The sequence below is a fragment of the Botryllus schlosseri genome, chromosome 13, assembly GCF_051294905.1.
Source record: "Botryllus schlosseri isolate E-star chromosome 13, Bs_hap1, whole genome shotgun sequence".
NCBI lineage: Eukaryota > Metazoa > Chordata > Ascidiacea > Stolidobranchia > Styelidae > Botryllus > Botryllus schlosseri.
Window position 1 is genome coordinate 19,882,302 of NC_137248.1, and position 72,089 is coordinate 19,954,390.

At 40.1% G+C, this 72,089-nt stretch overlaps 2 protein-coding genes and 1 long non-coding RNA gene across 3 annotated transcripts; 2 read left to right on the forward strand and 1 right to left on the reverse strand.

Moving 5' to 3' along the window:
* The first annotated feature begins 12,026 nt into the window (after positions 1–12,026).
* On the forward strand, positions 12,027–53,909 carry LOC145454539 (FERM, ARHGEF and pleckstrin domain-containing protein 1-like). Its single transcript, XM_080332518.1, has 22 exons — positions 12,027–12,213; positions 13,395–13,539; positions 14,722–14,898; positions 15,491–15,614; positions 15,675–15,822; positions 15,884–15,982; positions 16,080–16,255; positions 18,084–18,252; positions 18,324–18,417; positions 20,112–20,252; positions 27,413–27,484; positions 31,058–31,173; positions 32,093–32,182; positions 32,245–32,463; positions 34,322–34,508; positions 37,661–37,848; positions 39,750–39,908; positions 41,299–41,482; positions 45,326–45,498; positions 47,351–47,458; positions 49,569–49,720; positions 51,316–53,909. Exons 1-22 carry the CDS (start codon positions 12,148–12,150, stop codon positions 51,392–51,394), a joined length of 3,066 nt encoding a protein of 1,021 aa, XP_080188644.1. The 5' UTR covers positions 12,027–12,147; the 3' UTR covers positions 51,395–53,909.
* Positions 37,855–39,294, forward strand: LOC145454541 (uncharacterized). Its single transcript, XR_013920163.1, has 2 exons — positions 37,855–38,019; positions 38,241–39,294. It is a non-coding gene; the product is annotated as an uncharacterized LOC145454541 (long non-coding RNA).
* A 9,714-nt stretch (positions 53,910–63,623) lies between the features above and the next one.
* On the reverse strand, positions 63,624–70,727 carry LOC145454051 (claudin-1-like). The gene is made up of 3 exons (XM_080332034.1): positions 70,483–70,727; positions 65,555–65,713; positions 63,624–64,015 (listed from the first exon to the last, which is right to left on the reverse strand). Exons 1-3 carry the CDS (start codon positions 70,667–70,669, stop codon positions 63,726–63,728), a joined length of 636 nt encoding a protein of 211 aa, XP_080188160.1. The 5' UTR covers positions 70,670–70,727; the 3' UTR covers positions 63,624–63,725.
* Between the last annotated feature and the right edge of the window lie 1,362 nt (positions 70,728–72,089).

The following is a 72,089-nucleotide window of genomic DNA, read 5'->3' on the forward strand; positions in this document are numbered from 1 at the left end:
TACAAAAAAGAAATACAAATACTATATTAAAAAGAGCAGAACTAAATGCAGGCCTATATATCATGTCTTCAGTCCAGCAAGCTTCAATGGTGGTTCGCTAAAACAGGGTCGAACGTTTAAAAATGTCGAGGACCAATTTCCGAGATTAGGACATGCGGTGTGCTGCTAGATTACGAAACAATAGTGTCAATCGTTTTGCTGAAACAAGTCACGGGGCGAGAATGCGGTGTGTATCGAACCGCCACAACCAGTTACTTGAATTACATTGCCGATAGTTTTGTGAAAACAAATTTGTCAGTCATCGCGTGACGCACGGCAAAAGTTCTGGACTTTCCTTAACTTTTGTGACAATAATAATAGCTTATTGGAACACCGTGAAACATTTCCTAAATTTATTCGTCCCTCTACCTCTCAACTCTCTCTTTCGGGAAGAATATCATACCTCTACTTGACAAACTGTAATAAATAGCAAAAAATAGCCGAAGTCAAGTAGGCTACATCAAAAATATTACCAAGCAGATGTAGAAGTAGCGGAAAATTAGTTATTGAATAATGAGTGGAGTAGAAATCGAGTCAATGAAAAATTTGACCCAAGTCGAGTCATTGTACGCATTTGGAAAAATGACTCGAGTCAAGTCGAGTCATCATAGAATCGCGACTCCAGTCGGACTCGAGTCGAGTCATGACTCGAGTGATTACAACCCTGCCAGTTACAAACAGAGGTGGTCAGTAACGAAGTACTTCTATTTTTTGAACTACTTGAAGTAGATTTTGCCTACTCACACTACTTTTCAAGTAGTTATGATTTTAGACTACTTCTACTTGACAGTTTTCAGTTTTGCCGGCAAAACTAAGCGTAAAATACCTACTTACTGACTTGTGAACCACCACTCCTACTTTTACTTGAGTTGAAATTCCAGGGTTACTTCTACTTCTACTTGAGTAGCGACGGGGATTACTTCGACCACCTCTGGTTACGAAGTACTTCTACTCTTTTGAAGCACTCAAGTACTTTTCTTCAACTTGCAGTACTTACTCCAGTTGTTTCGAACCAAGTCATATGACTCGAGACTAGGACGGCCAAGACAGACATTTCATTGTAACTTCGAAGAATAATGAAGATACCATATTATTGGTATTTCGTCTATCAGTCCTGGTACTTGGAAAATGGGGTCATAATCTGTTTAAAATGAGGTAAATTATTATATTATGGTTGCGAGCCATTCTATATCACTCGAGCAACGTTGAAAAAAGTGGGTTGAACCGGATTGAACTGAATACTGAACAGTTAACATAGTGACTTGGACTCGGACTCCACCCTCTACTAGCTGACTTGGACTCGGACTTGATTCGATTGGAAGTGAATTGAAAATACCTCGACTTGACTCGAGTCAAAACTATAAAAATGAGAATGACCTGTGACTTGGTTGCAACCCTGGTAACTGGTCAATTTGACAATTTTGGCTGGGCAAAATCGAGGAAAAGAGGGATTCGATTCCCAATAAAGCAGTGTCGCAAGTGATTTTTAAGAGGCGGGGGCTGGGGCCTGCGAAAACTGTTGGAGAAGAAGAGGTATACAACCAAATATTCAAGTGGATACCACTCAGGGCTATAATGAGACGACTCGACCTGAGTCAATATCTGTATTGACGCGACATGTAGTCCTACTTGAGACTAGGACGGCCAATACCGACATTTCATTGTAATTTCGTAGAATGGTAAAGTTACCACACTATTGGTATTTCATCTATTAGTATTGGACTATGATTAGGACTCGACCCTCTGTTCGCAGACTTGGACTTGGACTTGACTTGGTGTGAATTGAAAATGACTCGACGTGACTCAAGTGAAAACTATAAATGTGAGATTGACTAGTGACTCGGAACCATTGTGCTTTGTTTACACTTTCAACCACTATACCATCTAAAAAGAAAAGTAAAGGAATGGCCGTAGTTTATTTTTGTCCTTGATGTTTTTGCGGCATTTACACCGACTCATGATACACATACACACGATCTGTGCATATGCATACCATGAGTGCATGATGTGCATATGTCGCTGGACAAGGAAGTGCTGATATAGCCTTTACGACTTTCTAAGTCATGCACCACCCCTCCATGCTATCCCAATAATGCATGAGCGCCAAGCATGGAAGTCATGGATACCAGTGTTACTTATCAAATCTTTGGTCTGACCCGGCCTGGGATCGAACCCACGACCTACCGATCAAGAAGCCGGACGCTTCACCATTGCGCTATCGGTCAATGTGCGCAATTGCGCAGTACCGACACAGTCTCTGCGCGCGGCAAATCCTTTTTTTAGTCGCTACGCACTGTTGTCTAAGGGACCGCACAGTGAGTTGGTGAGTGCATTCAGACTCGTGAAAAATTAGGAACATTGCTTACGACCCTGCGACAAGAATCTTGAAAACTACGCAAAAATAGTAGGATTTGGAAATGGTTAATGGTGATGAAAATTTAGTTAATTGTTTGTTTTGTGGTATTCATAGTATTTGTCGACTACAAGGGAGGCCAACCTTTCGGCCAACAGGTCACATGAGATTTACGAATTATTGCGCGGGCCACTTGAGCGTTGATGCATTTTTTAGTCGTCAGATAGGAGCGAACCGGATTAGGTAACGGTCAAAACAAGATTTATATTACTACGCATCGAAAGCTATAACAATGATGTTATGAAAACTCAGTGTTTAGTGAAGTCTTAGCCGCGCCAATCGTGAAATGTTTTCATAGTTAATGAGTGAATTCGGTCAACAATAATGTTACTTGCATATATTGCTGATCGCCTCTGTATACTGATGGGGCTATGGCAAGGAAAGGATTATTCGGCGCTTGGACAATTGGACATATCAATATCGAAGATTTCGGTGAACATGCGTCTATCATTTTCTGCAAATAAGGTTTCATCGCTGATGATCTTTCTGTGCGTGCAGACGCGAAGTCACATGTTGGGCGGCACGTTCGCTCATACTTGCAAATATAGTTCGACCTAATTAATTCTATAAATGCTGGGGGGGGGGGGGGTATTTTTAATTTTTTACTTTTCCGGAGGAGGCATCAATGCTTTAAGCAAGAATTCGAGTGACAATATAAATCACGCGAAGTGCCAAGAAAAATATCAAGTCACATCAATTTGCCACCAAAAATTCGACTCTATGGTCTGATACAAAGATCTACTGAAATGTTGCTGGCCCCTATGGCTGCAAAAATTCGTCGGAACTGATATTTTAGTCATCAATATCCCAAATTTTGTGTTCAGGATAATCAAACTTTGGTTGGCCATGCACGTTCACAATAAATTACATCGGCAATTTATTTTTTTGATATTATAACTAATTTCGAGAATTATACCACGCGGGCCACTGGTTGGCCGCCCCTGGTCTTGAATACTCAGTATTACTGCGGAATGCCTTATTATAACCTTACGCCACATAACTACTCTGATAACCTATTTTATTGCCGGCGTTCTTAGAAACTTTTTGATCAAGGTAATTGGGTGGATGAGTGTATCCCCAGAATTTCAGAAGACGACCACTAAAAAAAGTTCATCACATCCAGTTCAATTCTGTTTATTTAGAAATAATGATCAGGTACTGATCCACCTAGAATCCGTCCTCCAATCTGAAATATTGGCATTTTTCAGAACAATCGGGTAACCGCAACACAATGGCCATAACAATGACCCGTTGCGACTCTCCGATTGTTCGAACAATGCCGATATTTCAGATTGGAGGACGGATTCTAGGTGGATCAGTGCCTGATCATTATTTTAATTTATATTTTCGGAATCGGTGCAACAGTAGCTTTCGATCAAGACCAGATTCAATAATTTCTGCGCTCGGGAAGATAGGTTTTGGATTGCCAGAAATCCTACAGTCGCTCACGCAAAACAATTCCCCACTCCAGCCTCGGCGAAGTGATACGAAGCTGCAAAATCGGTCGTTGCCGTTCCATGTTTAATTTCTATAGTTTGACGTTCGATATTGGTGCACTCGTTACCAGTCCATACGGTGTCGATCAAGTTTATCTCAATATAATATTTTCCGGTTGAAACAAATCGAATAATCGAATTAAACACTGTGCCATGCACATTGCGCCATGCCCATAACGAATTAAACTATGCAGTATATGCACATTGCCCATTTGCAAGTCACAGTGCGCGATAATCCGGGGAAATACTAGAGTATCAAGCAGACATCAAGAATGAATTACCGAAACAGATGATTACAAATAGGAAATCGCGTATCAAATCAGTAATTTGTCTCCAACATAAAATACCATGGGGTTTTGGGCTACTCTTCTGCCATCCCCTATTTACGCTCGAGAATCCTTACTGGAGTGAATGACGATGATGCGCAGTAATGAATTCCAATTAGCATGCATATTTGCATACTCAATAACACTTTCCATTTTTGCGTCCCGATTAAAGAACCGGCGAGACTTACCGGGGGGGGGGGGGTATCGTATAAGTATCTATCCGTAACTATCCAGACCCCCCTTCCGCATCGCTTATTATTATCTATCTTTCACCATCGCAAAAGGTTTGCCCAGGTGCTGGATTCGGCCATGACTATTTTGCGTGTGTGCAAGGATAGACTATATCAAAACTAAGTCATTCTACCGCATGCAGAGACGTGATGATTATCGGGATACGCGGGACTTTTCTGACAAATGCAGTGATTTGATGATGATTGACACATCTGTACGGAATCATATTCTTGCTTGGTGCACGGATTTCCATGTTTATTTGTCATTCTCCTTGAAAAAAGCGCAAAATCCAAATAGGGGGGGGGGGGCGAATACCCACAATATTCACAGGCATATTTCGCATATCGAGGTTCGGCACTCATGTATGAACATTGAACATTGAACATATGACTGCTCTGCTGTTAAATCCCCAGGAACATGGTTAGTCGCAAAAGGTAGCGCCAAAGAGGAAAATATTATTAATTTCGCCAAGGCCTGCTGTTGAATTATGTGAACTCAGCAGATATGGTTGTTGCATATATAATAGCATCTTATGAAATACGTCGGAGCCGGAGCTACCCCAAAAATAACTGGCTCCGGCTCCGGGTTCCGGCTCCGGCTCCAAAGCGCTGGTTATAGTTCGGGTTTTATTGGCAATTTTCATCAGTTCAATGCACCACAAAATAGCGATAGAATGTAAAGATAGGAAAGTGTCGAAACGACTTGGAGTAGTCTTTGAAATCAGACACCCACTTTGGCCTAGGCGATGTAAAGAGTCGGCATGCAAACTGAATGAAAATAAGTAAAAGAAGATTATAGATTACAGAACCATGATCTGACCCATCGATCCCGCCTTCCGTGACATGCCATCTAATTTTTGTCGCTTGCTTTTCTATATTATCTTATTTTACTTTTAATTCAGTGTGCATAGGCTACCTCTTCTTTACATCGCCTAGGCCATGTTGGGTGTCTGATTTCAAAGAATACTCCAAGTCGTTTCGATACCTTCCTATCTTTTCATTGTATCGCAATTTTTGTGGTGTATTGAACTGATAAAAATTTGCTGATAAACCGAACTGAACCAGTGAAATATCCAGTGGCGGCTCGTCCTATAGGGCAACTGGGGCATTGCCCCACCTAAAATTCTGTTCAATAACAATTTAACCATTTATAGACGCACAGCGCTCAATATATACCGAGATCACAGCGAAACCCGCGTTCTTCTTGTGCTTTCGCTTGCAAATGCCCATACATAGAGAAGTCTCTGCGAAAATCGAATTCTCTTCTGTGGCGCGGCATGGAGAGGAAATTAACGCAATTCAACGCAGAAAAACGAGCAGAGCCCACCGCACGAACAATAAAAGATGTTTATATCCATCTACCTTGGATTGGCCCCATTTCCACCCGCTTTGAAAAACAATTGATTTCTGCTGTCGGTAAATGTTACGATACAGTCAAAACCAATGTGATTTTTACAACAACACAACTGCTCCCTTCAACACGCAAAGACGTGCTTCCTGCACTTCAACAAAGTAATGTAGTGTACGAATACAGGTGCCACTGTGATTGTGGCTACGTGGGAAGAACGTCAAGACGTCTGCAGGACCGCATAAACCAACATGTCCCCAGATTTATCAGAACACGTGCGTCACGCGATGTGAAAAGCTCACCCTTAACTCATCCACTTAAGATTGATGCTGATCGATCAAAGGCCATTAATTCTGCCATCGGCAAACATCTGTTGGATAATCCGATTTGTGCGAATAATTATCGAGACGACCGATTTCGAATCGTAGGTCGAGGTCGTTCACAATTCCATTTGTGTGCCTTGGAATCAACTTTTATCAAAATACACCAACCAAAACTCTGTCAACAAAAGGAGTTCGTGTGTCACCTAAAAATAGTACATTGAACGTTCTCTCATTCGAAATTTCATGCTGGTGACGTCATATTTTGTGATACGATTGTTGATATACAATGTTCTTTCCAATTCTCTACTAGTTGCTGACGATTACCCCTGACGAGTGTCAGCCGAAAATAGTCGGGTTCATTTCAATATGAATATACTATTTAATTCTGTGTTTTCGCTTTGTGAATGCCTAGCCGGGGCTTGCCCCGGTAGCGCTCATAACAAGCTTTCACTATCTATTCTCTCAAAGCCGCGCACAATTAAGAAACGGTGATATACTCTCTCCTATTCGTAAAATGGCCGAGCAACCGGGGCATATATGCCTGTTGCCCCTAAGGTGTGATGTAACAATCGTATCTATATCTGAACTCGGATACCGTGATATGCGTTGAGTCGACCTTTGCTGGTATAGGTCGATTTTGATGGTGTTTCACACCATGATAATTCTTGAAACTTGGTATGTCATGTCGTGATGGTGGTATTTAACACTGTCCTAAGTTTCAGGGTTTCTACTCAAAGTTTAGGGTAGTAATTCCGTTTCCAAAGTCGAGTGTGTGCTGATCCGTCATGTATCGCAAACATATTTCACGCAAAGCCGGTATTGGTCTCCATTAATTTTAACGATGCTCCTTAGCTAGATCCGTCATGAGCTTTTACATGGTATGTCTTGATTTTAGTATCGAACGCTGTGCCAAGTCTCAAGGTTGGCACTCAATGATTAGGGCAGCAATTTCGTTATCAAGTTCGAGTATGGTAGAGATGTGCGCTGATCTGACACTTAGCCTACCTAACGCATTGCGGATTTCACGCAAAAGCCGGTGTATCTGTGTTCCATACTGAGATAGGTGATGAGATGATGATATCATGAAACAGTTTACTAACATCCTCGGTTTGCATTCAAATATTTAGTTTTATTTTATATTCTCCAATGTCAATTTCACCGTGGAATGGTGGCCTTCGGGCCATTTGCTCACAATTACAACCCCTGTCAAGCGCGATAGCTGTTTCGTTTTCGATGGCGGCTAACAGCTTATCGCTTGATCAGCCTATTCCTCAGTAAATTTTACGCAAAATTCGGCGTTGATCAATTCGTATTAATTTTGCCAGTGTACCATACCGAAAACGGTCATGAGGCTACTTCTCGATGATTTCATGTAACAGTGTACCAAGTTTTCGGCTTTCATCCACGTATTTATTCGGTAATATATTTTCCGAAGGCGATTTTGCAGCAGACATATAGACAGTAGCAGTAGATGACACTATATAGACCAGTGATTCCCAACCGCGGCCCCCACCTAGCCTTTTTGCGGCCCCCACAAAAATATTGAGAAATCGATTTATGAAAAAAATTTGCTTGGCTTGAAGTCTGGAGTTTTCAATTAAGATTGCAGGAAAGTTGTGAGTAGACTGCTAAGATTAGGTCACTGCTGTTTCAATGCAATGTTCCCTAACTTTCCAGTTGAATGGGCAGTAAACCTATAGATATAGGTATTGATAGGACCGTAACTGTCGCACCCCAAGCCCCCAATTGGAGGGAGCGAGCTCGAAGGGTGGCCGAAATTATTTAGTGAATTAGCATAAATTATAGAGTATTTTATGACATTTTATGCAATTTTTTAAAGAAATTTTCGCGTTGCGCGCGATTTCAAGTTTCCGAGTACCCTAATTATTCGGTACTCTTCGACAAAGATAAAATACGCAAAGATTTACAGAAGTAGGCTTATCGGCGTTAGCCATTACCGCGCCACGACATATAAAGTTTTAGGCCATGTAACATGCGATTCCAAGAAGCGTGCCAGAACGATCGGCAGCGAGAAACCTTGGCCGAAAAGGACTGCCCTTACGCTGACCGAAAACTTCGTTATGTATTGAATATACATATTGGTATAATTGACCATAGCCGCCTAAATGACTGGTGCCGAATGTTCCTGTCTTGGCAATCTGAACGCCACGAGACAAATAGGCTACCATCCAGAAGGGAAAAATTATATGCCAGTGAAGAACTACCAATTTGAAATCGTGTGCATCTTTTAGTTTAGTATGTTCGGGCGATTCTATATTTCTTGATATAGCAGACTGGAGGTCACGAAATAACAAATAACATCATGTAACGAAGTCGTACCAACGGGTTCGCCCGTCCGAATATGTTTAATTATTATTTGTGGGCCCTACAGTTTCCAAGACACCTCACTCAGCTCTATACCGGTAAATCTGATTACGTGAGCAGAGAGGACAAGTAATTGATAGCAATATATATGCAATTGCCGATCTTATTGACCTATTTTATTTTGAATTATCGAAAATTTTCGCGCTCCATGCTGGCTCACTAAACGGGGATCCTGATTTCGCGGCAGAAGCGAACAAAGACACGGGGGGTCGGTTTATCACCCTATGGGAGCTCAAGACCTAAGTGTTTTGGGGGGCTTGACGAAGTGCTGTTTCGTTCCTGCCAACAGGTATACGCCCCAAGATGTTTAATTATTATTGAGTGGTCCTACCTTTTCAAACACATCACTCACTCGGCTCAACACATCACTCACTCGGCTCAACACATCACTCACTCGGCTCAACCGGTCAATCTGATTACGTGAGCAGAGAGAGGATAAAAATTGATACCAATATATATGCAATTCCCGATTATATTGACCGATTAGTTGAGAGAAGCTGCGTAAAACGGACACCCGATTTAGATGATAAATAGCTGTAAATAGCCATCAAGCCTGAGGAGATATGGGGGTTTCGAAGTTCTGTTTATCACCCTATGGGGGCCCAAGAGAAACGTATTTTTTGAGGGGTGCTGACGAAGTGCTGTTACGGCCCTTGGTATTGATAACTAATTCACGGATAGATGTGCATGTGCAACAAGTGACTCACGATTGAATACGCCGAGATGCGTACTGTTTAGCCGGCAAAAAGCAGCATAATTTGTAGTCCTATAGCTCGCGACCCAATCGTCCGTATAATTTGATATGTCGGTGTTTATCGAAAGCAAGTGTCGCACTGATTCCAAAAATACGAGTTGAAATCTCGCCAGGGCAATAAAACTACTCCGAAATAGCCAGCAAAGGTTGATTGTTCTGAACAACGGGAGCGCGGCAACACAATGGCTAATGGCGTCAAGCGAATGATCGGGAAAATGTCAATTTTCGTATTTTGGTTACTATTTTGGGCTCCTTTCACTGCCTTGGTATTCGTGCGGCCCCGGCCGTACTCTGAAATTCTAAATTTGGCCCTGCCACCGAAAAAGGTTGGGAACCACTGATATAGACCGTAAGCCGTATGTGTCGTGTGACAATCTCCAGCCTCAAGGTCAAAATCTCCCAAGCTGTACCGGGACCGAATTTCCGAGGCTGCTATCCGTAGTTCTTCAGAATGATGTTTTGGATTCAATATGACATTTCCTTGTCCAATCTATGAGATAACAATTGCGTATGTGTCCGAACTCGTTGACCTTTCCAGTAAGGCATACGCAATCTCTCGATTTATAGTCATTTCCATTTCTGCAGATAAGTAGTCAGGTCAAGTGCGAACATGAATCGTGTTGAATCTTTGCTCCGTACGCCGTTTAGCCAGCTGCCTTTAGAGCAAAAATTAGAGGTAAAGCGACTAGGTCCGTATCAGCCTAGAAATTGCCCATTGGTCCAATCGTACGCCGGAGGAAAACGCACTCGTGCCTTTTCTTCAGCGCATTTCGATAAAAATGAATGGCTTACTTATAGCGAGGATAAAAACGCCTTGTTTTGCTTTTACGGTCTTTTATTCGACAGTGCTGGTACCGGAAGCAGTGGCTCTTGTTGGAACAAAATTGGTTATCGCGATCTGAAGCATTTGTCAGAGCGTGTGAAAGCGCACCTAAAATCCCAAAGTCATTGTTTACGGGAAATTCATGTGACCATCATGAACGTTGAAAAACGCTACTGTGACGTCATATTGATAACAAGTCGCTTGCGGCCCTTGCCCCACCACCCGATATTGTCACGAGCCGCCACTGGAAATATCAGTGTATTTGGCATTTTCAGCGTTGGAAATTGCTTCTCCAACGATGTTAACGAAGCTACTAGAAATTGGTAGTCTTAACTGATTGCCCAACCGTGGCAGTCATGAGTTTCATATTTATCAGCAGGTTGGTCATCTATCCCTATCCGGAAACAAGATCTCAAATCAACAACACCAACATCGAAACTTCACATTCCAACTCCCCGCTAGGTGACCCCAATGAACCGCAAAATAATGATGGCGTGAAAGAATTTCTTTGCATCTCCGTCCATTACCCAAGATGAAATAGATCACGTGATTGACAAGAGAAGGCAAAGAGATGAGATTTGACCACACCCCTTCACTAATTCTATCCGTTGGACTCTTTATTATGTAACGCGCATTCTCATGGCACTCGATGACATACATCGCTGGATCCCTGGATGTCGTCCTTGTCTAGCGAAAAAACGAATGCAACATTCTCGGTGTCGGGTCGAGTGGCGCGGTTATTAGCTTTTGACCTAGGTAGCTGTCGCGGCGGTATTATTGCATTGTCTTGTCTACATATAAACTATGAGCGGGTTTTCAGAAAGATTCTCAGGACTTATACAGTCGTTGGTATAGTTTATAATATACGGTAATGCACAGTGAGCCTACATAGTAATGCGCCCAGAAGCACACTTCAAATACATATTTCTACCGCTTTCAAGAATTTGTTAAGTGACCTGGCTCGGCTACGTTTGCTCAATCCACATGATTTTTTAAGTCAGCACCAGCAATCAATTTGAAGTTTTATGACTTGTGAGCTATATAGTGGTTGTTCTTTCCGAAACTATCCTTCATTCACATGATGATTAGTTATTGTCTACTGATATTGATATAGATATCCTTGCTTTTATTGTTATTCGGTTCTGGTATGGTGTCCAAGTTTGCGGTCCAATAACCCAAACTTGAAAGTTGGTGTAGTAAACCTTAATTATGCTTCTGACAATAATGAATACTAGTCAGCCCTCAAGTTTACCGGACCAAGACCTTTAACCTCTGACATATTGATCTCCGAAACATGCCACCTCCTTTTGTCGCCTCCCCATATCAAAGACTACTCCAAGTCGTTTCGACACCTTCCTATCTTCTTATTGTATCGCAGTGGTCTATTGTATGAAAATGTTGATAATAAATTGATTGAAGTTGATGAACCTATATAGATATGTGTATAGTTTCATTTTCCTTACTTTTTCCATCCACACAATGTCAACGTGAATGTTGACTTCACCAGAACTTCCTAGGGGGCTATAACAGTAGTCTCCTAGTATTACATGGTTAGCCGGGAGTCAATTTCTTTGACAGTTGAATAAGGACGTTGATTCCAACCTGACTTCAAGAAATTAAAACATCACACAACATAGGCAGTTTACTTTTTTGTCTGCACTATTGCAGTGCTTTGATATATGATATGCAAAAAAACTGTATAATGGGAAACTCGTTCACGAGCAAATTGTGATATATGGCTAAGATTTCATTGCTTAATTCACTTTTCGTACGTCAATGTGCATATAACTGAATCCGTGATATGATTTTGAATCAGTAGATAACGGCATTACTGCATTAGAATATATTTGCTGCATATTGCATCCAGAACAAAGCGAGTAAGAGCGGTGTGTATTTTCACCTTTGTATTTTTGGAATTACAGCATGATATATTGTTAGTAGTGGAATCATTGTGATGATTTGGATGAAATAATTTTTTTTAACGGATTACGAATTGAAAGAGCAGTCATCATGCCAAGTACTGTCACCATTCGCGTGAAAATGCTGGACGACACAATTCATCCTTATGAAATCAAGGTAATTACTATATAGTAGACTTGCACAGAGGCTATCCAAGTAACTTCTCATGCCACTTATTTAAAAATAGCCGATAGCAGATATAATCGGCTATGCCTGAAAGTATATAGGAACACAATACATATTTCAGTCATTGATTTATCACGTATGTGTAAACAATATAGCAACATGAACTGTTTCGCCACAACGTTTCCAATACAGTAGGGCTTTTCCGGCATGTGTAAGCTACTATTTGTTATACGGTTTAAGAATTCGGCTGTGTTTCGTTCATATGACTGAAAGCCTTTTCTTTTCACTCTGGTGGGGGTCACCAATATATTCATAAAATTTCCTATGTGGGAGGCAAGAGGGGAATGTGACGTAACGAAACACAGCCTTTACTTTTCACTCTGGTTGGGGTCACCAATATATCCATAAAATTTCCTATGTGGCAGGCAAGAGGGGAATGATTTCTAAAGGTGACTGACGAAGGTGTTTGTAAGGGTCCGAGACATTAATTTATTAAACCAACCTCAAAATCTTGCGCCTTAGCATGCTATGCACGATTTGGATTACGATATCTAGAAGGAGTGTGGGGCAGCGTAAATTGGAGACGCGATCTGCATACGTAACAAATACCGGTTTATTACGAAACAATCTATTCATATATAGTAGTTTATGTGTGTCCGTGCAGTGTATAGCCCAATAGGTTGCACAGCTCCAAAACGGGAACATTTCTTAACAAACGAATGGTATACCGTTTTTTGTACTGTTTTGTGAATATAGTAATGACCAACAAAGTGTATTTTTTATGGTTATTTGATAGCCACGTGAAGGAGCAATCTCCTAACTTCTCCACCATCTTTCTCTAATTTAGTCCCGAAGTTCTGTTGTAATTGCAATGTTATTGGTTGCTACCCAAAACAGCATGGTAATTGAGACGTCTTAGAAAACGTTGTATACTTGCATTTACAAAATTGTTGTTGTGAGCACAGTGGCATTTTCACTCATGAAAAAGTTAGAAGGCCAAAATAGATAGATAGTCCAAGTCCAAGTGAATACAACTTACATTATAGATTACTGAAGGTCTTCCAATTCATGTTTTTTGCCATCATAACTTGCTTAGTTTACAATCAACAGTACACTAGTGATTTAATTTCATCCATTACCCAAATTTCACTTTCTGTCATATTTCTTTGCAGCCCACAAGCTCAGGAGCTGCTCTACTTCAAGAAATCATGAAGAATCTGGATGTTTTGGAATCGGATTATTTCGGTGTATTCTTTGATGAAGGAGATGGAATTACTTTTCTTGACCCGCAAAGACAAGTTGGCAAACAAATTAAAGGTTAGAAACTAGGACATCAAGTTTGAGGCAGACACTCAAGACTCATCTGTGTCAATGGTTCCACTGACTCCTACTGCATTAAAAACCGTGGTACAATATCAGTGAAACCTTTTTCTACTCAAATTCCCTACTTTATAGTTTCTGGTTGTTTTGGGGTCTATTTGACTGACTTAAGCCATTACTCAAGATTTGGGCTAGCTTGGTTGGTGTGAACTTGATGATGTTATATTATAATTCATGTCGACACTTACGCCGTACAACTTCTACATTTCGGTAGGACTTTTTAAGTGTATCACAACTTCCAGCCATGTAGATGAAAAAAAATTGAGATCAAAAACATTGTGTGAAGCCTAGACAAGTGAACTTCCAACTAAGTTGCTTCAGAAAAGAAGTTTTCTGTAGGCCCATAGAATATTTTGTTTTCCGTCAGCAATATCAGTATATCAGCCTCAGCCATATTAATATAAATTGGATTGAATATAATGTAAAGGTGCTAATCAATTGCTATCACCATGAAAATGACATGGAATGCAATAACCACTTGTTAAAATCCCCCAGATGAGGCCACTGCCCAATAACAATTCTGTAATTAATTTAAATATTAGATAAAAATGATTTTTTGAAATCTGTTGTTATTGAATTGACAAGCTCCAAATGATGAGTTTATTTTCAAAAAGAGTTTTTTTCAGTATGTGGCAGGGTTGGTAGGATTTCTGTAGGCTGACTGGCCCATAAATTTCTGAGTGGGCCTATAAGATGTTTTGCATTATTATCTTTGATATATACATTGTAAGTTGGTGCACTACCATTTGCAAGGTGTTTAAGTAAAGTGACCTTGGTTCAAGTTACATTCCATTGGACAAACTTTGAATTCACATCTTCGTGCTATGCTCATCAGACAGATCTTGCCGCCTTGTTGCATCTCGCTCGTCATTCTAGATGTTTTGCATTATTATCTTTGATATATACATTGTAAGTTGGTGCACTACCATTTGCAAGGTGTTTAAGTAAAGTGACCATACTCGTGATCGCAGCAAACAACACGGAGGGAGTAGAGAAGGGGGAGGAGGGAGAACAAACAGAGAAGAGGGATGAAAGGGTGCATCTCGCTCGTCATTCTAAATGCAATGTAACTATTCCTGAAATTGCCAATCAATTTTCATCAAGATTCGTTATTTTTAGGTTCTGCTGAATCGGTACTCAATTTTGGTGTGAAGTTTTTTACACCGGATCCAAGCCAAATGCAAGACGAATATACCAGATACCTGTTTGCTTTGGAAGTGAAACGGAATATTGGCGAGGGTACACTTCACTGCGCTGAGAGTACGGCATTGGAAATGGCCTCTTACGTTATTCAAGGTGAGAGCCGTTTATTAGGCCTAGTGTGTGGTCTGCTGGTGTACATATATGTTATCAAATGTCAAAATATTGTCAAACTTTTAGTGCGAGGTCAAAAAATAATTTTCAAAGTCAAACTTTTTTTTTTGCAACCTGCCTTTTGTTTGTATCGTTGATGTTTGTTGCCAGCCGACAACTGCTGCTGTTTAACATTCTTTCTCCATTCTTGGCAAGCTACTTAGTATAAACAGGCACTTCCTACCCGAGAACGTAGGAAAGTATCTCTCGTTGTACTACAACAAATTTCATTTATTTCCACCCTAAACCGTGATGTAACTAATACTGGAATTGGTCCAGAATTCGTTGAAAAAATGTTTTTTCGGTAAAAATTTATCATTTTTTTGGTCAAAAAAGTTTTTTTAAACCAAACTACTTCGTAAGTAGAGACAGTACAATTCTAACATGTGCGTAAAACCTAATTTACATACATGTGGCAAACTTTGTCAAAATTTTGATATTATTGGTCAAATCTTCCGTTTTTAGGTAAGAAAAAATTGCCTTAGTTAAAATTAATATGGAAAAATAATACTGGAAACTTTGTGTCCGATTTCAGCTGAATTTGGTGACTGGAATGCGTCAGAATGCTCTACGACCGCTTACCTCAACGACACAAAACTTTTTCCCCGCCCTACTGAAGAGCAACTCGTCAAAATTTCTCAACTTCATAAAAATTTAATGTGAGGCTTTACCGCTATGTTCACACCTCTTTTTGGTGTGCAATTTTTCTGTTTTAAAAGAGGTAAGAAGCCTGCGGAAGCAGATTACAGTCTACTCGATATCGCCCGCCGATTGGACTTGTATGGAGTGCGCTTATATCCAGCTTTAGACGCCCAAAGTACTCCCATCTCTCTGGCGGTCTCCCATGCCGGCGTGATTGTGTTTCAGGTATTTGTTGTGCTTTGTCATCGAGGACCTGCACGCGAGTCCATTTTTCTTTGTTCGACAGGAATTCAAAAAGATCAACGCCTTCAACTGGGCCAGAATTCGGAAATTAAGTTTTAAAAGAAAATCTTTCCTTATCAAGTTGCGACACACGGAGTCCGATGTGAGTGACACTCGTCGGGAAGTGTTGATTTCCTGAATTGGCTTTTTGACGCCTCTATCGTTTCCTAATTCTGACACGATTGTTTCCTTTCTAACAGGACAGGAAATCGCGAAGCTACAGGGACATACTAGTTTTTGTAATGAACAGCCGAGACGCTTGTAAAAATTTCTGGAAAATCTGTGTGGAACACCATGCATTTTTCCGGCTGGAAGCAAAGCCGCAAGCGAAGCCGAAACCGGTCGTGCTTTCTCGAGGGTCGTCGTTTCATTATAGGTGAGTAGACTCCTGCTTTTTCATGCTGCGATTATGTGCCACGAATGCGGAGAATGTTACTCTGCATAAATTTCTAACGAGCGGGGCTGTAATGACTGGAGTCATGACTCGACTCGGAGTCCGAATTTTCTGATGACTCGAGTCATTCTCTCAAAACATGGAAATGACTCGACTCGAGTCAATCTGTGTATTGACTCGACTTGGACTCGAGTCATTGCGCATGACTCCAACCAAGTCATATGTCTTGAAACTCAGACGACCAAGACCGACATTTCATTGTAATTTTTAAGAATAGTGAAGTAACCACACTTGGGAATTCGTGTATTGGTACTGGTACTGGAAAATGTGACCAGAAACTGCTTAAAGTGAAGAAAATTAGTATAGGCCTATTATAAATGCGAACCATTCGATATTACGAAACAGAGTTATAAAAAGTGGGTTTAACAAGACTTTAACTGGAAACTGAGCAGTAAACACTATGACTTGGACTCTGACTCGAGTCATAATACCATGACTCGGACTCGACCCTATGATCGCTGACTTGGACTCGGACTTGACTCGGTGGTGAATTAAAAATGACTCGACTTGACTCGAGTTAAAACTATAAAAGTGAGATTGACTTGTGACTCGGAGTCTTGTGACATGGTTACAACCCGGCTAATTAGGTCAGTGATTGCGTGCTAGGTTTGGCATTAATTAACTTGTGTGTAATGTTGGATCGATGCTTCCACTAAAAATCCATTATCACTTCTGTATGTGATGATTGATCAAGCGGTGTTAACGATTGCATTAATATTCTCAATTAGCAATTGCTCATGGCTGATTGGAAAATAGTGAGTTATATCTTACGGTTTGTAATTGAAACTGGGGATTGTTAAGAAGATATGGCGATATTTATTGTTTTACGTTGTCTAGTTTGGGTTGTACAAAATTCTTGCAGAAATATTGGTAAACTTGCATATTGTTGTAATTAGTATCAGGACACTCATGGCATTATATATCAAAACTCTGTATTATTGGCATCTCAGATTCTGGTACTTGGAACAAACATTCTCGCGAATTAAATTTATACTCAAACATGGGTTCATAATGTATTTTCACAGGGATTCTCAAAGTTGAACCAGATATTTATTGAAGGGCTATCTGAGATAGTATTCTGAACTGCTCAGTTATGGATTTAGACATTACTGGAAATTGGCATACCCTACTGCCTTCAGACATTTTAATTTACGTTATAATAGCTGCTACTCAGCTGGCAGCTTGAAACTAGACACCAAATGAAATCACCCAGACACAAAAACCTAGCCTTGCTTTGCGCTATCCACTTGGGCTAACAAACTGCTGCTGCCCTCTCTGCTGTGAAGTGATATCAGAGAGATTTCAAAGTCGTCAACCTTGAAGGCCTGAAATATGCACAAAGTTTAATTATGTAGGGTGGGCTACCTTTTATGTTTGTGACAATGCTTTGGGTCGATCGCGATGTCACAGACTATATGTTTATTCCAGTAACGTGCTTAGCTTTTTACTACATGTTTCATGTACTGCGATACAACCAATCGAGGTTTCAAGGCCTCCATAGTGGAAAATAGCATGGAAACTATCTTTCTCGTAGATATATATAAACTCTTGGTGGCAAGGAGCGTGTAATTTGAGTACTGGACTCGAAACAATCGTCTCACTCTCTCACTACGCAAGTCAAATGATTTGTATTAACACTTGATTTAGCATCATGTGCTCAAATCATTGTGCCTAGCTCTATTAAAACGTTGTGTTGGCGAGTTCTCTGTCATGTCAGCGTGCAAAGATCAAACTTTGTGCGCTTGTTCAGCGGGAAAACGCAAAAGGAGCTTCTGGAATTAGTGAGGAACAGCAATTTTCACCGAACCAATTTCGTCCGCACGACCAGCAGAAAACGTATACATAACACCACCGCGAGCTCCGACGATCAGAACGATTCGAAATTTCAACTGGACTTGAATAGTCCCGCATCCAAGCAAGTGAGTTTTCGCAGCAAAAATCGTGCGACTGGCTTGCCAAATCTGAAACTCTATTATCGTGTTATAAACAGAGCAACAGCAGTGCTATTGGCGGTTCTATTGCTTCACCTTCTTCAACAATAACAGAAGATCAGGGGAGTTATATGGTCGAAGACACGACTCGAAGTAAGAGCATTGATATATTGTGAAGATTTTTATGCTTGTGCAATGTGCATAGCTAGAATCTGCATGAGACTAGAGATGACATTACAACAAATTGATTGTTGTCATGCTGGAATCAATGGTACTGATCTGATTTTTCAAAATTAGGATGATATAGAAATTGATTTTAACTTTCATTATCCGACTATCCCGTATCGATTGCAGGATATTGAATTTAAATATAAATAGGTATTATATGTATTCCATTAACTTCATCGATGAGTAAATGCACTATCATTATATTAAATGCAAATAAATGAGAGAGGACTGGTGATCTTTCATCTCCTCTACCAAATTTATTTTACCCAAACCCAAGGCGCGCCCCTATCTCATGAACTTGAATTGAAGGTAATGGAAATTTTGGCAGTGGTCCGATGAGTTTTATGCATTGTCGATCCTAGTTTTTGGCAGAGTCCATTTCAGTGTTGTAATCGTCAATGTGAATCATTGGTATACAGTTGAATAGTATGCATATGATTATACTATTCAATACTAGCATTTTTGTAACTCGATTTCAATCGAATTTTACTGAATTGAAGTCTGTTAAGTCTGTTGTTATACTGATATGATCAAAATTATAATGGTTTTAGGATTTAGCTGCTGAGCGGGATGGATAATGAATTAATGATACATGAATATTTAATGGGGTGTAGCCTACCATGTACATACAATGAATAATAGAGATACTGTGGCATCCAATACTAAGTCTGTTGTGAGGAAACTGTTGTTCAGCTGACATTTTGAAAGACCACCATTAGCAATGATGTATCAATTCCAAAGAAATTGTGTAATTAGACAGGGTGTTTCAAATGATAAAAACATTATCTGATGGCCTGTAACAGTGGACCACTTTTATCCTCAAATGAGCATATCATTCAAGTTTATATGGAAGTATCTTCAGACCGAATGTCTCCTGATTCATATATTTATTGTTGAACTTGTTAGTGTCTCAAAGCAAGTTATCGAAACAAATGTACTTCATTACTACCTCTGTCGTGTAGATGCTGACTAGCTCAACAAGAATGTCTGAACTAAGCAACACATAGAGAACATAGAAATTAGGTCGAATAGCATGAATTTTGGGACAATGACCTAGCGATGCATGGTTCACGATATACAACTGCTGGATACCCGCAATTTGAACCCCATGCTAGGCTAATATTCTTGGGTGTAGTGTATCTATATTGTCAATGTCGCCAATGTCAACACCAACAGGTATATATCTGTTTTGTCGATACCGTTGTTCAGTTAAGGTTTTTTATGGTCGCAATTTGCACTGCATAGATTTAACTTACATGGGATAACCGCAATCGGTCAATGCCATTGACAACATCAACAAGAATGCTGGTCTATTTTGTGCCAAAAATAGGCTAAGCTACCCGATCAGCATAAAAAGGTTATTACCTTCAGCCCTTTGTCCACCAATTGGAAGACAAATGATGTAGTTTTCTAGTTGTAGTTCTGACATTGACCTTTCGTTTACTAATATGCTAACCCCAAGAACTGTAATATGCATTCTCGGTAATGTCTATTCTCAGTAAATGTCAATTCTCATTAATGGTTTTCTCAGCCTTGTCAGGTATCCTTGGATAGTAGATTAGATATAGTTTATTAGACATAACAAATACGGCTATCGTCTATTCCTGTTTCATCTGCAGGCGCCGACACCTCCCAGAACGTTACAACAGCCGACGTGTCTCCCGACCCCGCCAGCCCGGACTGGCAGATGAACAGCGAGAGCCTTCACAGCAGTGCTACCCCGGTCGACAATTCTGCGGCAGTCCATGCGGAGCCGAAAGGTAACGGAAGCGTTGGGTTCTATACGCCGCATCACACACCCGCTACTAATCTCGACGAAACAGACAATTCGTATCGTAACGGTGATTTGTTAAGAAATAAAAAGAAAGGCTCCCGTAAAAATGACGATGGTCTCGAATCAGTTGAGACATTATTGCAAAACGTGTCCACGCGTGATCGTAAAAGCATCATATCTAACACGTCAACTAACGTAGGATTGTACGCGGGGTCAAAATCGTTGTCTTTTGACGTATTGCGAGTCGCGTCATGCGATAATATCGCACCACCCTTGCCCCCAAAAGGACGGGGTCAGGCTAGCAACGGTGACGGTTCGTATGATAACTTGAAAAATATGGGAGTGAGGGACAGGCGCAGCTTAGGGGACCGGGGTGGGTCTTTAGGGGTGTCAGGCAGCGAGGACCCTTTTGTCAACGACAGCGTCGTGAATTTGTCGGCCCAGGGTGCCGCGATGGCCCCGGACGTGAAAGCTCAGCTTGGGGAGGAGAAGATTGCCGTGGGGCATTACGCAGTGCCAAAGCGTCCGCCTACACCGCCTGACGGGAATTTGAACTCTCCGCGGTGGGACCGGACCTCCCAGATCTTAGATAAGGAGATCAACGAGGCCATGACCGAGCTGTATAAGGCGATAGGCGGAAGTGGACCGAGTGATAGGCGTGACGGTCGCGAAAAAAGTATTGTCATCGATGGCACTGCGCCAGTAGTTGTGTCCTCGTCGGACGAGAATGAGTCCAGGTCGGAGTCGCCTCTTGATGACGATACCATGCTGGCTCCGATAAAAATGGATTTTGACGATTTCGGAAATTTGTTTGCTTCCAAGACGTGAGTCTTATCACTATCAGTGATTTTTTTTAAAGCCATGGTTTTCAACCTGGTGGTGCGAAGGTGTTGGCTGTTTTTTACCAATCAGCTTCCCGAATAGGCTGTGAGAGAGAGAGAGAGTACCTGAGTGATTCTGAATTTGAGTCAATGCTTGAGTCAAGTATTCGAATATCCCTCATGATGTTGTGACAGTGTGAATGATGCACCTTCATGCGAACAGAAGCAAATAATTGCAGTTCTACTCCAAATAAAGATGATTTGGCGTTTTTTTGACCATAACCGTTTTATTGCACTTTGTGACACTGCCGAATTGTAATTTACACTTGGTGCGTAACTTTGTGTGACACGTTTTGGATGCTGTGATACGATCAGTTGGGGTTTCATGATTTCCAAGTTCGGAAAAAGGCACGGAAACTATAATTGTTGTGGGTAAATTAACTGTTAGTAGAATAGAGTTTATAATTTCAGTAGGCGTCCTCTGAAAAGTCCTGTCACGACTCGTCTCACCATACTTATTGCTTGATTCAGGCTCGAGTACTCAATCATTGTAGCAGCCCGGGTTGAGTTAGTCTGGGTGAAGATTCTGACCTTCTTCTTCCTAATAATTAGCTTGACCAAATTTAGTGTTGGCCCGCAAAACATTTTCAAATCAGAAATTGTGCCGCAACCATAAAAAGGGCTGGGAACCACTGTCTTAAAGCCTCGAGTCCTTTTCGAAAATGTACCAGTACATTGAAATATTGCCAATGTCCGCTCCCGCAATCAAAATATAGTGGAATTTTCAGATTTTGTTAGTTTCCTCCGTCGCGTCGTCCACTGCTCTGTAAAGTTTATGTTTTGATTAACCGCGTTGAAAACCGTGCCTTGTTAAAGACATTCACGTTGATATGGAGACAGTTGCGGTGAATTTGCTCCACCAGATTCTCAGACGGGTCACCTCAATATCCATATCTTGGCAACGACTTGACTTGATATCCATAATCTGGTGATTTTTTTGTGTCTTGGCAATCGATCATGGCTATTGTAATCGGAGTTGCAATTATGGTGCCTGTGTTAACGGAAACGGTGCATGCTGACTTACACTCCGTTTGCATATTAACATGCATGCTGTACTGATTCCATTCGTGGCTTGCAAGCATTCCAGACTCTTCGTTTAAAAGTGTTTTTTTTTTGTGCTCATATGCAGAAAATACATCAGCTAAGAACCAATGCAAACGCGTTTGCTAAAAGCCAGGCCTGCTTAAAAATTTGCTGTAATTCAGTAAAGACGAAATTCGGTGTCTTGATGAGGATTCGAAGTCCAGATAGATATTGATGAGATGGACTCGTAGAGAGAAGGTGCCTGAGCTGCTGAGGATTGTACGTCTTGCCGAGATAACTGCTTGTCGACCGGGCGGTTTAAATAATATGAATTATTGCTGCGCCTGATTAAATACCTGCTAACGGTGCTTTTCGAACGCTATTTTACCGTCATTTTTAAGGGAGACTTTTTAACTATTGCATGCGGATCACTTTCTTTGTGTTTATCATAGTAATTTGCAGGGCTCTGTTGGCGAACACGAGTCATATAGTGCTCAGCTATCAATAGTATTCATGAGTTTTCGAAGGATACTTTGCACTAAGAGCATGTTTCTAGAATAAGTGTTTCTTGATGTCTATTTAATGAGCAAATATGGTTTTTTCACGTACGGAAAGTATACCCTCAGAGCCCCGCCATCTTGCACTATTCACGTATTTTTATGCATGAGCTGTTTCATATTTAACATAAAGAGCGTTCTTGTCGCAAATGATCATTCCTCATTTCAAAATTTCATACATTCCAACTTTTGCTAGACTAATTCCTATGTCAGACTCGTTAATGTGGTGGCTGGTCTTGTTGAATCGGAATATTCCGTTAACGTATTTGTGAATGATAACCTCTTTAACTGCCGCTCGACTAATTTACTGTTCAAAAATCCTTTCCGTCTGTCGTATTGTTACAACTGCTGATTATAAAATTGAGTATTTGTCCATCATGGCAAAATCAATTCCAAGTTTTTTTTTTAGAGAATTGATGAAGTATTCTCTTGGAAATGTCATTTTATAACTTTTGTAAATATCGCTCAGGTCTAATTCAATCCGAATCGAGGTTTTGCCTTGTCTGTGTTCTGCTTCTTTCCCTTGAAAATGCGGAACTTTCACATGTTATGTTTCACAGTTATGAAGGAAATGTGTGACTTGATGTGAGTTTGTTCGAACTATTTTTTATGTATTTTACTTGCTCTTTTTGATTTGGTTGAAGCAAATAAAAAGTTTCTCAAGGTGAGTGTGTAGTCGGGATGTTCTATAAGAATCTGGGTGCACTGGTTAGGTCTGTACTAGGTGCTGAGTCTATGGCGGCAGTGGTGATATTTTCGGATAAAGGCAGTTAGAATTTGTACATATGATTACCATTCTTCATGACTAGGCTATGTGTCGCATGAAGCTCAGCTCACACTGTATTGACTGGATTGGCTAACAGCTGCATGAGATATGTCCATAAAACATTGACTGACCATTGATTGTATGTCCATTGTTCGTGTGTTCTTGTGGCAGTCCTGTTCTCTTGTTTATCATGTTAGCCTGTCATAATTTTGTAATTGGGTACTCTTTCTGAAAGATCCAAGTTTATAAAGCAGCCGAAATTTCTGTAGGCTATCCACAGACTTTTGTAAAAGTGTCTCCTAATGGATACCTTTGTTGTGGCCATGTTCAAACGAAATGTCACATCCAAACTATTTCTACTCTTGAGGCAATGTTCTTCATTTTATATGGATTAGAAAGGTAAAATAGTTGCTGTGTCAAGGGATGTAGCTTCCTCACTAGTTTTTCAGTTGTGGTATGCTTTTAAAGCTGTTTTGGTGCCACCCTTTTAGCTAGAATAATAACAGTCTTGTCTGTTTCATTTGACACATGACACCATCAAGGTCATTGTGATTTGTTTGAGGGAAAATACTCACTCAACCACAAAGACACTGAAATAAAGCTATTTTTCGGGTCTTTGTGCTTCAGCATGCCTGTCAAATTTTGTTGATGCGAGATGTTTTAAAACATTATATCGAATTACTTCCACTATATTTCAAAGCGAGTGATTATTTGGATAGTTTGCATTGCTGGTGTTAGCTTATGTTATGGCCATGAATTATGGAGGTATAAATCGTTACGCAAATCACATATATGGAAGCAAGTCCGCATTCGTTGTTGAACTCGTATTTCTTTGCTCTTGACATGGTTACTGTCATTTGAAGGTAGGTTAATGATTGATATTTATCAGTCTTGACCAGCTTCCTATCATTTCATGAAGTACCCACCATTCTTGTTTCAATAAATAATTCTTTAATACTTTGCACTCACACTGGGGATTATATTGAAGCATAACATAATCCATGTATGTAAACTACATGGAAATATATGGTGGTGCCTAATCTATCCCTAGATTATTTCAATTTTTCCACACTAACAAAGATTTTATAAATTACTGCATAAGTGCACACTGTCTGGATGTAATGCTTCATAAATAAATTTAGTATTGGTGTCCAATTGCCCATACCATCAGCATAGTGATGGAAAAGTAGGCCTACTAAAAAATACCCAAATATACTGCTATATTCCTTTGATTCAGTACAAGTTATTAAATCCCATTGAACCACATGCCCCAGGCATGACTTCTGACACTCCTGCCAATCAGGCATGATGTATCAAATTTTCAAGCTGTGTCTGACCTAAATGACATCAACCTTTTCCTTTTAGTGCAATTTCTATTCATACTTGATAGCAATTCGTGACCAACAGATGGCTTATAAGATAACTCTTGCTCTATCTCAATTTCTTTATGACTAATACATAATGTAGGGCAATTTCATAGGTAGTAAGTGGATTTACTGGTGAGCAAACATTCCAAGTCCATAGGGTGCCTTTGTGTTACATGTCATTTATTCATAATATCTCATGGTGAAATGAATATTTCACACTGCAGGTAGTCTTTGTGGTTGCTCTGTTTTGCATTCCTTGACAAAGTCCATATAAGATGCTTATATAAACTACCATTTTGAAGTGAGGATTACTTCCTATCAACAGACTGTTCTCTTGAACAATACTAATCACTTGGATACTTACCTTTTTCTTGGAAATAAACATCTATTGTATAGTATATTTATATTGAAAGATCTTCTTCAAGGTACAGAACTTCAATATACAACTGAATAGTATGTATATTCATATTGAAATGAACTGCTGACACTTGTGAGGGGTAATAGTCAGCAATTAGTATAGAATTGGAAAGAAAACTGTATTTCAACTATCATACCGCAAAATATGACATCTCAGGCATGAAATTTCGAACAAGTGAGGTGAAACTCTTCAAATTAACATCAGCAGACGTTTTCATTGACTTTATGCTGATGATTCTTGAACAATGTTTTATGCGATATACATATTACACCATTACATCAAACTACACATCATCTACAAGTAACAGTCAATATGAGCACAGATAATACTACATGGAAATTAATAGATTAATAATTAATAGAATTATAAAATAAAATAATTAATGATAATAATTGATAGAAATTAAAAACTTAATCTACTCAATTCCTGAGTAGATAACAAGAAGTGCATTTGATGGCTTTAAATAATGAGGGTTTTGAACACTTGGTATGATTTCACCCAGTGACTGATATAGTACATGAAGAGAGCAACACCAAATCATGATCGGTTAGGAGAAAAACAGTTACCTTATGGAATCATTAATCACTGTTGTCTGGGCACAATTTTGTCAGACTAATTTACAGCATCATTAACTGAGTCACAGTCAGTAAAAGAGGCTTTTAAGATCTAGATGGCAGGCTGGAACCCTTTGATTTTTTTGTTACTGTAAACATCACCAGCAATAGTCACTCAGCATGCTAACCTTACCTTTCTTGTAGGCTGTTTGTTCTCTCAACAAAAGACCTGGTGTCACTTTCGATAATAATGGTGTGGTATGAAGTGGGTTTTTGTTTTACAAATGCTATGCTTTGTTTGTTTTTCTTTAATACAAAGCCAGTGTAGTGTGTCAATTAATTAGGTTTAATTGAAACCAACACTAATACTCTGTAACCTTATCGAAATGGTTACCATCCTTCAAACTAACAATCAATTGGTGTCACCCATCACAAGGTTTTAAGTGCAATCTTCAAAAATACTCCTGTATGTTATACATGTGAATTCATTTGCAAGGTTGTTTAATGCAAGTCTACTCACTATCATTAGGATTAACATATTCTTTCATTGGAATATATGAGTTGAAATTCATACCTTTACTTAAAAGTGACCTATAATAAAGGAAATATTTTTCTTATGGATGCTTACATGGAGACCGCTTCCACATCTTTCAGCCTTTGATTTCTTTTTATAAATGAACCGGTCACTGTAAGCACATCTATGTGGTGCTGTCACTGAAAATAGTTTTTGATATTATACCTTGTTGTGGACCTGCCATCAATCCTAAATGGTATAGTATCATGACAATGACTGCAAAGTGAGTCTATCCTAGCTGGCTGCAGTGGAAATGAGTATACTGGTCCTGTGAGCAAGTACTAAGCTTATAATAATTGTCAACCATCAGTCATCACCAACCAATGCCGTCCTAGAAGGCATACGAGTACCAATCAAACCTTTTCGGGATTAGTTTACATTCAATAATTCACATTAATAATTAAATTCTTGATTTTTTCATCAACTTATGCACATTAGTGTAATTGAACACATACAAGAAAGGTTATGTCCCATTTACACTATAGGATAATGTGCTTGAGCAGTTATTATCCAGCAGCATGTCCGACAACATGGTGTAATGGTGAAGCGTACGGCTTCTTGATCGGTAGGTTGATGGTCCTGACCAAAGACCAGTTTGGTGACACTGGTATTCATGGCTTCCCTGTATGGCGCTTAGCATTATTGGGATACCATGGTATGCATATGCACATATCATCTGTATTATTATCAGGAGTCGGTGTATATGCCGCAAAAACACCAAGGACTAAACTATTCACATAGCAACGATAAACATTGAGATTTTTGTTGTGATAATGGCAGCCTGAAACAGTTGTGAGGAGTTTGCTCACTAAATATGTGTCTTCAAATTCCTTATTAGCAGAGCAAAGTCATTTAAAACATATGATTCTTGAATAACTGATTGGTGGCACGATGCTTGATTTACGATGAGATGAAATAGGTCATTTCAGCTCAATCATCTGAAAAAATGAGTGCACCATTTTGCATGTTCTGAGAAAAAATACCCAATATGTTCTGATTGGTTCAGATGCAACATACGAAAATGTACCGTCTCCAATGCAGCGTGACCCTGCCCATCCAAGAGTGAACCTCCATTCAGGTTAGTCTCTCAAAATATCGATGAATGAATTTCGCTCTGTGGTCTTGTTTTTTACCAGTACCATTGGGGTAATAGTTGAATGTAACTTGCTCTCCAAGCCGGTACGCTGCTAGTAAAAGTGGGCCTGGTAGTGATTTTGCCTAGTCATGAATGTTGAGGAGAATACTTGTGTACTTGAAAATGTTATCTTGTAGACCATGTCCATGTAGATCATGTCCTGTATCAGAGAAGCAGCAAACATCTTCAAATTAGCGTGTTTACCCTTCCAATAGGGTGGAGTGAAAAATGGAAAATTTTGAATTTCAAAACGGACACTTGATATGTGGTGCCAAATTAAAAAAAATAATTTCTGTAATAATTTTGGGCTCGTGCACCCTCTAGTGGTCGTGCAATTGCACCGAACGAACCAAAAATAGCTAATTTTGCTATATATTGATGACTGCTTCCGCTAGAAAGCTGATTTTGTGCTCAAAAGATGCGGAAGCAACAAGTTTCTATCTCACTTCCACAGAACTGCGTCTTAAAAATGAACAGAAAAAAGTTACGAGCAAATTTTTGATTTTTAGACCATTTTTCGGTAAAATTACGCACTGAAGCAGGGTACGAGGCCAAAAGCGTGTAGTGATTGATCTTATGACTGAAAACTCTATATTAAAAGCACATAAATTGCAAATCCATATTGAAAACACAAAAACATCAATTCTATATTGAAAAAAGATATCTTTCGAATATGGTTTCACTACCAGAGTATTATTATGCACAAACTTTAAAATCTTGTTTCGTAATAAAGGATTTCATCTGTTTTTGAGACTTCAGTTTTTCGCTGATTAAGCCATCTCTACGGTTAAATCCCGACACGTGGGCAGATGATTTGGTCACCACTTTAACGTCTCTTTCCTCTGCCTGGTTGTGCCAGGGATGTTTGAGGAGTTGACCTTAGATTTTCTATCTCGAGATATGGCGAGTTTTTGATTGCTGGTGGCTGTTCCATATCTTTTAGATTCAAGTTGACAATTTAGTGGTATGATTTGGCCTTGATGTTTATAATTGGGCTGATTCTAGTGTCAACGTTGTTTTTAGGTTTCATTTCATTAACATATCCTCCTTCAAAGTCGCTAATTGAAATCGGGTATTCTGTTTGATCTGCTCATAGTTGTAATCTTGCAAGTCTTCCAAGGCCTTCATCATCATCACCGAGCATTCCCAAAAAACATTATCCGGATGTGCAAAATATGCTTTTTCGTTGTTGCAAAGGTAGTGCAAGGTTGCGAATTCGTGTATCAGAAAGCTTTGTGATATGGGAAACTATGTAGCACAAGTTTTAGCACCATCAACAATTGTGACTTTTTATTTCAAACCACGATGGAAAATAAAACTCCATGCAGAATTAAGCAAGATAGTTCAGATTGCTTGATGGATGACTATGTCGCACATGTATGCTATGTATAGAACGTCAAAATTTGGCATGTTCTATGTGGGACAGGTAATCTGAACTATCTTACTCAATTCTGCATGGAGGTTAATTTTCTGTCATGGTTTGAAATAAAACGGCACAATTATGGGTGATTCAGTCCCACATAGAACATGCCGAATATTGAGTAGCAATGAAATAGTCATCCATCAAGCAATCTGAATCATCTTGCTCAATTCTGCATTGAGGTTTATTTTCCGTCATGGTTTGATATAAAAAGGCACGATTCCATTGTTGATGGTGCTAAAAACTTCTGCAACATAGTTTCCCATGTTACAAAAGCTTTCTGATACACAATTCGTAACCTTGCACTATCTTTGCTACAACAAAAGGCATGTTTTGCACCTCTGGGAATGCTCGGTGATGATGATGAAGGCCTCGGAAGACTTGCAAGATTACAACTATGAGCAGATCAAACAGAATACCAGATTCCAATTAGCGACTTCGAAGGAGGATATGTTAATGAACCGAAACCTAAAAACAACGTTGACACTAGAATCAGATTGTTGAAAATCCCAATTATAAACATCAAGGCCAAATCATACCACTAAATTGTCAACTTGCATCTAAAAGATGCGGAACAGCCACCAGCAATCAAAAACTTTTCATATCTCGAGCTGGAAAATCTAAGGTCATCACCATTAAGGATCAATCATCCTTGGAACAACCAGGCAGTGGAAAGAGACATTAAATTGATGACCGAAGCATATGCCGATTGCCCATGTGTCGTGATTTGAACGTAGAGATGGCCTCGTCACACAAAAACTGAAATCTCGAAGCAGATGAAATCCTTTATTACGAAACAAGATTTTAAAGTTTGTGCAGACTAATACTCTGGTAGTGAAACCATATTCGAAATATTTCTTTTTTCAATATAGAATTGATGTTTTTGTGTTTTCAATATGGATTTGCAATTTATGTGCTTTTAATATAGAGTTGTCAGTCATAAGATCAATCACTACACGCTTTTGGCCCCATACCCTGCTTCAGTGCGTAATTATACCGAAAAATAGTCTAAAAATCAAAAATTTGCTCGTAACTTTTTTTCTGTTCATTTTTAAGACGAAGTTCTGTGGAAGTGAGATAGAAACTTGTTGCTTCCGCATCTTTTGAGCCCAAAATCAGCTTTCTAGCGGAAGCGGTCATCAATATATAGCGAAATTAGCTATTTTTGGCTCGTTCGGTGCAATTGCACGACCACTAGAGGGTGCAAGAGCCCAAAATTATTACAGAAATTATTTTTTTTAAATTTGGCACCACATATCAAATGTCCGTTTTGAAATTCAAAATTTTCCATTTTTCACTCCACCCTACCTTCCAATTCCAAAGGTTTTTTGAGGAGGAATTTGTACCCTGCATTCTCATAATGTACATGATGTAGCGGACTAGACGAAATTTGTGTAACTAAATTTCCGTATGCAATTTCATATAGTGGAGGCGAAAAGGTAACGATTTTTTTCTAGATATTAGAATGATTAACATCTCTCCACTGTTATAAAGGGGAGCGTGTTGAAGAAAGTTCGAGAACCACTGCGCTAAAGGATAGATATTGCGTCGAATCAGCTTATGCGCAAGTAAATAGCTGGGGAAAACAACAAAAACGTTGACCATATGCATTTCTTTGCCGATTAAGATCAGTGCTTGAGCATTAAACATTCAACCTGGTGACAAGTTTAGATTTCAACGATCCAAATAATTTATAGTTGGAGTCTTATGGTGACATGGCTGGAGTGCTTAGCGTGAATCCCTCTGTCCGAAATTTTCGCGCCCCCCCTTATGAATGCTAGCAATCCCAAAGGATAGTTTGATGGCAGTGAAAGTTATGGCTGTTGATGAGAAAATTCAGAAATATGAAATGAGGACGATATGCAAAGCAATAACCCTGAAATGTGGGTAAATTGCGTAAATCTCAAAGAATTTCCAGTCAACTTTGGCTGTCCCCCCTATTTTCAGGTGCTTTCACGGCCCCAGTTTCAGAGCCACTGCTTTAGCGCTAGTTGTCGCTATTTTATCCGATGACTACTATCTTGATCTAGTTGATTTGAATGAAAACGTAGAAGTTTGTGGGGACAAGAATACTTCCTTAGACTTCCAATATTCAGGAGGGCAGCAGTCCAGCGACGATGGCGCATCGCCTATGGGAACATTATCGGAAAGTCCAAAGCCAGTCCTCAATACTAGCACCAGGGAGCTGAAGATGCCTTATGGTGATGAATCGGTGAGTACGCCTTGGATGAAGACTAGGGACTGCGCAAACGTGATTTTTTCATGGCGATCATATATTTCCAGCAATACTAACATCTAAGATCAAATTTCATTGTACAGCCAACTCTCTAATTGGGACAGTTTGGTCAGCTCACTTTTCTCTGAATTAAGCAGAAACACAGCTTTGTCTGAGCTTAGCGGAAAATCACTTCATGGTCGTGCATCATTGTCAAGGCACAACTCATTCAAAATAAAGTACTGTTGTGTAATACACTGCATTAATTGGCACAGATCGCATAATACGCATATTAGTTATACCTTCAGGTATGATAAAGTAGGCTATTTCCGCTACCAAACTATTCAACCAATAATGTAGACTCTATTACTGTATAACACACGCATATACAGTTCAAATAGTTGATCAATTATATAGGAAAGACATTACTTTTGCAATAAAGCAGTCCAACTTATGCTACGTTTTCTCGCATTCAAACAAGTTCGTCTTGAGTAGGAACTCTCCACTTTTGTCAGATCTTGTTATTTGGGTTATTTTTACTAACCAAATATGGAATCACACCTTAGCTGGTAAATCAGAGCATGACTCATTTCCTATATCGAAAGTATACAGGATCCAAGGCACCTTGTTGTCTTGTATCATACACGTCCATTGTTCTTATAGTGAATAGCAATATTGAGATATGGATGTAGAACACTTTATAATGTATGCCACCATATAAAGTGGAGTACGTTTTAATGAGAGTTAGCTGTGTAGTTACCTTTCTCTATTAATCATGATTAATGAGCATGAGCATACCTCATGGATGGTAGTACATTCATTTACCCGTGAGAATATTGTTTGTGGTGTCAAATGTTTCTGGATAGCAGATAAAATCAAGTGGCTTGAGGATCCCGAACGTTGTTTCGTTTTGTAGAGACATCGAATCGAAGAAGCTTATTACATCACTAAAGAATTCCTGGTTACGGAACGTAACTTCATCAAAGATCTAGAGGTCATTGACAAAGTAAGCCGGCTGGATTTCGTGTGAAAGTTTGAGTGCTTGACCACTGTACGTTTGACTTAAAGGCGTTCAAGGAGTATTTGTACGCCAGGGAACATACTTTGCTTGGAGACGCAATGAATCAGATATTCAACACCACAGACTCTCTGCTAACAGTGCACAGACAGTTTAAATCGGATTTGGAGTCTTGCATGCTATCGTGGGAGACTTCGCCTTCGGAAGATAAGATGACGAAGCCCGTGGATGTTGACGATGTCATAATCGATCATATTCAACGACTTAAGGTAGGCAAGATTTGAGGCCATTTTGGTTGTTGGCAGAGTTGATAACAAAGCATGCTCGCTATTGTCCAATCCGAATCTGGTCATCAATTTGGAGGTGTAAAACCTCAACTTACAATTGATTAAAATAGTCACACAGGAGGTAAACTCAAATATTTCCACCTGACTTGGACACTCATCATGGGTATTGTACTAATTACTACTAATTACTAGCCGCTGAATATTACCTCTGACCTGTAGGCCTATTTCAATACTAATATATTATTCGAGCTTTTATTCATAGGGTTCCTTTTTCTAGTCTCATTATTGTAGTTTTTATATGTTGGTCGGGAAGATGCTTCATGTTATTTCAAAATTGACCCATGTCATATCAATATCAATTGTCTACTGTGAATCCTCGACCAAATATAAGTTTAAAGCTGTTAAGCTGTGTACTTTCACATCGTTCACTGGATGCTAGGATTACATACTAATCCTTTCTTAGCTGGATTAAGATTAGAAATTAACCCAAATCACTGATAATCTAGAGATCTTGTCATTTGCACCCTCTAATTAGGATCTGTGGTGGGTTGTATTCTTGCAAGGGATCGATTCTAGGAATTACATGCCAAATGTGGGGTGCACTAATCTAGTTGTAAATAGTAGCTGCTGTAAGTAGCAATTGTAAATAGTTGCTGCAGTGATAGTAATTGATAATGTAAAATTTCTCCAAAATGAGTTCTCATTTCCAATTAGAGGTAGGCCTGAACTATGGACAACCTCAGGCTGCCAGGCACAAAGTGCCTTACATAATTGCTGCTTACATGATGACTTTTTCTGTTCAATAGTTTGTCAACTAATTCTGAGTCCATTACTTGGGGTGTACAGGTCACCTCAGATGTTATGAATTTGGATACCGGTATGCTTTTTGTGTTGTTGAAAATTTAGTGATTTTAAAATTAATTGTGTATTCTCTCCGTCCCAAGTTGCCATGCCACTATCTATCATCTTGATCCACAATACACTAATACACCTTTTTACGGAACAGTCATTGTACTAGATTTGTGGAATAGGGAAATTGTTTAGTGATATCTGCAGAGGTAATGTAATGATTTGATAACGTAAGTCTGGCCACAGTACTATTTCCTAATTATTTCAGCGGGATTACTATGTTAGAGCCACAACAATGCATGCCTAAACAAATACTTCCACAATAATGAAGTCTTCACATTGTTAGTGGCCCGAAACTAATTTGGTATGTTAATAAGCACATGTAGGTGGAAAATTATAGTGCTAACCATTAATTTCTGCTGCTCTATTCTATGGTACACTTTTTTCCACAACATTTCACTTGAGATGGAAAAATATCTACTGAGGCCCACTCTAAAAATAGTAAGTCGGAAGTTGAACTCTTGAAATTATTCAGAATATTTCATTTGAGATTTAAACCCACAGATACTCGCGAAAATAGTTAGTTGGGTAATCAATAATGTATGAATGGAAGCCTGCTAAATTTGTAGTACAGCAATCATTATGGTCGGATTATAATACTTCTGGTAATCACCTTCTGTGGCCCGTTAAGTATAGCATCCCTGTCTTTTTCCTAAACCAAAACTTTGTGTCATGGTAATTTAATATTTTGCTATGCTATTCAGCTTTTGCTATCAGCAATTTGTGATGTCCTTTCAATAAATAGCGTCTACATCTATGTTTGATTGACATTGAATACAATCTATTGACGTAATAGTTGGCAGATGAAATTATACAGGAATATGCAGTCTTATGATGTAGTCAGCATTGCTACTGAGCAGAAGTAGATATGAAACCGTAAATTTCTATTTCATCTGTTCTAAATGTTGACCTCTTGCCATTTTGCCCCAAGAAAATGCTTCACCTTGTTGAAAATGGGGAAGACCTGGTCCGGGGAATTGAGACGGCGTGCTCGGAAGATGAAGAGATTGACGACGCATGTCGGGAGTTTGAACTTACCAAAGTCTGCTACATTCCAGTCACGAGATTCCTGCTTCAGCCAATGCAGAGGATCTTGCATTATTCTACTTTGTACGAGCGTGAGTGTTGCTGCCCTTGCAGTAGTACTTTATGATATGTGTTATACGCCGGGTTGAAACCAAGTCACAAGGTTGTGAGTCGAGTCATTTTCAATTCAACACCGGGTCAAGTCTGAGTCCCAGTCAGTGAGCAGAGGGTCGAGTCCATACAGTACATAGTGTTGTGACTCGAGTCCTAGTTCAATCCACGGATTTCAACTCCACTCGAGTGATATAAAATGGCTCGCATTCATAGTATTGTAATTTTCTTCAGTCCTACTAGTTTCTGGTCCTATTTTCCAAGTATCAGTACTGATAGACGAAAAACCAATAATGTGGTGACTTTGCTATTCTTCGAAAATTAGTATGGTACGCAACTATCGATTTCAGGACTGCATTCATTGTAGTATAATTTATCAACTCAAAAGTCTAGTCATTTGTTACTTGTCAAGTCCACAATATGGAACATAAACATAGACTCAAATGAAAGCCAATTTGGCAAAATGTGCTGTACCAACCAGGGTTGCAAATACTGGATTTGAGCTGCGATTGTTTGGTGACTCAAGCTGACTCGAGTCATTTACTCAAAATTCTGAAATGACTCGACTTGTACTTGAGTCATTACGCTTGACTCGGTCCAAGTCGTATCACCAGACACTCAAATGGAACGGAACAGACTGACATTTCATTGGAAGTTCGGTGAATAGTAAATTCACCACACTATTGGTATGTCGTCTATTAGTACTGGTACTTGAAAATGCAACCAGAATGTGCTAAAAGTGATGAATATTAGTATATATATTATGTGGTGAATTGAATATGACTCGACTTGACCCGAGCCAAAACTGTAATGGGAGATTGAACTCTGGTGCCAACACAAAAATAATAAGAACATTAAGCCAAATTGACGTGGCCAACACTAATTTTTTCATTCATTATATATCGTCACTTTTATTCAACGCGACATTTTGATATACAAAAAACTAGCATCACCCCATGTTTGCTTACCTTTTCAAGTACCGGGAATTGCATTGAAATTTATTGGTGACGAGAAATGACAAAATTGTTATTATAGCATTGGCAAAAACATTGAAGTAGGAGACGTTTTTGTTAATAATTTCGGTGATATGGACCGGTATCTTCTCTCTTACTAACGTCTTTCATTCATTTCTCGTGATGTGGTTATCATACTGATCTTCAACAGGTATACAAGGTCGTGTTTCGTTGAAGTGTTATTGCTGTTTCTGTCTGAACCTGTCACTTGTTCCGTTGTTCGGATTATTCTTTCAACTCTTGGTAATAGATATTGAGGTAGCCTATATCTATTGTCAATAATTTGAAGAAAAGGTGTAATCAGGTCATTAGTCCGGTGATCAGAAGCAAACAGACTGCAAGATTGGAATATGCATGTAGATTAAGCATCCTATTTCCACATCGTGCCTATAAATTGAATTAGATGCTGTATGATAAATATATCTGCACCTCCGACATCTACTAAATTACAGATGTTTATGAACTTCTAAAAAAAATACTTCAAGGAAATTTCCTATTGTTGCCTATGTAGGGATATTTTAATGCAATCAAGCTGGCATAATAGCTTTTTGTGATATGTCAAAAGAAATCTCATCACCATAAATCCTTGAAGGGTATTTCCATCTGCACTGTATCAGTCTTCGAGATCCCTGATTTTTAGCTGTGGAATGCACCATGAAATAGCTTCTAAACATACCTCTCAATGGTCTTTGATCTCTCGGACCATTTACTTGATTGATTTGAGTCGAGGAATGTCATCCATTTCCAACGTTTTATGATCTATGATATGTTTACATGTGACTATAGCCAAAATTATGTCGGCATTTCACACATTCAAGGTGATTGATGAATGACTGAGATATTTAAGTGGTTAGTAACCCTGTACAACTGATTGTCTTGAAGGCTGATAATAATACACATCTATTTTTATACTCCCTCACTACTTGAGTTTTTGCATTATAGACTCTTTTTCGAAACCAATTATCCTAATCTGGATGGATTTGAATAATCTATTACTGAACAAGTGAATATTCTGTTGCTGCTGAGAAATGGAGTTTCCGAATAAGACATATCGTAGCACTGACAGTTCTTTTGCGTTATGATTAAGATGCATCTTGCAGTTTCGACAGCTATTGGATATTTTTACGAATAGAAATTTATGACATGTCAGTCTGTGGAGCTTCTCGAAAATATTTGCCATTGCTAGGATGCTTGAAAACGACCTTATTTTCCACATCTAGTGTATGGGATCATAATTTATGATTATAATCACAATGATAATATTCATTAGATGCATTTTGCTCAGTAGGGTAGGTTAAAAATAACTTTTTTTCCGGATTCCGTGGATTCACGAATTAAATTGTGAGATTACCTAAACATTTTGCCCACCAAATTTGACTCAATTCCAACCCGTAGAAGCCGACGCAGAGCCAATTAATATTTTTGAAATCATTGTAAATTTTACTGTCGAATCCATGAAATTAATGAGCCGTCTACAAAAATAATGCAAAACGAAATAGACGCAATTTTCCAACCCGTAGAAGCGAATGCATTTGAGTTTTTATTAGTACTTCTGAGACTCCCCATCGTCAATGCTATGTTTGCTAATCCAAATCTATTATGCATCTTTCTTTTAGGCTACTTAACAATTTCAAGAGGTTGACATAAAATTTTGAATTTTTTTTATAACAATTTACAAAATTCAAATGGTTCTGTGTCGGCTTATAGCCTACTGGTTAGAATTGAGCCAAATTTATTGTTCGGCGTTTTTTTCAGGCAACCTAACAATTTAATCATCGAATCCCCAGTCATTTTTGAACAAGTTCCTTACTGCGCAGTCTTGCAAAATATTATCGATTGTCTGGTAGGCTGCAATTATGTAATAGTTTAGTTTGTTTTTTAAACAACAAATCTAATCCACACTCCTAACCCTAGGTATGTAGCCTCTCGCGGGGAAATTTCGCAATTCATACATTTCAACACGTTACGCAAATATTTACTTTGCTTTCGCACTCTCCTGTGAATATCTCGTGCTTCTGCCGTGTCTTTCATCGCTTGGCATTTCGAATCGGTTCAATTGCTGATTTTTAACTGAGGCGTGTTGATTTGTGCTGGTGTCAAACCTCAACATCACGTTCCAGGTCTGTGCCAAGCTTACACGAAGTCGGGACAGTTCGCAGAGCACCAAGAACTGCAATCCGTCGGGAATGAGCTAGCAGAAATTTGCAATGCCCTAAGAGACAGGCTTCAACAAGCTCACAACTATCAGAAACTTGCTCAACTGCGACACGACCTCATCGGCGTGGAAAATCTTTCTTTGAGCGATAGGGTGAGGAGGGTGTGCTTTTTTAAAATTCCAAGACAGAAAGGCTGTCTGCATTTGACATCTAGCTTTGAGCGATCCTTGCTGCATGAAAATGATTGATTGTGGCTGGTTTGATACTGAATGCCCTGCTGCACAATTTATGTTCCCGTAGTCCGTTTCGGCATATTTTGACATGTGCTCACCATAAGTGATCCACTATTGCGGTAAATCAGGCAACAAGCAGAAAATGAATACTTGGACGCAGGCTCGAACATAGCTTCACCTTACAAAGCAGCGATGTGCCAGCAAATACTGCAGATGACGCATGGATGATTCCCGTCGAATAAGATATCCGGATTGGAATAAACCAGAATAGGTCTGACCGGCAATCGTTCCACGTCAGTGTCGGCGAACAGCAGAAAATCAATCAACAAATAATCTTGTGACCATCAAATATTTTTATTTTTATATTAAATTCAAAATTTTTCAATTCGTATAGCTTTACATATCTACTAGTTTTTATTGTGTCAAATTTATTGTTCAACGTGTTATAGGCAACGCAACATTTTTATCAAATAGCCGCAAAAATTTGATAAAAACAAACAAATTGTTTTTGAACAACCTGTTGTACAAGTGTTTACACTGTACAGTGGGTATACATTGTCAATGTAAATTGATCAACGTTTTAATGTCCTTGCGTAATAAATTAAATTGAGTTTTAATGTTCGATTATCATACAAAGTGCTCTTGCATGAAAATCCACTTTGATAAACCCATATTGGACACAACATTTCAGTGCTTGCTGTTAAATAGTTGATGATCAAAGGCACTGATGACCCAGAACGTTAGGTTGTGATGTTTCTGTTATGGATGACTTATTCTAAATGATTCAGCACCATGTTTTTGTTGGTAGGGTTACTATCCCCATTAACTATAGACTTAGAGTGAGCAATTTGTGGGGTGTATGTATGCTTAGTGTGCTTGAGTGAACGTCGATTTGTACACAAGCACATGATTATCTGGTGAATTTGTAAACTTTTCTGTATTTTTTCACAAGTGTTGATACTAGGTGAGAGAAGAATGCTCTTTAGCTTGGGAAATGTTCCATCATACTTTCTCTAATCCTTTTAATCACTATTGTGGTATGCTGCCCTGGAGGCTTTTTCAGATATATTCCAGTGTCAGCCTATTTCACACCTACCTGCCTGCAGTTAGAGTTGGAAAGATAGTATGATTACAGTTAGGATCTTGGTATTTTGGAATTTCTGGTCTCTTGTGAGTTTATGGAATACCTGATGTTCATTAGGAATGTTCAAAAATAACTTTTTTCAAATTTTACTGGATGCTAGATAAAATTGCTTGGTTGCCTTGAAAAACGCTGCACACCAATTTTGGCTCAATTCCAACAAGTGGAAGGGAAGTTATATTGTAGTAGAAAATTCCTGATTTATTTAATAAAACTAAATATAACAGTTTTTCGAGTTTTTCTGGCTACCCCATGAAATTGTTAGGTTGTCTGCAAAAACGATGCACAACAAATTTGGCTCAATTCAAACCAGTAGAAGCGAAGGTATTTGGGTTTTTAATTATGAATTCTGGGATTTCTCACCGTCAATGCTAGTTTTGCAAATCAATTGCAGATCCAAAGCTATCATGATTCGTTCTTTCAGGCAACTTGACAATTTCAAGAGGTTGACAAAAAGATTTGAAGAAAATATTTCATTTTTTTTATACCATAATTTATTTAAATATTTCAATTGGCTCTGCGTCGTCATGTTCGAAATTTAAGATTTCAAATCATAGTACATACATTAGGTAGATCTATTATTAATAATTAAAGAATTTGCCACTCTAAATACTTTATTGTTTCAGTGGTTAAGTTTAAAGTAACGATTGCAGCCCTGAATATACATCCTTGCATTTAGGACTTTGTCCGCGAAGGCAGTTTGTACAAGCTGTCCAGAAAAGGCTTCCAGCAAAGGCTGTTTTTCTTGTTTTCTGGCTGCCTGCTCTACACTAGCAAAGGAGTGACGTCGAGCAACCAGTTCAAGATCCATGGCGAACTGCCGCTCAAAGGGATGATCGTTAGTATCGATTGCTTTTTATCGTGCATCCCGAAAATCACAAAGTTCGTTTCTTGTACTTTTGGAAATCGTGCGTTGTTGTTGTTGCAGTCACATTGGTCAACGATGTTTTAACACTACACTGCCAAACTACCCTAACACAATAAAAGTTGACGTTATGATTAGGCGGCCATAGTAGCATTGCAATCGACTCCGAATACAAGCCTCAAGCATACCATTTTTTGGTGAATCATGTGAGGTTGGCGGTGAATTCGGCATTTGTAATGTAATGACTTGTTGTGATTTATTGATACGATTGTTGATATACAATGTTGTTTTCAGTTCTCTATTAATTGCTGCCATTACCCATGACGAGTGCCAGCGAATATATTTCAATATGGACGTATTTTTCCATTGTATACTGAAGTTCCCTACCTCCTACCTTTTGTCCTTCTTTTTCAAGAACTGAAAAATGTCATCCGAGGACGCCCAAACGTTTTATTTTTTAACCATGTCCTCCTTTCACTATCTCAAAATATGGTAACCCTCTATCAGTGTGAATTGTGGTATTAATCACTCGGTAAATTTAGCACTTGATTTAGCACTGCACTTGATATGTAGGCCTACCGTATGTAATAATATTTTCGGCTTAAGGCTTAGGGCTATGATTAGGGGCAAACAAGTGCTGCATTCTCTGGTAACCTGGTATAATTCAGGGTTGGAATGACTTGAGTCGGACTCGAGTCACGATTTTCTGATGACTTGACTTGACTCGAGTCATTTTCTGAGAATACGGAAATCACTCAACTCGCGTCATTGCGCATGACTCGAACCAAGTCATAAGATCAAGGCTCAGACGGCTAAGACCGACATTTCAATGTAATTTCGAAGAATAGTAAAGTAACCACACTATTGGGATTTCGTGTATTGGTACTGGTACTTGAAATTGCGACCAGAAACTTCTAAAAGTGAGGAAAATCAGTATATTTTAAATTCGAACCATTCGATATCACCAGAGTTACAAAAAGTGGGTTTAACAAGACTTCAACTGGAAACTGAGCAGTCTACACAATCACTTGGACTCGGACTCGAGTCATAATACCATGACTCGTACTCTACCGTCTGCTCACTGACTTGGATTCGGACTTGACTTGGTGGTGAATTGAAAATCGACTTGACTTGAGTCAAAACTATAAAAGTGAGATTGAATTGTGACCTGGAGCCTTGTGACTTGATTACAACCCTGGAATAATCACATTCGCATTCGCAAAACGTCAATCTGGTTCCAATGCAAACTGATAATTCATGTGCCAATGTGCTCAAATGGTATTTACAAATCTCTACCAACAAACTGAGATTGTGCCTCTGGTTTTGATAATCTCTTGTATTGTAATCTCTCGATTTTCTCCAGATCGAAATTAACGAAAGTGACAAAACGGTGCCAAACTGCTTCAGCATCATTTCGGGGACCAAAACGGTGGTGGTGGCCGCGGCCAGTCCCGAAGAGATGACAAAATGGATCGAGGACCTCAACCACCACATCACTCTGTGTAAGGATGCGCCCGGCGATTACCGACCCATAAGAAAGACTGCAAGTGAGATTGCGGAAACGATTGGTTTTAAAACTTTGTCACCTGATATGTAGGTAGTCCATTATAGCGGGATGATATCTGTCTGTAGAAATATCAGTGACGGTTTGCTCTGGTCGATATTTCTGTCCAATGACTAAGGCGATTTTTTCTGACCGAAAAAACTTGAGATTTTGACCTAAAAAAAGCAATTTTTTTGACCTTAACAGTCTTAATTTTGACCAAATTTGACCTATCGTATGCAAATTAGGTGTTTTCCCACATAATGTTAGAATTTTACCACTTATCTTCATTTCTGGTTGGAACTGTCTGTCCTTACGAAGTAGTTAGGCCTAAAAAAAAAACTTTTTTCATAATGAAATCTGGCCCTATGAAGAATTCCAGTAGTTACCTTACGCATTATGGTAGAAATAATTGAAAATTTTTTTAGCACAACGAAAGATACTTTCCTACATTCTCGGGTAAAAAGTGTCTGTCCTTTCTAAGTAGCCTGCCAAGAATGGAGAACGAACGTTCAACAGCAGCAGTTGTTGGCTGACAACACTGAAGTTGTGCATGTGCAATTGTGCATGTGCTGTGCATACACTGCTGGTGACACACCGTGTTGCTTCATTCTGGCAGATGGGATATTGCGTTACGTTTAGCATAACACCTTGTCAATCTATTTGTTTCATTTGAATAGTTATGATTCACAATGAGCAGACTATGGGCCGTCTACAACGGTAGGCCTATAAAGTAGGCTATAAGCTGTAAAATGTCAAATGATGAGTTCACAGACAGTGCAAAATCTATGATGCAAACGAAATGCAGGTTGCAAAAAAGTTTCAACTCAGTAAACAATGCACGATTTTCATTTCTGCTCATGAGCGCCGCCATTATGGTCAATGGATGGCGGCCGGTGAATCGTGCTTCATGCGCGCAGATGGCAGTTTTGGAGTTGGTTTCGTTATTTTTCTCCGTGGGTTGTCGATTTGATGCTGTTCAGGGTATCGATGTTAAATTAAGATAAATAGCACGTTTGGTATTAGTATGGAATTTCTTTGAGCGAAAAACAGCCTATTTTCAGTCGTTTTATGAAGTCTTTCATCGGTACTGGTTTGTATTGTGACAGCTCGTTACTCAAATACTCACGCAGCAGCAGTATATGGTGCACTTGACAATCATCGGACTGGGGCAGTGCTACTGGAAACATTGCAACGACAGCAATTTGTAGTCATATTGTAAAGCTTCGTATTTGTTTATTACTAAACAATTTGTTGACAAGTTGTTTGATTTTAGGTTCCAGCATAATTTTTTTGTTTTGACAATATGCAATATGAAGCATTGACCCCAACAACACTGCTGATACTGACATGCTCAAACTCATCAGGATCACTGATGCTACTTGCAAAGTCACGAGGCTAATTCTCAAAGCCAGTTAGGAGCAGGGCTTCGGAGCCTGAGCCGGAGCCCCGGAGCCGTGCATTTTCGCCGGAGCCGGAGCTCTACACAAAATTTAGCCGGAGCTGGAGCCCGTTATTTGAGGAGTAGCTACGGCTCCGACATATTTCATAAGATGCTATTATATATACAACAACCACATCTGCTGATTTATCATAATTGAACACCAGGCGTGAATTTTAATGCTATGCACACTTGCACAGCAATGGCACGGAGTAAATTGCGTTCTAGTGCAACTATGATGTTGTCGACAATTGACAAGTATTCAGTATGAAGTCACAAGCCGGCACGGCAGTACCTATATGTATTTGTTGCTACATCGGATGTTACTGACGGCTGACGGACTCTAGATTAGCCTACTATAGATAACTAACCTATTAGTAGATTAGTAATATATATAGACCAGGAATGGCCAACCTTTTCTGCCAAAGGGGCACATGCAATTGACGAACGAGTGCGCGGTTCACTAGCCACGCCAAGCTGGTAAAATTTTCCAAGTTTATAAATAAACTAGGTGAGTATTGCGGGTCTATTGTATACCACCCGCTAGGCTCAGTTTGCAAGGACACGACTATTCGGCGTCTGGACACATCGATATCGAAGGTCTCCGATAATATGCGACACTCATTTTGTGCCTACATTTCACCGTCGACGATTTTTATGCGAGCTCAAACGCGAAAAGACTTTCTTCCGTAATTGCGAATAGACTCAATCGGGAAATTAGGCGTTTTTTTCATTTTCAGTAGGAGGTAGGCTACCAAGCAAGAAATCGTGTGACAATTAAACACGCGAAGCGTGAAGAAAAATTTCGCTACTATTTTAGTTTCTTGTAATGTACGACGATTTACTGAAAATGTGACTGGACCCTTGATCTGCCAATGCGTCGGAACTGATATTTTAGTCATCAACAAGTGTCGCAGCCAGAATTGTAATTTTTGGTTGGCATTGCAAGTTCACAATCTGAGCAATTCATTATCCATAATATAATAGGACATTACCTCGCGGGCCATGCAAAACCCTCTCGCGGGCCACATTTGCGGCCCACCCCTGATATAGACAGGACCATTCGATAATTTCAGAGCCGGAGCTGGAGCCGGAGCAGTGGTTATAATGCGGCTCCGGAGCTGGAGCCGGAGCTAATGTATGATAAAAGAGAGCTCCGGAGCTGGAGCAGTTGAGCGCGCAGTTTAAATTTACGGCTGCTCCAAAGCCCTGGTTAGGAGCCTATAATTTGAGTGCTTGAATAAATCTACCAAGGACCTCTGCTAGTATAAATTACTACATGTCTCTAAAATCTCTTATGTAAGATTCAGCGGATCATTTATAGCCTTTGCTATTTCCATTACCTCTCAATTCACTGGCAATCCTGTCTACGTCGGCAAAACTGAACTCTGGTAGACCCGTCAACAACTCAGAAAATACAAGCTCCATACATTGCTGTGTAAATAGTTACTGTTACTATAGTGACATTAGAAGACAAAGTCAGCAGCAGTTCAGTTAAAGCAATAATACAGTCACACGCTAAGACTTCTCAAACAGCTATAATGAAGAAGTAGGGTCTGGATTTCGCTAGCAATGACATGAAATCAGGCATTAGTAGTGTTACAATAACCAACAAATCACAACGCATGCATTCGCAGTAGCGAGTCGCCATAAAGGAAAAACAACTGCAAAATTTCTGCACACAATGTTAGCCTTATGGAGGCAAAATTACAACCGCCATCCCTCCATAGGGGGCGCTAAAGCGGTGAGAATCGTCCATTTTGACATTTTTTGACCTAACGCTGCTATTTTGACCTAATTTTGACTTTTTTTCGGCATGTCAAAAAAGAATCGCCATACTAATGACATCATCAACTGTACTACTAGACTTCCGTTTGCATAAAAGCATCCTATTTTCTAAAAATTACGATACACTGCGACTCAAATGTATAGGACTGCCAACGATTTTGATGTTCGAATTTTTGAGTCACTGCCGATCACTGCACGGTATATTTGACATTCCCAACGCTGCCATGTCCAACTGTAACAGCACTCCCCTCTAACGAGTCCAGGATCATACCCTGATTGCTGCAACAAACAGCATGTTCATAATGCCAAATTTAGTCTACTCGATACTCTGCAGCTGATCAGGAGCGAACGTCAGTTATTGCTATAAAACATATTCAAAATACAGAAAGAATTTCATTGTTGTCATTGACAAAAGTCTTTCGCTAGTTTTATCTTGGTTAAAACACTTACAGACGTTTGATCTTGGTCGAAAATTTTCGACTGGATCAATTTAGCATTATCAGCATACTGTTTGCTGCGATATTGAAGTTCTGTACGGTGCTTCTAAAAGCCTATCCTTGCTGTGCATCTTATAAGCTGTATATCGTTCCAATGACAAACGACGCGTGTGCTTTCCAGGACCTCTAAGCGGCCAATCCACGGACCAATCGGACGACTCCAACTCGTCACGTAATTCGCTTGATCAAAACGGGGACCGTTCCAGCAATCAGCAAAGGAGCAACACAACGATGCACGTGTGTTGGCACAGGAATACAAGCGTTAGCTCAGATGACTATTTCGTTTCGCTACAGGTACGCCGCATACTGATAAGTAGAGCGATTTATTTTTGACTTTGAAAAAAAAGTTGAAATTTTGTCAAAATTGTAGCGTTAGGTCAAAAAATGTCAATTTTTCACAAGGTCAGAATTTCTTTGCAACCTGCATTTCGTTTGTATCGTAGATTTTGCACTGTCGGTGAACTTATTATTTGACATTTTTACTGCTTGCAGCCTACTTTATGGGCCTACCGTTGTAGGCTAGGCGTCCCATTGTCTGCTCATTGTAAAGCATAAACATTCAAATGAAACAAACAATATCCTAACTGAAGCAAGACTGCGTGGGCATGGCATGGTTCTTATATAAAGAAGCGCATGATGAAAAATGGTTATGTAGACACCATTGAAAGAATGAAGCAACACGGTGTGTCTGCACCAGTGTACGCACAACTTGAGTGTTGTCAGCCAACAACGGCTGCTGTTGAATGTTCTTTCTTCATTCTTGGCAAGCTACTTAGTTAGGACAGATACTTTCCACCCGAGAATGTGGGAAAGTATCATTCGTAATACCATAATACGTGATGTAACTACTGGAATTCTTTATAGGGCCAGATTTTGGTAAAATGAAGTTTTTTCATGTAAGAATTTTGTCAGTTTTTGAGTCAAAAAAGTTTTTTCAGGCCAAACTACTTCGCAAGGACAGACAGTTCCAACCAGAAATGTAAATAAGTGGTACAATTCTAGCCTTATGTGGAAAACACCTCATTTGCATACGTTAGGTCGAAATTTGTTTTTTTAAGGTCAAAAAAATGTCAAAATGTCGATGTTTTGGTCAAAATCTTCCTTTTTTCAGGTTAAAAAAAATCGCCCTACTGATAAGTCAATCCGAAACCTTGACCTTACCTGATTTGCGGCCGCAGTCACGGCGCATTGTCACAAGTCAATCGTACTTTTGGAGTTTTGACCCGAGTCATTTTCGATTCACCGCCGAGTCAGCTCCGAGTTCAAGTAGAGTAGAGGGTAGAGTCTGGGTCACAGTGTTGTGACTCGAGTTCGAGTCCAAGTCAATTTTTTACAACTCTGCTTGTGTGATAAAAATGGCTCGAATTCATAATACGGTAATTAGCCACACTGTGCATGACCCGAACCAAGTTATATAGGACGGCCAAGACAAACATTTCATTGTAAGTTCGAAAAATAGTCAAGTCACCACATTATTGGTATTTCGTCTATCAGTCCTTGATACTCGAAAAATAGAGCCAGAAACTGTTCGGACAGAAGACAGTTACTTATTATGAATGCGAGCCATTCTGTATGACTCGAGCAAAGTTGCAAAAGTAGGTTGAACTGGATTGAATTCAAAACTGAACAGTGACTTGAGTCACAACACTATGTTTCGGACTTGACTTGGTGGTGAGCTGAAAAGGACTCGACCTCGAGACAGAGGTATAAAATTGAGATCGACTTGTGACTCGGAACCTTGTGATCGGGAAGACGCTTCATGCGATTCCGAAAGTGGTTCCCAGCCTTTTTCGACCCATCGCCCCCTTTTCAAGCTCAACACCGATCATCGCCCCCCAAATGTTTTGTGCCGAAAATTGGGCATACAAACTATAATCACCTGCGGGTTGACTAAAAAAAAAAAGGTCAGCTGTTCTGACGCGTCATCGCCCCCTTTGCTATTGTCGCCCCCTTTGTCCATTTTCGCCCCCCTAGACCGCCAAATCGCCCACGTTGGGAACCACTGACCTACATCAATATACATACAATCCCTTCCCTCCTTGATTATAGTGAAAGATGTCAAGAAAAAATCGCCCTGCTGTTGTGAATTGTCCGCTACACAGTCTGGAGCACCTATGTAATTTTAAAAGATTCGTTTCTATTTCAGAACCAGCTTTGCGGGTATCTTTTGAGGAAATTCAAGAATTCCAATGGATGGCAAAAGCTGTGGGTGGTGTTCACGAATTTTTGCCTTTTCTTTTATAAATCTCATCAGGTCAGTGTTTAAACTGTTCTGTTTTTCTGGTGTTCTTGAAGCGGAGACGCTTGTCTTTTGTAAAGCTAGTTATAGCGCTGCAACGGAAGACTGAATGATTGGCATACTGCTGCGCATAGTACAGTGGTTCTAATACTTTTTAGACAGCGACCCAAATCTGACTTTTAGTGGTATCTCGCGACCCAAGCAACACACACCAAAATGAATGCATTTGGGTGCCGACCAATTATATCAATAACGAATGGTTTGGCCATCCAACGACGGTCAATTATCGCCACCGAACTTTTTGGCACCGCACTTTGCCCAGCCGTATGTTGGCCCAACGCCATATATTCATGTGTCCAAGCGTGGACGGGTTTTGGCCTCATAAACCGGCAACCGCTCGTTGTACAACTCTACACTAAAGCGTCCCAGGTCTCCGATGGTGGTTTCCAGAGAAACCAATGTTGAAAAAAATCTTATCATGAAATCAAACCAATTTGTTTAATACAAAGGTCGGCACATTTTCATGATCAAGTCATGTTGTGGTGGCGACTTCTCCGCGTGTCTCGCTTATTGGCCGTGGTACCAAACTCAGTGACCTCTGATATGCTCAAACCAACTACAGTAAATCGCGCGAAAAGCGAAGATATTTTTGTTGTTGCAATGACCTCAAATAATATTACATACATATTAAAAGACCGCTCTGGTCCGCCCTTCGCGACCTATGTTTGGGTCGCGACCCATACTTCAAGAACCACTGGAATAGTAGATCGTTCCATGAGCGAGGTTGCTACTTCTTTGTCTTGGTTTTCGTGGCTGTTTCTCAGAAAAGGTTTTCGATTCTATAAAGATGCCCGTCTTATTCTAAAGTTTTCAAACAGTCTGTAATTATTTACAGTGTAAAAGTATCGAATGTTAACATGGAATTGCAATGACCGATCTTTTTCGCTTCGCTGATGCGCGTCGTGGATGTAGGATATCTGGCAATCCAATAGCTGGTGGTCACAGCGCAGAATTTAATGATCCTGTTGTTGATCGAAAGCTGCCATCGCACTGATTCCAAAAATATGATTTCTAATTTGGTCAGGGCGCTGGAACCGCCCCGAGTTCACCCTCAAAGTCTGAAATACCAACGTTGTTCGAACAATTGCATCGCCGCAATAGGTCATTGTTATGGTTATTGTGTTGCGACGATGTGATTGTCCTCAAGGCAGATTTCAGATGTCGAGGGTCATTTTGGGTGAGGTTCCAGTGGCCTGGTCGGATTTTAATTTTGGAATCAGGGCGATGATAGCTTTCCTACAATATCAGTTTCGATAAATTGTGCGCTCCGCACGCCAGCTATACGATTGCCAGAAATCCTACATTCGCAGTCGCGATACGGTCCGGATTCCAGCCTCAGCAAAGCAGAACGGAACTAAAAAATCTGTCGTTGCCATTCCATGTTAACATTCGGTAGTAAAAGCCTGTAGAAGAAATAAAACGATGCTTCGATTATGAAATACTAAGCTTTCACACGATCGTCAGACTAGGAAGTTGGGTCTCAGACTAGGAAGTTGGGTCTAACTTGACAAACTGAGATTTTATTCCAATTTAAGGAGGCAGGGACAGGCCACTACAGATTCCTTCAAATTCACGGCGTCAAGTAATCACCTATTAAAATTGGCCTCGATCAAGGATTTTCAATCATGTTTAAAAAAATTGGCGACTAATTTTAGCAAGAAACCAGTATCGGTGTTAAATCCAATGTTACTTTTCACGAAATTACACGTTTAATTAAGGTAACAAATCGCCAGGGTCATGAAAGACTTACGGGCAATTTTGTGGGGTTGCAATTCAACGGATTTGATAGCCCCCTTCTCTACGGTGCTATGACGATGATGTGGTATTCAAATTATAGCCTTGCATGTCGTAGTGAGGTGATCATGTATCAGTTAATCATTGCTTTCCTAATCATTACTATCCAATTACCCTTTTATTTAAAGTGTTACTGTTACTGACCATGGCACAATGTGTGCTGAGATTTCATTTCGTAAAAGCGCATGAAATTACAGTCTGGTTTACGCTGGCACGAGAGGTATCGTCGGTTACAGGCCGTTGACTGACCAGGATTCTTTACTTTTCGCAGGATGAATTTCCGCTCGCCAGTTTGCCTCTTCTGGGCTATTCCGCGACGGCGCCTTCTCCCAACGACGGCATTCAGAAAGACTTTGTTTTCAAACTTCAATTCAAGACTCACGTTTACTTCTTCCGAGCCGAGAGCGAATACACCTACTCGAGGTATGTTTTGTTGGCCTCCTTCTATGCGGGCGTCAGATAGAGAGAGAGAGAGAGAGATACGATATTCTTTCTCGCCTGCACCATCGAGATGCTTTGGCGACGGAGTTGCGATACGGCCCCATGAGGTCATCTAGTCTGCGCCCCCGTTTTTTTTTCTCCTCCATGCTATCCGTGATTGCTGAGCGCCTAGCAGGATAGCTGCGGATACCATTTTTCGAGTCTTTGGTATGACCCGGCCGGGGATCGAACCCACGACCTACCGCTCGAGAAGCCGGACGCATAACCATTACACTATCTCGCTCGGTAGGCTATGCGTCTTTTTGTGCACAGCCCTACCCGCGAGTCATATCATGACTCTTTTCATGATATGATGTGGCTCTCCGATCAATTTTTTAACATCACGTCAGTTTTGACACAGATAATATGGTGCTAATGATCCTATGTCGTGAATTTCGATTTCGCGCTATCATGATTTCACGAATCTTCCATTATGACGTGACGCAACTTCAAAATTTGCACACTATAGTTTCACATCTACTAGTTGGAATTGACCCAGATTTGATGTGCACCGATTTTTTAGCAAACCTAGCCAATCTTCATCATATAGCCGCAAAAATTTTAATTTTTTTTCAACAAACCCAGTGTGCAAGTATGGCTTTTATTTTCAGTTTTATTGCGAAGTTGAATTGGCGATCTTTGTAACATTTATGCGAAAGCGATTCAGTGACTTCTGGTCATACAATTAAACATTCTCTAGGCACCCTCCCTGCAATGTAATGTATTCTACTTAACTATTTCTAATAGTGGCTCCCGAACAATGTTCCCTCAATAATTTTTCACGAGCCTGTGCGCACTCACCAACTCACTGCGCGGTCCATTGGACAAAAGTGCGTAACGACTAAAAAAAAGGTTATCACTTCAGATTTTTTGTGCGCAGCTTAGATTTTTACTACGCAGAGACTGCGTCAGCACTGCGCAATTGTGCACGCACGCAGCTTAGTGGAAACATTGTTCCCAACCTTTTTCGACTCGTTGTCTCCTTATCAAACTCGACGCAAATTTTCGCTCCCCCCCCTCAATATTTACTGATCCGAAAAAGAGGGCATTAAGGGGCAATTTTATACAATAAACTCTGACCGCTAGTGAATGACTTCATGACATCATCACTTCGGAAAGCTCCATCTTAACTTATAATAGGGAGAGTTTACATTTTTTTAGTCAACTTCCGAGGCAGATCCGGGATGAATAGTTAAATATAGTCGATTTAACATTTTTGCCCCCTATCACCCCGGTACGTACGGTTTCGACCTTTGTTATTCACGACCCCCAAGTTTATCGATATTGCTCATTGGAGGGCGATACTGCCCAACCACTGATTTAGATTCTACTGTTAGCTCCATGCTATGATTAATTTAGTCCAATGGTAGCAGCTGTCAGACATGCAGGACAATACTACTTGTTGCAATTATTGGCAGAGGCTCACGACCAGGAAAATATCTGGCAGTTCTTTTCCGTATGTTCAATCATACGTTGAGATGTGTCAACCCATAATGTTTTGACACTCCCGCAAAGTCATTCCAATCGTATTTCTTCAGGTGGATGGAGGTAATCCGTAGTGCCACCGGCAACGCCAAAAGAGTTCGTCTCTTCAGTCGCATGGAGAGCTGCAAATGATTCGCGTGTATCGATATTGAATCAAGTATTCCAGTTTAGCCGTTGGCCGGTTCTTGTTTTTACGCTTTAGGACTGGCTTCATGTTATTTAAATGGCGACGTGTCCGACTTGGTTTTACCGTATTACCCCGTAACTTCGACAAATACCTGACAGACTAAATCGACGTGTTACGGAAGAAGCAAATCGCATTGATCATCTGACAGTTTTGAATGCTGAAAATTAATTTTGTGGCTATATTTAAATCTATTCAATTGTAACGATTAAATCAGGTTTCAGCGATGCCAACTTTAAAAAGTGTTCAAATCACAAATACTCGCATGATATAATATTCCCCCGAAACTGAAGAATTCTCTGTTATTGCACGAGCTGTATTAAGGAATCATTGTATCTGAATGTTATGATGAAATTTGTATGATTATCGAATTCAGCTCGACGTCGACGGCGATCTTGCCTGGTGTAATGCCGGAACTCGACGAATTCTGTTTTGTGACCTCGTATTTTCCTGACTTTAATTTATTTCTACTCTGAAAAAGCGTGTTTTCATCGACTTTTCAACGCCGTGCCACGTGAAGGCAATTGTTATTAAAACCAACTAAATGAAGTTTCTCATAAGGTATTAATGATTCGATTCAATGATGATTGATGATGCATGCACATTAGGGCTCTTCAAAATTTACTTTTTTTCTCAAAACGTACTGGCTACTTGATGAAATTGTTAGGTTACCTCATTTAAGCCTACACACAAAATTTGGTTCAATTCCAGCCAGTAACCGCTTTGCTACAGGAGATGAAAGTTTCTATTTATTATATAAAAATAAATAATAAAATATTGGAAAATTTTCCGTTCACCCCATAAAAGTGTTAGGATGTCGATAGAAACGATGCTCACCATATTTGGTTCAATTCCAACCAGTGGAAGCGGAGTTATTGCCGTCGAAAAATTTGGATTTGAATAAAATAGTATTTACGGTGAGCACAACTATAATAAATGAACAAAGAATCGGTCACCGTAAATACTATTTTATTCAAATCCAAATTTTTCGACTGCAATAACTCTGCTTCCACTTGTTGGAATTGAACCAAATTTGGTGAGCATCGTTTCTATAGACAGCCTAACACTTTCATGGGGTGAACGGAAAATTTTTATATAATATAAACTTTCTTCTCATGTAGCAAAGCGGTTACTGGCTGAAATTGAACCAAAATTTGTGTGTAGGCTTGAATTAGGTAACCTAACAATTTTATCAAGTTGCCAGTACAATTTGAGAAAAAAAGTCATTTTTGAAGAGCCCTAATGCACATAAGACACAAATTTGACAAAAAGCAATGCCATTAAACAAATTGTAATCGCAACTTTTGATTGTTAACACCCTTTCTAAAATACATGTAATACTCGGAAAATAGGAACGAGTATTCATTGAAAAGGTTTACCAGCAGTGCCGCAGTGTATTCTGTCTTGGCGGTAACTTTTACTCTACTTGAAATCTAACCGCTTTTTACCGGTTTGCCCGATGATATCTTGAAAATTTTAATCATGATCTAAATTTCCTGTTATCACCACCATGATGAAATCAAGATGATGTGTATTTTTTTAATCGTGAATGACGGTATTACGATTTTTCTGCTCGCCAACTTTGCACCTGCAGCTGTTAATTTTTGCGTGCCTCAATTCTTGAACGCCTGCGTTTGAGTCGTGCGTTTTCGATTTCATTGTCGGCTGTAGCTTTTGGTAAAGTCTCTTGTCTCTTCTTTTACGTGGGATTTCTGCAATTTCTTTGCTTACATGGTTCATGACTGAAACTTTGTGTCCTGTCAATTTTGCCTTTTATGTTGCACATGCACATGCAAGTATGATCGGTCGTTTGCTGTCATTGCTAATGTATAAGGTCCCACATCGGCATCGAGACAGGCCGGATTATGCACCAAACATGCACGAAATTTGGTGTCAAATTATTCGACACGCATTAATTTGAAGAAAAAAAACAATGAAATCTACAGTTTTAATGGCTTTTATAAGATTCCTCGCTCACAAGAATTCTGCTCATGTGTAAACTGAGTGTGTCCTACGCGCGAGTTGTTGCAGTAGTTTTTTGTTTTCGTTACGATGGGCATTTTGTCCCGATGCTATTCATTCATGTTATTTCATTAGGGTCTGATGCTGTTCGGATCTATGCTGCGCCAGTTTTGACATGCTGTAATGCGAACCGACTGATCTGTGGACATCCCGCGTGGTACAATCTAATTCTTTTCTTTCCGCGGAGTGATTTTTGTCAAGCATGGTTGTCATATACGACTTTGTGGCATGTAATTCTACTAACCGTGAAGCGACGTATTAATCGGTGACAAATTCTACACGCTGCGCTACTCGGCCGATGTAAGCGGACCTTGTATGCTCTTTTATTGCGTTTCCTGTCTACGCTGGGAGTGATTTTACGATGTATATGTCAAGTGTTACTGTAGTGTGTTATGCTACTAATCGATTTGTTTCCAAAATGAGACCTTATGATATTGCAAAGTTTGTCTTCGTGGATTGCTGGCTATTGGGTGTGTGAGCAATGGCGAAGGTGCAGAAGGTCACAGTTACACTCATATAACCTACGACTAGTATGTCCCTTTTTCGAAAAACTTAATTCTACAGGAAATAATCATTGGCATCTGAACAAGTCACACACAATGCGATGTAATGAACAGACAGGAGGAACGACACGCAGTTGCGATCCTTCATATCTCACGTCCACCTCGGACTAGCGCGCCCGATGTTACAGTTCTTTTCGATGTTGATCTTTTTGAAGCTACGGCACTTTCTACGAATTCTTTCCATTCCTTGTGAGTCATGCTTTCTTCCGTCGGGTCTTTTTCTTGGCTTTTTCGTCGCCGTAAGAACGGCAACGGTTGTGAAGAGGAGCCCAGATAAACCTCCGACGGGAATCCAACCGCCTCCGCCAGATTGGTAGGCGCTTATCGTCACCACTACGCTATGTAAAGAACTAGGTTCAGTCGATCTTTTACTACGAAAAACGACTCAGGATTTCGGCAGATCGCCTCTGCTGAATTATAATAGAGGAACAAAGCACCTTCCATCATCGATTGATCAGCAACTAGCTAAATCTCATGCGCATCTAATAACAGTGACGTGCGGTCCAATGAGGCAGTGCCTCACCTGTCGTCTGGATGAGTAAGTGAAAATTGTGAAACCCCTCCATGAGTCGATGATTATATTGATGTTACACATCGATGTTCATAAATAACTAAATTGGAACATTTTTTTCACCTAACATCATCAATTTGCAGCATTATTATTCAAAAATACAGCGCGAAAGGAGAGGTGAGGCACGGGCGGGTCGTGCCTCACCTGCAACAATGCAATTCATCATAAATAGCTCGGAATTCTTAATAACTGGAATCAATGAAATGCTATAGTCACACTGATTCCGAAAATCAAAATATTAACAGTGTCAGAGCACCAGAACCCCCAAAAATCGCCAAGGAAGGTGACCTTCGCCTTTATTACAGAAAATGCCATCGTAGAGAAACAATGGCTAGGTGAGGCACAAACGAATCTGCATCATGCACTATTCGCTAACAATTGGACAATCGAAACCGAGTGAAACGCGCTACCGATTTCGGAATCCAACAGTCTTGTAGGAATTATATAAGATTGAAGCGACGGCCAATGCGTAATGCCAATACATTCCAGCCAATACATTCCCTTACTTATTACGTAGCTGTTATGTATTTTGCACCCATAGCTACGTTAAATTGTGGTATGTGATAGCTATTTGCATAGGCTGCATTGTCGTTGTTTGTGTCCTTTATGCTGTGTTCGACTGCAATCTCTTTAACCGGTAATTGTGGTATGTGATTGTGATAGCCATACTTACAAAGCCTGCGTTGTTGTTTGTGGTAGTGGTGCCAGTGGTGCCACTCCTAAACACTAGATCTAGTGTATTTTGACTTGACCTAGTGCATTTTTTTCGAAATTCAGCAAATCTAGTGTTTTTTTGCCGAATAAAATTTGTAACTGAGGATGCTTTTTCTTGTTCTACGAATAATTTATACCGGAAGGCCTACTTGAAAAGATAGTAATTATTATTTGTCTAAACATGCCCATTTGGCACAATAGCTACCGGTCCACTATAGAATGTGAAATTGCAACGGCTACCAATGTGCAAAGAAAATGCTCTCTATACCCGCTGCTGTTGTCATTCACACTTCAAGTCTCTTTACGTGCGTGTTGTTCTTTTGTATGAGTGGGGGGGGTGCCTCACCAGCCGCGAACCTCACCGCACGTCACTGTCTAATAACATAATTAAAAATGGCGTTCTATCGAAAAATAGGATCTTTGAGGATGTAGAGACACCGTAAAAGCAAGGACCCACTGAGGCATGATGAGAAATGATTTCAATCGGAACGACACCAAAATCAGGACATTCTCAAACGCCGCCATGTCGCGGGGAATCTCATCTATAACTGTAAATCTTTGGTGTTCTTTTCGAAAATGTTTTTATCTCCTATCGATGATGATGCTCTATAGCAGTGATTCCTAACCTTTTTCGACTCATCGCCCCCTTTTCAAACTCCACACCGATCATCGCCCCCCCCCCAAATATTGGGAACCGAAAATGGGCATACAGACTGAATTCACGGGCGAGTTGACTAAGAAAAAAGGTCAACTTTTCGGCTCGACCTCGAAATTACACTTTTCCTGCTACATTTTGGTGAGTTGACTAACAAAGAAGGTGATTTCTCCGACTTGATTCCAAAAGGACCGTAACAGCACTTCTTCAGCCCCCCTCCATAGGGCGATAAAGCAAACTTCCGCACCCCTCAGACCAAACTCCCCCGATACCTCTTTAGCGCTACTTCTCAGCACAATTTGTTGGACTCCTTTGTTAGTAGGCCTAATTCGCGCGAAGCGCGAAAAATTTCTATCATTCATGATTGAATCGGTCAATATGATCGGGAATTGCATATATATTGCTGTCAATTTTTTATCCTCTCTCTGCTCATGTATTCAGATTTATCGGTAAAGCTGGAGTGAGGTGTCTTGGAAACTGTAGGGCCCGTAAATAATAATGGAACATATTCGGGCGGACCCGTGCGTATAATGACTTCGTTACGTAATGACATTTCGTGGCCTGTCTGCTATGTCAAAAGATATTCAAATCGCCCATACGTACTAAACTAAAAGACGCACACGATTTCAAATTGGTATTTCTGCACTGGCAATTATTTTTTCTCTGCTAGATGGCATTTTTGTAGGGTTCTGATTGCCATTTGGCGCCAGCCATTTAGGCGCCTATGGACAATTAAATATCTATATGTATATCGTATATATATTGAAGTCGGTCAACATAAAGGCAGTCCTTTTCCGCCAAGGTTTTCTCGTTCTGGCACACTTCTCGGAGTCGCATGTTACATGACCTGAAACTTCATATGTCTTGGTGCGTCATGGGGTGATAATGGCTGACGCCGAGATGCCCATTTCTATAACTCATTCGTATTATTTCCTTGACGAAGGGTATCCAATAAGCAAGAAATACCGGACCACGAAATGACGCGCAGCGCGAAAATTTTTTGAAAAAGTTGCCTAAATTTCCAAAATAATACTCTATAATAAATGTTAATTCACGAAAAAATTGTTGGTCCCCTTCGAGCTCGGGCCCCCCATCCCAAATGGGGGTTTGGGTGTGGCAGTTACGGCAATGGACGCCAATATAGCCATTTGGACGCGCCATCGCCCCCCTATCGCCCCGTTCGTCCGTTTTCGCCCCCCTATCGCCCCCTTGGCTATTTTCGCCCCCCTGGACCGACAAATCGCCCACGTTGGGAACCACTGCTCTATAGTCTTTGTGAACACTGGCGCATCCCTTTCAGTTGATAGACTAGGGTTACCATCAGGGCTTCGGAGCAGCCGTAAATTTAAACTGCCCCGGTTCCGGAGCTCTCTTCTATCATACATTAGCTCCGGCTACAGCTCCGGAGCCGCATTATTACCACTGCTCTGGCTCCAGCTCCAGCTCCGGCTCTGAAATTATCGAATGGGCCTATCTATATCAGGGGTGGCCAACCCGCGGGCCAAATTTGGCCCGCGAGGTAATTTCCTATTATATTATCGAAAATGAATTGCTCAGATTGTGAACTTGCAATGCCAACCAAAAATTACAATTCTGGCTGCGACACTTGGGATGTTGATGACTAAAATATCAGTTCCGACGCATTGGCAGATCCAGGGTCCAGTCACATTTTCAGTAAATCGTCGTACATTACAATAAACTAAAATAGTAGCGAAATTTTTCTTCACGCTTCGCGTGTTTAATTGTCACATGATTTCTTGCTTGGTAGCCTACCCCCTACTGACAATGAAAAAAAAAACGCCCAATTTACCCGATTGAGTCTAACTGTATTCGTAATTACGGGAGAAAGTCTTTTCGCGTTTGCGCTCGCATAAAGATCGTCGACGGTGAAATGTAGGCACAACATTATCGTCGCATATGATCGGAGACCTTCGATATCGATGTGACCAGACGCCGAATATAGTCGTGTCCTTGCAAACTGAGCCTAGCGGGCGGTATACAATAGACCCGCAATACTCAAGTAATAATATTATTGACCTAGTTTATTTATAAACTTAGAAAATTTTACCCGCTTGGCGCGGCTAGTGAACCGCACACTCGTTCGTCAATTGCATGTGCCCCTTTAGCCGAAAAGTTTGGCCATTCCTGGTCTGTATAGATTACTAATCTACCTATTATGTTTGTTATCTATAGTAATCCAGAGTCTGTCATCCGTCAGTAACATCCGATGTAGCAACGAAGACATATAGGTGGTAGGTGCCGCCGTGCCGGCCTGTGACGTCATACTGAATACTTGTCAATTGTCGACAACATCATAGATGCACTAGAGCGCACTTTACTCTATGCCATTGCCGTGCACTGCATTAAAATTCAGGCCTGCGGTTCAATTATGATAAATCAGCAGATGTGGTTGTTGCATGTATATATAATGTCATCTTATGAAATAGGTCGGAGCCGGAGCGCTACTCCTCTAATAACGGGCTCCAGCTCCGGCTCCGGTTCCGGCTGAATTTTATGTAGATCTCCGCCTCCGGCTCCAGCTCCGGTGAAAATGCACGGCTCCGGGGCTCCGGATCCGGGCTCCGGCTCCGGCTCCACAGCCCTGGTTACCATACGTCCTCTGAGGAATTGTCTTCTTTTTTAAATTTTTTAAAAGTGTCCTCTAAGGACGCCTTTGTCCTCTTTTTTTTTTGAAAATTTAGATTAAATGTACGTGAAAATTGGACCGAGATATAGGAAATCAGCGCTCGAATAATGGTCCGGCGGCTTTTTCGGGACTTGAACCGGAAAAATGACCTTTTCTCAGTCAACCAACCTTAAGCTCGGGAAAAATGTACAATTTTTTTGGACTTTACTCCAGTATTGCAGGTAGGAAAATTTTGAGAAAGTGTCCTCTTTTCAGATTTCCAAAATATGGTAATCAGAACAGAGGTCTCAACACGACCTAAAAGCGATATAATTATTCCGGGGTACGTGAAGTAAAAAACGATACCGTCCCAGTGTCCCTGAGTCAGAAGACATGGTGAGCCCAGCAAAATTGCCCACGCCACTGTTGTGGTGTCCGGGGACGGGCGTGGTACGTGCGATAGTCGTAAAATTTTGCCTCCGACGTGAGAACATAGTAACCCGTAAAGAACGTTTCTACTTAAGAAATCAGTACTGATATGCTCATTGCTCATATCAAGTATCATGGTCTTTGGCGAATAAGCCAAAACAGTCATTTCTAACCGAGGTGGGCATGCTCAATAACTTCATGATATCGGGTTCAATTATACGCATTACGGACTTATCAGACTCTTCGAGGCCACATTTTGCTTGAACTCCTCTTTGGCGAAATTAGATATAGCTGTGCGGAATGATTTCTGCTCGTTTTCAGTTCATTTTTTGTAGGCTCGCGGCTCACGAAAACAGAGCCAGGGCGAGGAAGGAAGATGTTTATTCGCTTAGAATGATAGGCTACCCCACATTCAGTATTTGGCAGCAAGAATGCAGTGTAAATACTTTTCAAAAACCATGTAGCCTAGTCTGAGCCTACGGCCGATTTACACCCGATAATATCCGTCGTATACGATATGGAATAGTTTGAACCCTCCAAATAGTCGGCTAAACAGCTTTAGTACGTAGATATAGAGATCATTGGTACGTAATAAATTGTTTTGATGACGATACTGACCGCCGACGGTAAAATACTGGATGACGCTGGGGTCCTGGTTAATAATATTATTGGTCTGTATATAACAGGGGGTGGAAGCCTATTTCGTCAAAAAAGCTATATTTACCTTATTTTTTTCAATTGTCAATGTCAATTGACTATGACGTCACAATTGAATATTCATGACGTCATGGCTTAAAAAACTGTTTTAAACAAGGGCCTATTCTTTGAAACATGTTTGTTTTAAATCGAATATTGTTTAAAATGCTACCCTAATTGTAGGATGCATCTTTGAGCTGATAATGGAAGTATTTATTTATTTTTCTCATTGATATTATTATTTATAGAGCCGACAGGACATTATGATTTAGGGTTATCATTAAAGCGTATTTTACCTAAAAACGGAAGCTTTTGACCAAAAAAATCAAAATTTTGACTTTTTTGCCTAAAAAAAACTTACTATTACTTATCTTCATTTCTGGTTGGATCTGTCTGCCCTTAGTTTGGCCTGAAAAAAAAAGTTTTTGACCTGAAAACTGACAAATTTTGACATGAAAAAACTAGTATTTAACGAAATCTGACCCTATGAAGAAATTCAGTAGAAATAATTAACCTTTGTTGCAGTACGACAACGAAAGATGCTTTCCTACATTTTCGGGTGTCTGCCCTGACTTATAAGTACCCTACCTTGCGAAGAATGGAGAAAGAACGTTCAACAGCAACAGTTCAACAGTTGCTGGCTGGCAACACTCAACTTGTGCGTATGCTACACTGCTGGTGACACACCGCGTGTTGCTTCATTCTGAAAATGGTGTCTACATCACCATTTTCATCATGCGCTTCTTGATATATGAACCATGCAATGCCTTAAGCAGTCTTGTTTCAGATGGATATTGAGGTAGCGTACGTTGACCATATCACCATGTCAACATATTTGTTTCATTTGAGCGATTCACAATGAGCATACAATGAGCCGTCTACAACGGCAGGCCTATAAAATATAGGCTATATAAGCTGTAAAATATCAAATGATAATTTCACTGACAGTGCAAAAGCGACGATACAAACGAAAGGCACAAATCAAAAAACTTTGACTTTGTAAACAATTTTGACAAATTTCGACCTTACGGTACAATTTTGACAAAATTATGACTTTATTTTGACATTACAGAAAAATCGCCGTATATAGTTATGATACGTCCTCCTTTTTTCCCAAAATCGATAATGTCCTTCGAGGTGACGCGAAATCTGGAATATGAACGTTCGAGCGGGTATTCCAGTAGTCGAGCTTTTAAGTAAAAGTGTCTAATTCCTTTGCGGATCTCAAAATATGGTAATCCCTAGACAACAATTTTTAGAAACAGGTTGCCCCGACCAAATCGTTACTCTCTTTGTCGATCTGATGTTTATCACCATATACTGAGTCTAATTACTAGGAACCGTTCCGTACTTCAGTTATTTATAACCCGAACAGATTTGATGGGGTTCCTGCACGACCTGGTTGGCTTTGTGGTGACTCAAATTTTGCTCTTTGCACTTGATTAGGTCAGGTGTTAGAATGAGGTTGATTTTTTGGGCCTATAATATCTGATCTGCAGCGCCACCATGCAGAGATATCAATTTGGTTATGCAACAAAAACTCGTTTTTACAGTATTTGGATTAGAATGCGTTGAAGTTTACTTCCCTACGATGTTTGCACAAACTCACGATTTAAGTCGCGCAGGCGGACGATTCATCGTTGCAAGTTACATAATATTGCAATTGCTTATATAACCCTCCAAGCAATCAATTTTGCTTATAGGTTGGGTCCCACCGTGTGTATTTGTACAATACAGGGTTACAGCAGACCATCCTCTCCTACAGGTTCTAGACCAGTGGTTCTCAACCTTTTTGGCTTCGCGGACCCCTTTTGACCGTCACGGACCCTCGCGGACCCCCTCAAGTTTTGGTTGAATTTTAGCTCTATTTTGGTGCAACCTTCATCTGTCTTGTGCAAATATGAACTGTAGGCTTGTGATAAACAGCAAAATAATTGATTTTCTTGAAGATATCATCATACTATTTATGTAGAAATTGGTGGATTTTTATCATTTCTAAGCTAATTTTGCTGCTGTATTTCTTGAAGTACGTGGTCGTGTCTTGAAAATCCGCGTCTTCGTTTTGATATGAACGAGGAGTGCCGAAAACCATTTCAGCAAAGATAGATGGAGGCTAATGCAATATTAGCACATAACGCTTCTGACGATACTTTTGGTGTGATCGCAACATTTATGGCACCAAAATGAAGAAACACATATTTTATGAACATATCACGTCCAGCATCTAGCGCAGGGACGGGCAACATACGGACCGCTGGCCGGATTCGGCCCGCGACGGCATTTTGATCGGCCCGCAGAGAGTTTCTACCGTCAAAGTGAAATCCTAATCTAAAAGTATAGACAATTTTTATGCTCCAAAGAACGGATCCAAGTTTTCCAACCAGAGAAAGGCTGTCATGAAACGACTTGTTTTGTTCTGGTTCACATATATATATTTACGAGCAAACATTTTCGACCATGAACAATTGAACATTAACAAGACAAGGCTGCATGCCAATATAACTGATGATATGAATTTCAGGGTTGGAGCGTAATGCCTTGATGGCAACGAAACACTCCTTGTTCATCAAAAAATCACCCTTGTCGATAGGGCATCCATATTAAGAATGCGCAAAATCTGATGGCCGAGCTTTAAGAGCAGATATATCATTGTCCGATTTATGACGAGTGTAAGCCGAAAATATTCGGGTTCATTTCAATATGAATATACTATTCAATTGTATAATAAAGTTCTGTACCTCCAAGAAGCTGTTCCCTGCATTGGTACAAATTATGGAAATACTTCGGAAATTTTTATTTCAAACGACTGTTCACTAATTTGATGAGACTGTCAACTTCAAATCGAGAAGGTTTCGCAGACATTGAGTCACCCTGATTGACGTTACTATTCCCATATCTTAATTTTATTCCACAAACCCCAATAAAACGTCTATAAACAGCAATATATTTGTATCAGCAGGTTATTGGAAAACTGGCAATGGAAATGAGTTTCCATACTACGATAGTCCATGTCAGACGATTATTATGATGATATGAGTCACGAGGTTTTAGCAGCTGTGGTGCGAAACTGCCTCATGCTTTCTCAAATGAAAAAATATAATAATACTTTGGTTATCAACCTTTTGAAAAATTTAGAGGTCTCGCGGACCCCCTGGAATTGCTTCGCGGACCCCCAGGGGTCCGCGGACCCCCGGTTGAGAACCGCTGTTCTAGACGCAATCAGACGCGCGGAAATGGACTCTAAAAAGGGCTAGTTCTTCGTACTACATCTGTATTTATGGGAATATGCAGTTTTCTCATTACAATAATACTCTGATGTCTCAACTTTGACATTCCAGATCAAACAATGAACTTAACGCAACCTGTACTGTACAGTCATGGGTCGGTGAGCGTTTGTATGCAGTGTGCAAAATATCATAATATCAACAACTCGCGTGTCGACTGCCAAGAGGTTAACTGTATCCTGCGGGATTTTCGAAGGGTCGAGCTACCGTTAAATAATTCAATTCAGATGTGTGTGGGTGTGAGTGTGTGCATGGATCCTTTTTACATCGCCCATGCCAGGTGTCTGATTTCAAAGACTACTCCAAGTCGTCTCGACACCTTCATGTCCTTTATTGTATCGCAGTCTTGTGATGTATTGAAATGACGAAATTTTTAGCAATAAATTGAATTGAATTGAGAAGTATTGCTGCGATCTTACGCAGTATAAGGACATGATTTTCGATCTTCAAAATAGATACCCCGTTTCAAAGTGGTTGTACTTTGACAGGGGAAAATTAAAAGATATAGTCGAAACCGTGCTATATGAATGGCTGCATGCTTAGAGAGTTAGCATTACGTGAGCTGGCTTACTCTTCACGTGTAAGTCGGAATATCACAAGACAATTTGGAAGCCTCATGTCATCAATTGCGATATATTTTATAACATGAACACTACGCGCGTAATTGAAAATACTGAATTGAGAGTGCTAAGTAAAAATAGGCTACTACATCCTAAGCTTTATTTCCATAATTCAGAATGTGCTTTGCTCTTTCGGAATTCGTTGACCTTGGACTGTAAATCCAAATTCTGTTTGCTGACAAGATTGTGTCGCCCGCCTTCGTAAACTATTGCAGCCGGCAAGAGTAAGATTCCGCCTGCGATCCAACACAGCCAAAAAGAGTAGCCGTAGTTGCCAGTGTAATTGTACGATGTGATCACGTCTTCCGCGCATGGTGTCGGGTATCCGGGGCACACAGGCTGTGGAATCATCCCCCCGTAAACTGTCCCAGTTATCAGAAGAAGTAGACCTGTGAAGGCAGCAATACGTGATTTGTATATATAAAATTTCAAAGTTATCTTATGAAGAATGCGTATTCTAGCTGCTTGCTTCAGATATCTACAAACCAAAGCTGTAGCAGTGTAGCACTTCATTTGAATGACAGAATAGAATCGCAAGGACCGCGTGCCTTTTAACTCAAAAACCAAGCTACCTGAATCCGAGACTGGGTGAATTACTCAAAGTACTCAAGTAATTTTTGATACTCGTTCTACACACTCACGCACACGTTTCTAGAATACTTCCACTTTAAACTTGTTCAATTGGTTGGCAAAACTATACTTAATTTTGGTAGTGATACCAGTAGTTTTAGGATAAGTTCATAACAGTTTTATGATTGAAATTGTAATGAGAACGTTGTGAAATAGTTGCCATAGTGACTGCTGAATACATGTTCGAAGATTGTACATATTAATAACGTTTTTTGTTAGTCGCGAAGCTGCATCTTGACACATGCAGATGTTTAACTGACAAAAGTTTGCAAACCCTGGACCAAATTTACTTCTCGAGACTGCTTATTCGAATACATCAGGACTGTAATGACTTTGAATCACGATTTTTTGGTGACTCGAATTGACTCGAGTCACTTTTTCAAATGCGTAAAATAACTCGACTAGACTCGAGTCAATATATGTATTGACTCGACTTGTACTCGAGTCGTTGTACATGACTCGAACCAAGTCATATGATTATAGGATGGCCAAGACAGACATTTCATTGTAACTTGTTTGTTTGTGGTATTCATGGCGTTTGTCGACTACTATGGTCATTATTTTCCGTAACTGCCGACTTATAGCACGGCCCCCCTCTAGGCTTTTTGCAAGACACCGCTTACGCGGATGAGGTGGCAAGGAAGAGCCTAGGTAACCCTCCAACATCCTATCGGAATTCTGAAGTCGACCTCGGTCGGACTCGAACCTACACCCATTGGTGTTGCAGCCGCGGAATACAGGCTACCACTGCGCTATTTCGCCACTTCATTGTAACTTCGAAGAACAGTAAAGTCACCGCATTATTGATATTTCGTCTATCAGCTCTGATAATTGGAAAATAAGGTCAGAAACTGTTAGGACTGGGGAAAATTACGATATTATGAATGCGAGTCATTCCATATCTCTCGAGCAGAGTTGAAAAATGTGGGTTGAACCAGATTGACCGCAAAACTGAACAGTCAACATAATGACTTGGACTCGGACTCGAGCCAAAACACTATGACTCGGATTCGACCCTTGCTCACTGACTTGGACCCGCATTTGACTCGGTGTTGAATTAAAAATGACTCGACTTGACTCGAGTCAAAACTATAAAAGTGAAATTGACTTGTGACTCGGAACCTTGTGACTTAGTTACAACGCTGTTTGTAATAAAGTAGTAATTCGAGGCGATTCTGTGACGTGATCCGGTTCCGCGCCGCCATTCATTACCAACGATTTTATTTTTTACAAGCATTTCAAAGTCTCAATCACATCGAGCAGATACAGTGGGAATCAGAGAGGTCAGGGTAATTTACCTGACAGCATATAGTATCCGAAGAGAAGTACGGCGTTGGTCATCGAGTAGGTCTTCCTTTTCATGACGACGAGATGATAGAGCAGACCGAACCCACCGAGCATGATTCCAGCCATCATCATTCCACGGCAAGCTTGCATGAACGAGGCATAGAAGAAATCTAAATACGGAGAAAAATTTATTGTGTTGTATAGTTTTACAACACCATAGTCAGTGCAATGATTCTCAAACCTTTTTCAACTGCAATTATACTCTCTGGGTATTACCCGTTTTATCTTATCAAGTCTAGATGATTTACCTGCGACTAAGGCAGAATTTGAAACAAAAATCAATTTAAAACAAACATGTTTAAAACATAACCCTTGTTTAAAACGTGTTTTATTAGCCGCGACGTCACCATGACTTAATGGTGACGTCACAGTGGATTGAAATTGGCAATTGAAAAACGGGGTGAATACGGATCCTTCTACAAAGAAGGCTTCCTACCCAGACTTGGACAACTATAAAATTTTCAGCTTTTCCGAATTAGATTAGAATTAGAATTTACACACGTTTTTCCAAATTAGATTAGAATTCGAATTAGAGCTACACAAATCTTTTCCGAAATTAGATTAGAATTAGAATCAGAGCTACACAGTTTTTTTCAAAAGTAGATTAGAATTAGATTTACTGAATTCTCAAAAACTGTGAAATTGAATGACATACTGAATAAGAAATAAATGCAGCAAAAATCAGTCACTATCAAATCACAGTGCATTCCCATAACCATGAGAATGGTTAACGTCTGTACACCAAGCGTGGCTCGTTTTGCAGTATACCAAGGTTCACGGCAATCGCGGCCGGCGATCTGATTTGGGATTTTGGAAGAACGCGAAATAAAGCATTTTGAAATGATAAAATTGATTTCAGTTTCAAATTATTGTTGTGGTTTCAAAATAAGTTATTCGCCCGTGGGCACTGGGCAACAGCACTATTCCACACTAGCTGAAACGGCTTCGGCGATGGCAACAATATTCCATCGATGGAGATTCAGCATCAATAAGCATATTTCCTTGACGTGCAATGGCCAGATACTGCCGCCAAGACTGAGACGCTTAGAAAACGACAAAGGACGTCCCCACAAGATCACTCTTTAGGATGAGATGGTCTTTCAGTTAGTGACATGTCTGGCTAGCCCCAATATCGATTCATTAGTCGCTGGAAAGCGTCGGGTATCTTCGCAGATCATACACAGCTCAAAATATAATGACATTTATGATCATAATCATGATATTTCTTGTTGTATTTGTACTACTTTAAAGAAATAATACTTCTTTTGTGGTAACCATGAGCATCGCCCCTGTTTGTCAGCATGGCGTTGTACTAACGTAAAGTTTTAAAAACTAGAATACAATTCGCAGACTACAAGCTACAATGCTAACACGCTATTATTCGTCACAATAACTACTATAACTATATACGGTGTATGGCGATGGGGCTTGGCACTGAATTTCCCTGCGCTAGAGGGATATTCTTGTAACTCGCTGCAAAATGCCTCGGACAAAGAGGCATTTTAGGAAAACAATAAATTAGATTAAAATTAAAATTAGAGCATTTCACAAATTTGATTGGAATTAGAACATAAAAACATGGCAAAAATTAGATTACAATTAGAATTAGAGCATCGAAACATTTCATTAATTAGATTAGAATTAGACTACTGGCATTTCGCTATAATTTAGTGAAATGAGACAACTAGAAAAAGGTGTGTTCACCAGATTTCCACCACAGCGCAGTGCGTACATCAGGCTATTAGCTCTATCTGCACTCACAGTGAAAAGAATGTGTACAACACAAAAGCGCACAAAACCCAAAAGGCCGAAAAGGGCTGTGTACGAAAAATGAACCTTACTCAGAATTACATCCCGGTCATAAATCCTACGTGCCTTCGTGCATACCTTATTACGTTGCTACGTGCATGCATAATTCGGATTAAAACGGTGTACTCGATTTATGCCGCGGTTTCGTGTCCCATGGGTGTATATCACATGTGGTCAAAGTAGCCTAGTCAAGAAAGCTACTCAGGTAGAAGCAGATGAAGCGACGAAAAAAATCTACTCCAGTACGAGTAAAGGTACTTCTTTCACAAGCAACCTAAAAATACTTGAAGTCGAAGTCGAAGTGACTGACTTTATATCTACTCAAGTAAGTAAAGTTGTGAAAACGACCGTAATTCGTTCGTATGGACTGTCAAAAGCTCCAAATTGAGCTATGCGAAAGGTGTCGTGCTTGATTCATATTGATGAACCAGGAGGTATCTAATTTTCGACAGCATAAGCATTCGTCTGTACCGTGGGATGGAAATGATAGTATTGATATGAAAATGCGATACTAATACTTTGTTTACTCGAACAACCCGTATTAGAAAATGTCATGGTATGGCCCCCTCCCCCATATTGTAAGGGCCGTAGTTTAGTCGAAGAGTTATACGGAGAAGTTGTATTGGATACGGTATAAACATTTTGCGCGATTAGTAAACATTATTAAAAAATATGGTGCATCATAAAAATGCCATCTGTAGCTTTATTTCCGGAAATTACAGGCATTACTACACATGCTTTTATACTTCAACCTGTATGATCACCGGACACAAGAACTGAAACTAATTAGAAAGAGAAATACAGAAGAGAAAGAAAGAGAAATACAGATACCACTTCTAAAAAGCGGAAATATATTTCACGTCTTTTATCCATAAAGCTTCGAAGGTGGTCTGCTAAAACAGGTGTAACGTTCAAAAAAGGTGAGTTCTCCAGATTAGTAGGACATGTCATGGGCTGCTAGGTTGCGATATGATAGGCAATTGCTAGATTGCCAAAAGGTAGTTTCAAACGTTATGGTGGACCATATTTACTGTGATGAAATATTTGATATGGGTGACAATGCGGTATGAAGTGAACCAGGCAGTCCGGTACCTAAATTATATTCACTGATACTTTCGTGAAAACATATTTGTCACTTCATAATTACTGTGCGCGAAGTGCTACAAAGATTCTGGGCTTTACTTGACTTTTATGAATATTGAATGTTGGTACTTGGGGTATTAACTACTTCTACTTGACAAACTGAAAATAGCGAAAGTAAGTAAGTAGATCACAAAATATTACGAAGTAGAAGTAGAAGTGGAGAAAATCAGATCTACTTGAGTAAGTACCAGAAGTAGAGGAAAACTACTTGAGTACTTCCAAAAAGTAGAAGTACTTTGTTAGTGACCACCTCTGATGTACAGTCAGAATCCGAATATCAGGGGTGGTACACGTCTGGAAATGCAACACACTTTTCGCTGGTGAAGCGATTGGCGCAGTAGGTTAAGCACCATCGTTACGTTGTTCGAATCCCGGTTCGGAACATCTATGTGTCGAGCCAAAAGCGGCCGCAAAGAGACGAGTTTCGGACGCGCGAAACCCGAGAGGGCGTGGTGGTGGGAGAGCGCGTGAATGGAAGTCGTCCGAAAATCAGACGCAGAGACCTCAAAAGACTTCATGAAATTACTGTGGGGGCGCAAGTGACCGAATGGAAATAAAGAAAACACTTTTCGTTAAGAGCGTGGTACCTAAATGGTGGGAGCATAGGCTGCCGCCCATGGCTTACGTTGAATATGCCGCCGAAATAGTTTCAATCTATTCAATTATAGGGACCGGAAATCTTGTGTTTATAAAAAAAAGTCATCACTTTGCCTCGAATCCCGCATTATACCCATCTTTTCAGTACTTGTGTAGTGTTGACTAATAAAATAGGTCATCACCTCACACTCACATTTTTCCGTCCCCTAGCATCCGCCCATGGCGCACAGCCGTGTTCGCCAAGTAGCTGCTACGCCACTGGGTGCTGTCGCACACATTCCGGATGGCGAAAACTACTTTAATATTCCAATCATTATGGAGACATAAAAGGCGCAACTAGAACTAGAACTACTCCCTTTTCGAAATCCGCTACTAAAACTAGAATTAGGACTACTCACTTTCCAAAATCCGTAACCAGAACTAGAACTAGAACTACTCAAAGATGGTTAGCTAACTAAATTGGTAGTTTATACTAGTCTGCTGTATAATAGTGGGATCTGCTTTCGCGTGTACCACCTTTCTCCGCAGTATTGGGGCCGTAGACTTGAAAATATAACCACCTCACCCCTGGGATATATCCCTATATGAATTGGTGTATTTGACTCGAAAGCGAAGTTGTGTACCGGAAGGTGCCGTTTATCTGATTTGTTCCTCATGTTATATTGTGGATCGGCGTACTTCGTTTGTTGTCTGCGTCACAAACAGATTTTATCTTGTGAATAGTTGGTAGTCACAGTTCACAGAGATTAAGTATAGCGATATGAATATGCTATCTAGTTTGGTGAAATCATAGTGTCCTATATAGTGGGGACACAGCAAGATTGAACAACTCTCTGCATTTGGGTTACGTCATACTTTCCATTTGACCATGCTTACGTCATTGCATTTTGCTAACTGTCTGATATACAAATTGAGTGGTCATTGATTCAGAACCGATGAACGAATATAGAGTTAAGTATACACGCAAGAAGGCACTGTATCGCTCGTAGAAATGCTAAATTCAGTAAGTAATTGCATAGTCTCAGTTTAAAGTTACCAACCAAACTAGAGAATAGAGAAACGAATTGATTAGATGCAATACGTTACTCATTTACAAATCGATATGATACAATTCGAACCTGCACCAATGGTTGAGGACAATATGAACTATATTCGAATTCAATTTCAATAAAATACGAGTCAATTCAAGTCATAGAAAAAAGGTGACTCGAGTCAGACTCGAGTCAAGTCATGACTCGAGCCATCCCAACACTGGACGTATCCCAAATGCAGTGAGCCGTTCAATCTCGCTGTACCCACACAATATAGGACACTATGGTGAAAAGGTTACCTTCGGAATATTCAGATGTTCCAGTCCAAGGGTAATCCTGCCCGTCGCTTTGTAAAACCCAGAGTCCAATTACCTTGCCGTCAGTCACGGTCCATTCCGGCGTGGCGATCGATATAATACCAAGGAGCATGCCTAGGGCAGCAACGGCGAGCGACCACTTGTAGGATTCTTTTGCATAGTTATCCATATTGATTTGAATGTAATCACTATATATAACTGTAATTGTGTACCGTAAACAGTTTGAGGAGTACAGGTAATATTGACTTATACGCGGGCCTCAGAAACGATATTTCTGCTGTAGGATTGCCACATCGCGCTTTTAGTTAGTGTTGGCAACTTTGAAATCATTTCCATAGGTGTATGAGGTATTATTGACTTCGTGGTTTCAAGTCTTTCTATAGGTACATTGACGTCATAATGAGTGATATTCAAATACGTGATTCGGGATTTATCAGCGAAGTATTCTATGCCAGTGGTTCTCAAATCTGAACCGCCGGCCCGTGGCGAATTTCCTGTCGGCTCACCAATAACAGCCCTGTTCGTAGTCTTTTTCCCTTGCAAAAACTTTGAAGGAACCGCGTCTAACTGTCTAACTTCGAGCAGTCACCAAAAACGAAGTTTCCATTATTACATTTGAGTTGCATACATTTGTCGTAATTACAATTTCGGTTAATTTTGATTTTTGAGCAAGGTCAATATATCAGCCACGCGCAGCCCATGCTGCATTTAGCTCAATGCGTACATATTAGGGTTACCATATTTTGAGCTCCTTGAGATCACTTTTCATAAATTCTGAAAGCTCCAGCAACGGACAAAAAAATTGGTGTTTTTGACATTTTTTCAACCGACAGTACTGCGTTGACTAAAAAAAGGTCACCCCTTTGATTCGAATCCCGATATACCCGATTTTTACGAAACTTTGACGTTCGCTGCGTCGGAGTCGCATTTTTAATGGCATTGTTAATGCTTTTCAGAGAAAAAGAGGGCAAATTCACAAAAAGAGGACACTTAGGCGTCCTCCAAGGACAGTTTCAATTTATTGAAAAGAGAGGACAAATCCTCTTAGAGAGGACGTACGGTAAGTGGCAACACGTACTAGCATTTATAAATTATAATTCGATACCCGCACTTTTAACTTGCCACTAGTGCACGCTGACCTCACTGCAGCATGCCGTGTCATACAAAAAGCCCAGATTAATTAAGTGAAGTCGAGCTTCGAAAATCGGCAGCAAAAGACACTGACTGGGAGCCATGCAAGCAAAAAGATATACGATGAATGGATGCGTGACTGGAAATCGTCCGAAAAGAGAACCAAAGGCAAAGACCAATGAACATCACGTAATTCATTATCATAGCGCAAATGACCAGATTAGGCGATAAATGCTAAAATTGTTCAATAAAACAAACAAAACAAGCCAGTATCTCACGCCTTCTGGTCGGTGCGGTATCAGTTGAAATTAAGCATTATTGTATGGACGGTACGGCGCAATTATAACATTTAAAATCGTAATATAAGTATATTACCGTGTTTTAAGTAATTTATTAAACCATTCGTAGTTCAAGAAACATCATTTCTCCCAGGTGGCTTCACGCCCCCCTCAAATGCA

What these genes read in the sequence shown, in the direction of transcription:
- LOC145454539 (XM_080332518.1), top strand. Translation starts at nt 12,148, where the DNA reads ATGCCAAGTACTGTCACCATTCGCGTGAAAATGCTGGACGACACAATT. An exon ending in TGCGACACACGGAGTCCGAT is followed by an intron (nt 15,983 to 16,079) that starts GTGAGTGACACT and finishes CCTTTCTAACAG; the next exon opens with GACAGGAAATCGCGAAGCTA. An exon ending in ATCATATTCAACGACTTAAG is followed by an intron (nt 32,464 to 34,321) that starts GTAGGCAAGATT and finishes TTTTGCCCCAAG; the next exon opens with AAAATGCTTCACCTTGTTGA.
- LOC145454051 (XM_080332034.1), bottom strand. Translation starts at nt 70,669, where the DNA reads ATGGATAACTATGCAAAAGAATCCTACAAGTGGTCGCTCGCCGTTGCT. An exon ending in AACATCTGAATATTCCGAAG is followed by an intron (nt 65,714 to 70,482) that starts GTAACCTTTTCA and finishes CTCCGTATTTAG; the next exon opens with ATTTCTTCTATGCCTCGTTC. An exon ending in CGGATACTATATGCTGTCAG is followed by an intron (nt 64,016 to 65,554) that starts GTAAATTACCCT and finishes CTGCCTTCACAG; the next exon opens with GTCTACTTCTTCTGATAACT.